This window comes from Pelecanus crispus, chromosome 6, assembly GCF_030463565.1.
Source record: "Pelecanus crispus isolate bPelCri1 chromosome 6, bPelCri1.pri, whole genome shotgun sequence".
NCBI classification, from domain to species: Eukaryota; Metazoa; Chordata; class Aves; order Pelecaniformes; family Pelecanidae; genus Pelecanus; species Pelecanus crispus.
The window spans coordinates 2,641,204-2,698,951 of NC_134648.1; the positions used below are offsets into that span (position 1 = coordinate 2,641,204).

The following is a 57,748-nucleotide window of genomic DNA, read 5'->3' on the forward strand; positions in this document are numbered from 1 at the left end:
TGTGTGACACCATGGCTGTGTGACACCAGGTGTGACACTGCATGTGCGTGACACTTTGTGTGTGTGTGTGACACCATGTGTGTGTGTGACACTGCACGTGTGTGATACCTCGTGTGCGACACCCTGCGTGTGACCAAGCAGGTGTGACCGTGTGCATGACACCGGCTGTGACACTGCGTGTGTGACACCGTGTGTGTGACACTGTGCATGTGTGACACCGTGGGTATGACACTGTGTGTGTAGCACTGTGCATGCATGACATAGTGTGCGTGTGTGTGGCACCATGTGTGAAACCGTGTGTGACACCGGGTGTGACACCATGCATGTGTGACACTGTGCATGTGTGACACTGTGTGTGTGTGCGCGGCACCGTGTGTGACACTGTGTGTGTGACACTCTGCATGTGTGACGCAGTGCATGTATGTGACACCGTGTACGTGTGACACTCTGCGTGTGTGCCACAGTACATGTGTGCGGCCCCGTGTGCGCCACACCGTGCGTGCGACCAAGCAGGTGCGGCCGTGCGCGTGACACCGCGTGCGGCACCGTGCCGCACCGCGCGCACGTGTGACCGCGGCTGCGTGACGCCGTCCGACGGCACCCGCGGCTGATGCCGTCGCGCGTGCCGCACCGCGCGGCGTGGGCCGGGTCCCCGGGCTGGGGGTCCCTGTGGGTTTGTGTCACCCGTCGGGGCTGGCACCGGGGCCACCGTCCACACCGCTGGCCCGGGCGGGCAGGGACCAGCGGCTGCCGGGACCACCGGGCTGGGTGGGAGACGGGTGACAGGCAGGCGTGGGGCCGAGGAGGTGCTGTACCTGGGGCCCTGGAGATAAAAAAGCGGCTGTAAATAAATGGAGCTTAAAATAACCGGCTCGAGAGCCGGCTGCGCCGCTGCCCTGGCCACGGCGGGCGATGGAGGCAGCCGCCCCGCTCCGGCAGCACCGCGGGCAGGAGCCTCCCTGTCCCCCGGAGCCAGGAGGGGACAGGCGGAGGGGACAGGGGATGGGTGGCGGGGTGGGACGCCGAGGTTTGCTCGGTCCCCGGTGCTCCCGTGCGCGGTGCGTGGCCGGGGCGGACGGCGGCGGCTTCAGCCACCCGTGACACGGAGGATGCTCGGCCACGGAAGAGCGAGCTCTGCGCCTCGCCATGCAAATGGCCCGGGGCTCGCTCTGCTGCCATCGGTACGGCCCCAACCGCCGCCGTGGCCTGGGCCGCGACGTCCCCGGGAGGAGGCTGGCGGGGCCGGTGAATGTCACCGCGGCGGCCTCGCAGCCCGGAGCCAGCGCTGGAATTGCTGCGGGCCCAGCGCAGCCCTTTGGGGTGGCCGAGAGGCAGCAGGCGCCCTGTCCCGGCCCCAGCTCCGCTCCCGGCGGCTTCCCAGCCTTTAAACCTAGCCTTGCTGCAGAGGAGAGAAAGAAATCCCTGCGGAAAGCTGGCCCGGCACATCCCTGATGGTCTGACCCCGGCCTCGGTGCAGCCGGGAAACGCCTGTGGCTTGGCCAGCCTGGGGAGATAAAGGTGTCCCGAGCGGAGCCAGGCACGGAACGGGTGCTGTGCAAGGCACGGGCAGGTCCGGCCCTGGCTGCAGGGATGCTGCCTGCACTCGCTGCCTGCACCCCCTGCACTCGCTGCCCTCGCTGCCTGCACTCACTGCCTGCACTCGCTGCCTGCACCCCCTGCCCTCGCTGCCTGCACTCGCTGCCTGCACTCCCTACACTCGCTGCCTGCACTCCCTGCCTGCACTCCCTGCACTCGCTGCCTGCACTCCCTGCCTGCACTCACTGCCCTCGCTGCCTGCACTCCCTGTCCTAGCAGCCTGCGCTCCCTGCCTGCACTCGCTCCCTGCACTCGCTGCCCGCGCTCTCTGCACTCCCTGCCTGCACTCGCTGCCTGCACTCCCTACACTCGCTGCCCGCACTCGCTGCCTGCACTCCCTGCCCTCGCTGCCCTTGCTGCCTGCACTCCCTGCCTGCACTCGCTGCCTGTGCTCTCTGCACTCCCTGCACTCCCTGCCTGCACTCCCTGCACTTGCTGCCTGCACCCCCTGCCTGCACTCGCTGCCTGCACCCCCTGCACTCGCTTCCTGCACTCGCTGCCTGCGCTCCCTGCCCTCGCTGCCTGCACTCGCTGCACTCCCTGCCTGCACTCGCTGCCTGCACTCCCTGCCTGCACTCCCTGCACTCGCTGCCTGCACTCCCTGCCTGCACTCACTGCCCTCGCTGCCTGCACTCACTGTCCTAGCTGCCTGCGCTCCCTGCCTGCACTCGCTGCCCGCACTCCCTGCCCTCGCTGCCTGCACTCCCTGTCCTCGCTGCCTGCACTCCCTGCCTGCACTCACTCCCTGCACTCGCTGCACTCCCTGCCTGCACTCCCTGCACTCACTGCCTGCACTCCCTGCACTCCCTGCACCCCCTGCCTGCACTCCCTGCACTCACTGCCTGCACTCCCTGCCTGCACTTGCTGCACTCGCTGCCTGCACTCCCTGCACTCGCTGCCTGCACTCCCTGCCTGCACTTGCTGCACTTGCTGCCTGCACTCCCTGCACTCGCTGCCTGCTCCTCGCAGGCAGGTCGCGGAGGTGGGTCTGCCGGCGAGGGGGAAACGGCGCTGAAACGCGGCTGCCGCGGAGAGGCTGCTCTCCATCGGGGCGAGCGGCGAAGCCCTCACCCCCAGCAGCCCAGGAATCCGCTGGGAGAGTTTCCCAAAGGAAAACAAGAAGGGACGGGCAACAGCCCCCCACGGCCCTGGCCACCGCCAGCCCGCAGGTGACGATGGGGACACGGGGACGGCGCCCACCCGCGTGCCCCCCGCTTCCGCCCCAGCGGCGTGGGCTGCGGAGGAAGGCCCAGTGCCGGAGCCGGGGGACGCCGGAGGTCCCCGGGGGTCTCCCAGTCCCGGCCTCGTCCCCTCCGCTTCCCTCGCGGACAAACAACGGGCAGAGCCGAGACGCAGGGTTTTGGTTTTCTTTAAATTTTTTTTATTCCAAAAATCCACCCCCAAGAAACAAAATATTTCCCTTCAGAGGCTGGTATCTTCCCTCCCCCCACAACATCTCTCCCATCCCTGTGGTAATATGTTATGAGCAAAGATACTCTCTAAAACCAGTATCGGAGAATGCTTAAAAGAAAAAAAGGAAAACCAAACCAAAAACAAACAAACAAAAAAACCAAAAACAAAACAAAACAAAAAAAATTGCCAACTAGCTCCCCTCCCTCTGCCCCCAGACAAGAAACCCCCAACCCAAACCATACCGACTGAGAGAGCGTAAGACTTGGTTTGCTTTTACCCTTAATGCTTACATTTAATTTTAAAGCACAAACATCAGAGATGGACTCTAAATCGCCAACAAAAAAATATATATTTACAATATTTCTCCGGGGGGGGGGGGGGGGGGGGCGGGGAGGAAGGGGGGAGGAGTAGGGGGGGTGGGCAGGGAAGGGGGGAATCGAAACAAAACAAAAACACAACCAAATCCTTAAACAATAGTGACTTTTCTTGCAGGAGTTGTCTTTAGGGAGCAGTCTGGGTTGCTTTTAAATCACTAAGTGATTTTATATATATAATTCTCTTTTTTTTTTTTCTCCTTTTTTTTTTTTTTTTTTTTTTTTTTTTCCTCTTCCTTGTGGATTTTCACCCCCTGCCCGCAGCTGGGGGCCGGGCTGGGTCGCACGCCGGAGTCTCTGCGGCCGGGGGGGGCTCCGGGAGGGGGGCTCACTGCCGAGCGTGGCGGAGGGAGCCCCGCGCCCACCCTGCTCAAGCTCTACCCCAGTTTTTTTCTTTTCTTTTTTTTTTTTTTTTGTGTTTTTCCTCCTTTCTCATTGCAAAACTCAAAAAAAAAAAAAAAAAAAAATTAATTCAATCCAAAGGAAAAAGAAAAGCTTCGATTCTTCCGACGTCTTTCACGGGAGCCACGGACAAGAGAGACTAAGGCAGAAGAAGGCCTCCACCGCCCGGCCGGGGACCCGGCTGTCCGCTCTTCCTCTCGCCCGGGGTTGTTTTCTGCTCGAAGCCCTCCGGATTCACCGCGGCAAAAAATTGCCCCTTGTCCCGAGGCCCTGCAGCATTCGCCCCCTCGCATCCCCCTCCGGCAGCCGGGGGAGCGGAGGACGCGCCGGCAGCCCCTCGCACCCGGGGCCGAAGGCTCGGCGGCCGTTCTCTTCCTCCCTTATTGCTTCTGAAGCAGCGGGGCGGCGCGGGCTGCCCTCCGCGGAAGCCCCCCTGCCCCTCGGCCGTCCTCGCCGGGGCTGGGGACCGGTGGCACGGGGTGGGCCGGTTTGTGCTATCTGTAACGCGCTGCCAAGGGGCCGGGGAGAGCGGTGGCCTGACGCCGGGGAGAGATGGGGAGCGGCCGGTCACAGGCAGGACAGGGAGGGAAATAAAATAGTGACCCAAAAAGAAGATTCCAACCTTTTTTTTTTTTTTTCTTTTTTTTTTGTTTGGTTTTTTTTGTTGGTTTTTTGTTGTTTTTTTTGTTTGTTTGTTTTTTTGTTGTTTTTTTTTGTGGGTGGTTTTTTTTGTTTTTTTTTTTTGTTTTTTTTTTTTTTAAAGTGCAAAAAGCTCTCTGCTGCCCTAGAGAGAGGTTCTTTGGACCAACCATTCATTGCAAAGGAAAAAAAGGCAGCTAAAAGGGGGTGGGGGAAGGAGAGGACAATGCAGCGGGGCGTTCGTGCCAGTTCGGTCCCAGGCCGCAGCGCCCTGGGCAGACAGAGCAGCCTCCGGCCGCAGCGGCCCTAGAGTGCTTCACAATGCCGGGCCACGCGCGGGGAGCTGGGGAGGAAGAGGAGGCAGCTCCTGTCCCCCCCGCGCGCTCACTCACCCCTGGCCGATGCTTTCCGAGTCCTCCCTGAGCTCTGATGTACCTGTGGTTTCTCCCCTGGCTCCCAGCCGGCGCCCGGCCCCGGCCATCGCCTCTGCGCGGGGCTGCGTCGGGACGGAGGGTGCCACGGGACGGCCGACGCTGCCCCGGAGCGGAAGCGCGTCGATCCCCAGCCTCGCCTCCCCGGGCAGGGGGAGAGCGGCTTGCAAAGCCCCCCATGGCTCCCCGGCCGGCCCCACGGCCGGAAAAACCCGCGACAAGCCTGGCTGTGGGGCTCCTGCCCTCGACACGGAAAAGAGCCGCCCGGATGCGCGAGAGCGGTGGGAAGAGGGGGTTCGATCACAGCCCCTGCAGCCGGACGAGGGAAACGGTAAGGGGGCCGAGAGCGCGGGGCGAGCGATGAGCTGGTGGTGGCACAGAGGGGGACGTTTTGTTCCAGCTCTGCTCCCGCTTCCTTGGAGAGACCTTGACCCTCAAGCTTTGTGCTAACGGGAAGTGACAAGTGTTTCAAGGCAAGGAGACGACGGGGAGGAGGGGAAAAGCTGGGGGGGGGAAGAGGGTGCCCCATTTCTCTGCACAGAGATCTCTATTACAACCTCCGTCGTGGGAGCAGCCAGCCTCCGGGCTGAGGCTCCCTGCCATTTGCCCGTTCCTCCTCTGGTACTGGCCAGCCTGGCGGGACATCTTCATCGGCAGACGTCCCGGGGGAGGAGGAGGAAGGACGGTGGAGCGAGGCCAGCAGCGGCCCTGCCTGCCGAGTCAGGTGGGAGGCAGTGGCAGGACACGGAGGGCAAGGTGGGGATGTGGAGGAGCAGCTCTCCGAGAGGGGTGGGATGGGCTCTTTTCCTTCTCCTCAGTCTGCCCCGGGGAGGGTCTCTAGCTGATTTTTTGGATCAGCTTCTCATCGGACAGGCAGTAGAGGCTGTTGATGGACAGGTCCGAGATGAAGTGCTCACAGGCTTTGCGGGTGATCTGTTTGCAACCTCGCAGGTCGATTAGAGTGACGTTGGAGATGCGGCGCAGGTACAGCAAGGCCTGGTCCGTCAGCTTATTGCAGCCTGCGGGGAGATGAGAGGAAGAGTGAGCTGCAACGCCTCTGCAGAGCCAGAGCTGAGCTCCCACGTCAGGCTGTGAGGGCAGCTGGGGAGGAGGAAGCCACTTTATGACAGCAAGTCCGGCCACGCCACCCTCTTTACGATGGTAAGTCCAGCCATGCCACCCTCTTTACGATGGCAAGTCCGGCCACGCCACCCTTAGCCCAACAGGGCCCGGGGAAGCCAGCCTGGGCCACCCAGAGCAGCGTACCCACCTGCCATATTGAGCTCGGTGAGGGAGTTGCGTGTGGAAGAGCCCACGGCCGTGAGGAGGTTGGCTGACTGGTCCGTAAGGTGGTTGCAGTGGCTGAGGTCGAGGCGGGAGAGCAGGGGCATATGGCGGATGATCAGCCGCAGCGTGGCGTCGGTGATGTCCAGGCCGGCGAGCCGGAAATCGATCATGTTGCGGAGTTTGCTGCGATTGTCCTGACCTGCAAAGGGAGAGGAGAAGCTGAGCGCGGACGATGTGCCCCGCCGGGCTGGGGCACTCGGGATCCGGCATCGCCTCCCCGCTCCGCACCCAGCACGTCACCCTCCTCCAGCTCCCCACCGCCCCAGCCTCGCGCCGTGGCAGCCTGGGCGGCAGCTTACTGGGTTTGTCTGTCGGAGGCGTGAGCAAGTCCCGGATCTGAGGGTCCTTGATTCCTACTGCCCACCGAAGATCGAGGGTCCTGAGAAGGGGGCAGCTGGAGGTACTGAGAGCACAGACCGCAGACCAGGAACAGCCCGCTAAGATGAGGTCTTTCAGGCCTGCCGGGAGAAGGGAGAGGGGTAACGAGTCAGACGGGCTTGGTCAGCTCCCAGGCATCCCAGATCTCAACCTTCTTTCTCCAGGCAGATGAGGAAGCAGCTCCCCTCCCTGCTTGGGGTGGAACGGGGAGCCGGGCTCTCCGAGGGAGAGGTTAACACGCCGCAGCGGGAAACCCCATCACCATCAGCTGCTTGCCGGGAGACGGGATCCAGGCACCTCGGAGTTTTCCTGCTGGCAGGTACCAGGGTGCAGAGCCCATCTCTCGCTGCGGTCCAACCATCGGGAAGATTCGGAGCAGGCTGGTGGCAGAGGTAGGGACCCCTCCCCGGCCCACGCTCACCTGGCAGCCTGTTGACGAGCCACGTAAGCTGTTTTTTGGAGATATTGGTCCAGCTGAGGTCAAGGCTGACCGGCTGTCTTTTGATGATGCCGCTCAGCGCCTGGGGGGTGATGGACTTGCACCTGCTCAAATCTATTTTTGTCCACAATCTCTTGTCACAGCACCTGGGGACGAGGACAAGGCTGAAAGTTGAGCCCCTAAGAGCCCCACAAGAGACAGCCAGGGCGTTGCCGGGCTTTGGGGGGGGGGAACCCAGCCCTGACGTGGCCCCAGCCGCAGCACAAGGCTGCTCTGCTGGTTTCCCCCCGCCTCCAACACGTGGGGAGGTTGCAGAGGGTGTCCGGCCACCCAGGGATGCCCAGAACAGCCCCGGCGGGGTTTTGCTGCCACGTAACAAGATTCTGAGGAGCAGCTGTTGGCCTGCTCACCCCCCTCCCGGGTGCTCCTCCTGCCAGGGCGAAGATCTTAAGCGTCCCTGTTCCCAGCAGGCAAAACACTCAGCCTGGTCCCACCCCACGGCCTCGGCAGCGCTCGCTGCTTCGCCGGGAGCTGCGACAGAGCCCGGAGGTGGCACAAACTCCTCCTCTTCCAGGGGAGCCTGGGGAGACCCAGGACCCGACGGGGGCTCAGCTGTACCCCTGAAGATGCCGCACCAGTGGCAGGTGAGGAGACGCTCTCCTCCAGCCACCACCCCACGTCATTCCCACCGGCTGCCGATCAAAGCGGGCCGGTCCTTTCCCATCGTGCCACTCCCGCCGCTCAGCGGTTAGAAACCTCCCAGTTTCCAGTCCCCTTCTGTTCCCAAGCCCTCCATCCACAGCTGTCCCGGTGCCAGCATTGTCTTCAGGCCTGCTGCCCCCCGAGGCGTTTGCAGCCAGCAAACCCATCCCCGCCTCAGCCTGCCTTCCCCTGCTTGCTGGGAGGCCGAGGCAGGACGGGAGGCAGGGAAGGGCAAGGACCGTGCTGGGTGAGGAAAGGGCCTCGGCACCTCGCAAGGACACAAACGCTCAGGTGACAGCGCGGTCTGCCACCATCTCCCAACGGAAGGGACAGGAGGAAGGCGGGAGAAGGGGACAATAACGATCAGCGCACGTATGGCAGGGGCGGCAGCCAGCGGGGCTGGCCGCAGGGTCCGAGGGCAACGCTGCCGGGCAAGCGCCGGCGAGCAAAGGGAGGGCACGGAGGCGAGATCCCTTCCCCGCCTTCCCTCGGGCGGCCCACGGCACGAGGCTTGCCGCGGCCGTGCCCAGCCCGGGGTCAGGACGTGAGCAGGCCTGGCTGTGCCCCCCGCCCCGGCCCCACACTCACCACTTGTACCAGGTCTTGCACACCCGCATGCACTCGCAGAGCTCCCTGCGAGTGAGGTAGCGGAAGACGGACATCCACACCTCGCGCTGCATCCAGCTCTCCTCGCCCTCCTGCGCCCGGCCCCCTCGGCCGTTGAGCCGGGCCGCCCCCCCCCTCCTCCACGTTCTCGTCCTCCTCCTCCTCTTCCTCCTCATCCTCCTCGGCGGCTGCCTCCTCCTCCCCCCCGCCCCGCAGCGGCATTCTGGCGGGCGCGTGGCGCATGACCACGCGGGGCGAGTGCTGCAGGTTGGTGGAGGAGGCCGTGATGGCTTGCAGCTTGGGGACGATAGAAGTGCCGTGGACGTCTTTGGTGGGGCGTTGGAGCGTCACAGTGAGGTAGGAGCCGTGCAGCTTGGCCTTCTCCACCTCTGACAGCTCCTTCTTGCCGCTGGGGTTGTTCTCCTTCTCCCGCACCATGGTTCGCTCGGTGGCCTGGAGCCGCAGCAGCTGCCGTCGCTTGAAGCGTTCGTCTCTGCTGGCGCTGTGGTGGTCGCTGGGGCCGGCTCCCGGGGACGAGCGCGTCACCACGCCTCGCGGCGACGCCGGGTCGTGGATCAGCTGCAGCATGGGGGTGGGCGAGTTGGGCGGGGGGGTCAGGGGCTCCTCACAACTCCGCAGGGGCCGCAGCACTTTGGCTTGCGCCGTGTCGTCGTCGCTCTCCTCCACCTTCCGCTTCTGTGGGGAAGCGGGGCGGCAGGTTAGCGGGGATGGAGCCATGGTGGGCCTGGGGAACGCATCCCCCCTTCTCCTCTTCCCCAGGGCAACGTGCATGGTGCTGGCAGGGCCTGCACCAGCAGTGCCCAGTACCACCAGGACCAGAGTCCGCCCACACCAGCAATGAACATTTTCCTTCCCCCCTCACAAAAGGGGTGTCCCCTGAGGTTGGGGGTGGCTTCCACTCCGTGCCTAACAGTCCCCCACCTCTTGTGGCGGAAACTCGCAGGATCGCAGCTCAGCACAAGACACCATGGGGACAAGGGGTGCTCCTCACACCTGCTTGAAGTGCTGGGGGACCCAGGAACCAGGCAGATGTGCACCCCAAGCATGCACATCACCCAGGAGAAGGTGCCCCAGGGCGGCTGTTCCCCGCCTGGCTTGCCTTAGCTGCCGCACTTCCATCCACAGCAGTGGGCACGGTCCTACAGGTGATGCGGCAGCCGTAGGCCGGTGTCCTGGGCAGCACTGGCAGCCACCACCGGGCCAGCTGCCGCCGCACGCAGTCTGCTCGCTGCCTGGCAGAGGAACCCGGCTGCCCCTGCCGCTTCTGCAGGAGCCTGGCCTTGGCCTGCTGACGGGCTCTCTGGGAGCCGGGGACAGAGAGCAGGGGGCTGTCAGCTCACCCCACTCCAGGATCCCAGGACCGGACTGCGGCAGTGCTGCCAGGTCCCCGAACGCTGCCGTGCTGCACCCCCAGTGACCCCTGCTCTCACTAGTCACTGCCCAACCGGTCCCCTGGCTTGCACCGGTGCCTGCCCACCCTCCAACCCACCCATGCAGCCCAGCCGAACGCTGCCTGTCCCCTCAGCAGGATGCAGTGGGATGGAGGACACGCGTCCTGCCCTACCACAGCACAGCTTGCCTCCTACCTGGCCCTTCTCTGCATCGTCACCCTGGTAGCATTTGGGGCACTCCCAGCAGTTAGGGAGCTCATCATTGAGCAACCCTTCCCCATCCATCTGCAAAGAGAAGAGGGAAGTCAGCGGCAGTCCTTCCCCACGGCCAAGCCCCCTCTGCCCCAGAGCCCGCGCTGCTCACCTGCAGGCAGCCAGGGTGCACAATCTCGTTGCAGATGCAGCACTCCATGAGCTTCTTCTCAAAGTCCTGCGAGTCCTCGTTCTGATCCACCTCCCCGCAAAGTGCACACGTGACCGAGTGAGGCAGCCTGGGCTACAAAGGAAAGCAGGGGTGAAACCAGGGTAAGGTGGCACAGCCTTCCTCCTGCTCTCCCCCATTGCCTGAATCACGGGGAAGGGGCCAACTATCCCCCAGGATTCAAACTTAGAATCACAGAATCATAGAATCGTTTAGGTTGGAAAAGACCTTTAAGATCTTCCAGTCCAACCACTAACCTACACTACCAAGTCTACTCTAAGCCAATCAAGGGTAGACTAGACTGAACCATGTCCCAGAGTTCCACGTCTGCCCATTTTTTGAACCCCTCCAGGGATGGGGACTCCACCACCTCTCTGGGCAGCCTCTTCCAATGCTTCACCACTCTTTCCGTGAAGAAATTTTTCCTAATATCCAATCTAAGCCTCCCCTGGTGCAGCTTGAGCCCATTTCCTCTTGTCCTATCACTAGTTACTTGGGAAAAGAGACCAACACCCCCCCTCACTACCCCCTCCTGTCAGGCAGCTGCAGAGAGCGATAAGGTCTCCCCTCAGCCTCCTCTTCTCCAGGCTGAACACCCCCGGCTCCCTCAGCCGCTCCCCATCAGCCCTGTGCTCCACACCCTTCCCCAGCTCCGCTGCCCTTCTCTGAACACACTCCAGCACCCCAATGTCCTTCTTGTATTGAGGGGCCCAAAACTGGACACAGTATTCCAGGTGCGGCCTCACCAGTGCCGAGTACAGGGGCACAATCACCTCCCTGCTCCTGCTGGCCACACTATTCCTGATACACGCCAGGATGCTGTTGGCCTTCTTGGCCACCTGGGCACACTGCTGGCTCATGTTCAGCTGCCTGTCGACCAACACCCCCAGGTCCTTTTCGGCCAGGCAGCTTTCCAGCCACTCTTCCCCAAGCCTTGGTCATTGCCCTCCTCTCTCTGACCCTGATCAGCCACAGAGAGTTGCTGCCAGGCCGCAGCGGACTTCTGAGAAAAGGATCAAGCCGCACACTCACCGCTAAGCATTGCCGGAGAACGCAGGACTGCTTCATGCGGCCAGGCCCGCCAAACTTCTTCATGTCCCTGCAATAGTGGCACATGCCACACTCGCCCTGCATGCAAGCCTTGCATTTTCGGCACCGTACCCGCCTCCGCCTGGCGCCTGACACGATGGGAGAGACCGTAGGCCTGACGGGTGTCGGGCGGGGGGTTGGCTTCATGGTGTGTGGCTTGGTGATGGGGATGGTGGGCAGGCGCACCCTCAGCCGGGCCTGGAGCTTTAGCTGGCAACAGAAATAGAGAAGGAAGTGGCATGAGATGAGCAGACCACTGCATTTGACTCGGATCAGAAAGCCTCTGATCCCCGGCTCCCTCCCTGCGACCTCAGACAACGTGCCAGAGCGCAGTCCTGCTCCCTCACCTCCCTGCAGAGAAAGGAGCCCGTATCGGCACTGCCCGGGCGGCTCTCCTCGAGCGCACTCGGCCTTCGCCACCCCACCCCAAGAGCTCTCCTTCCTCCCACCCCCCATCGGCAGTCAGAAATGGGTCTAAAAAGGGCTGCCGAGTCCCAAAAGCATCGCGGTGCTCCAACAACAGCCGCTCTTTCCTTCTGAGGCAAGGAATGGCGAAGTGCAGAAAGACTGTCCTCTCTCTGGGCCACCCAGGTCTCTCTGCCAGCCGCACAAGGGGACAGGGCTGAACTCCGACATGAGCGCTCCGGTCACTCTTTCCCACAAGCTCGAGGTGTGCTGGGAACACCCAAGCACCCCTGTTTACAGCGCAGGTGGGACAGCACAGCTCTCCAGCAGACACCTGGCACCACGCGTGCCATCAGCCCTCGCAGCAAACGCGCTGGCTGTAGCGTCCTGTGGGATCGGCCGTGACAGTGTCTGCACCACAGCTGATGGGCCTGGGGAAGGGCAGGCACCCAAAAAACCCAGCACAAGGACAGGGTCAAGGATGCACCAAGCATCTGAGCGCTGCATCCAAAGCGTGCAGATGTCTCCAGGTCTCTTCTCCCAGAAAAGCTGCCCGAGATGCTTGTGCTGCTGAAGGACCAGGAAATTACGCTGGATCCTCTTGCGCAGGCAGGCAGAGACAGGCACCTCCAAAGGGCAATCTGAGAGGCTTGTTTGTCTGCAGACACCCAGACGGGGTGTTACCCATCCTTCCCAGTGCGATGGGGTCCTGCTCTTCCCATATGCCTGCCCATGAGCCTGTCTCCTGGCAGGAAGGAAGCAGTGACCTACAGGAGCCATCCTGGTGGGCCGCGGGAAGGCAGCCTGCGGAGGGGAAGTCCGGCCGGCCGGCGGCAGGCAGCTCCTCATCTCCTGAGCCCAGCGAGCTCAGCCCGGGCCACGGCCCAGCTTTGGGCCCTGGGTTATGAGCACAGCTGGAGAGGGAAGGGCAGGGGCGCACCAAAAGGTCCCTTTCCTGAGAAGCTGGCTGCTGTCTGCAGGTAGAGACCCCCAGGAGGGAGCTGCCTTCCTTGGGGTCGCAAGAGCCAACGCTACGGCGTGGGCAGGGACCCAAGAGGCACACTCACCTAGCAGCGAGGGGCCGGCCTGCCCACCGAACAGGCAGGGTCGATGCTGATCATCGACCCGCACAACCTCACCCTTCATCTCTCTCCGGGAACGCAACAGCAATACGTTCCCCTGACAGACACCATTATTCATACCACCCAGGACTCCTTTTTCAAGCCAGAGAGCTGCCGGGAGAGCACCCTTTAGAGGATCACCCCTTACCACCAACAGCAGGGCTCCTCTGAGCACGACCGAGGGGCTGGAGAACACGGAGCAGCTGGGGCTGACCCAGTTACCACCCGTCGGCTGAGCCGTGGTAACCGGCACGGTGGGAGACCTCCACCACTGCCAGCACACGGGTTTGCCCGCAGTGTTGTGGAGGCGGTTACACCCCATGGCCTGCCTCCGCGCTGCTCCCGTTCTGCCCGCCGGCTCGGGCTCTGGAGGCAGGTATGGAAGCGGTGCCACCGCATCCCAGTCACGTGCGGCGACTCAGCCGAGGGCAGGCAATCAGCTCAACCACACGCAATACCCACCCGGGTCCCACCTCGCAGCTCCTACCTTATCTCTCTTGGGCCACTGGACGATGGGGATGCCTGTAAGTGCCAGTTTGGGGTCGCTGTTCGCGTATTCTTCTAGCAGCAGCTAATGGAGAGAGAAGGGGGGGGGGGGGGGAAGGAAAAAAAAACAAAAAACAAAAAACCAAACAAACCAGAGACAAAAAGCACAGGTGTGAGCAGAGTGAAACAAGGCTCCCGCCAGCGAGGCAGGCTCCGACCAGATGCCAAAGCCAGCGTGCTTCAAACACGGCTGGGAAGGAGCCCTCCTCTACCCACGCCCGCGAGCAACGCTCCCTCCCCACATTAGACAGACAAGCTCTGTCGAGTTGATCTGCACGAGCGCTTTCATCAACTGCATTTCAGCCCTGAGGCCCCGCTCTGTGCGGTGGTAGGGGGAGAGTGCCAAGCTTTTGCAATCCAGGGGGATTTACGGGGGAGAAAGCACAAGGGTCCCCCCGTCTGCCCCCACAGCGGTCCCCGGGCACGGGGCAGCCGGAGGGTGCAGCGGGCGCAGGATGCGGTGCCCCGGCGTCCCCTCCCGTAGCCTGGCGCAAGCTGCCGGCTAGCCAAGAGCTGCTCCCCTGCGCTGCCTCGGGCTTTGGATTTGACTTTGACACGAGATCCCTCGGCACTAACCGGACGGGCACGCTGCCCTGCGGCGCGGCAGGCACCCTCGCTCTCGCTGGATGGGGGCTCCCTGCACTCCCCTCGCCGGGCCGTTTCGGCTCCGTCTCGCTCCCCTCCATCGCAGCCCCCTCCCCACGGCCGTTCCCCACCGAATTTGCCCATCGCAAAGGTGCTTTATTTACTTGGCGTTGCCATGGCTACGCCGGCAGGAGCCTCCTGCCGGCATCCCCGCGTGCGGTGCTTCCCGCTGCCAGGGCAGGGGCCTGCCGGCGTTCCCCGCGGGGCTGCCCGCTCTCCGGACGAACGCCCCGGGACCCGGCGTGGCTTCCCAGCGGCTCCCCCCCGCCCTCCTCGGCCGGCTGCGGGAGGCAGGAAGCCGCGGCCTCCCCTCCGCTCCCCGGCAGCGCAGCGTGCTGCCTACAGACTTTCCGCCTCCCCGCCAGCCTTCCCATGAGCACGCGCTGAAAGGAAAGGTCAGGGGCTGGGGGCTCACACACACACACACATATATATATATATACACACACATGTGGGCAGGGAACCACAGCCTCCCCCTGCCCAGGGCACCACGGGGGGTGGTGGTGGCTCAGCCGTGCTCCGAGCCAAGGGGCTGGGGTGTGTGTGTGGGGGGGACACCCGGGTCCTGGGGGCTGCCTCCGGCTCGGAGCCAGGGTGGGCGACAGCCCCCTTGCCCTCTCTGACCCCTGGCGTTCTGGCTGGGGCAGGGAGGGACACACACACACACATGGGACGAGGCGGAGGGGACCCTGCGAGCGTACCGCATGCTTCCCCCGGCCGGCAGGAACTCGGCACCGGCGAGCGCGCCCCAGGGAAGGGGAGGGGAGAGGTGAGCCCGAGCACCAGCCAGGGACCCCGCCGGGGAAGCAGGGGTCCCCCGCCACGGTCCCCTCCCACCCTGGCTGGCTCCGGAGCGTCCCCGCGTCCCCTCCCCATCCCGCAAGCATTGCCAGCTGCCTGACCTTGCGCCTCTGGAGCTGCCGAGACTCTGGGGCGAAGTTTGCCGAGCCCTCTTTGTTTCGGTGCCCGCACTGTGAGGGCTGGGGCCCCCCCCTCTCCCCAGACACCTCCAGGAGCTGGCTCAGTCTGAGCGGACCCGAGCCGGACCCCAGGTCTTCGGGGACATGGCTGGGGGAGCAGCCGCGCTCCCCGCCCCGAGCGCCCCCGGCTCCTCCCCGGCTCCGGCAGCCGCACTGGCAGCCTCGTGCTCCTCCCGAGCCCTTGGGCAGCAGCGGCAGCTTCCTGAGCCTGAAACAATGCTGCTGCGTCACCCACATGCGGTTCCCAGCAATGCTTTGCAACGGGAAGATGGCAGAAGAGAAAAAGCGAGCGAACGAGCAGAGGGCAGAGCCGTTCTGCTGCAGAGCCGGGAGGGGCCGGGATGGGCGGCTGGCGCCGCACGGATTGGCGCAGGGGCCCGGGCGGCGCGGCCCACCTTCCTCCCTCCCTCCGCCACCGCAATCGGAGACGCTGGGGCCAGGCTCCCCAGGGCCGGGGCAAGCTGGGGAGAGCGCGGCGGAGAGCTCTTACCCCGGCCTGCCTGCCGGCTCCTGGCCCTGCTCACGCCCAGCCTCCTCACCGCCTTTCTTTTGTCCTCGCCGAGGCGGTTCTGGGGGTTTCTGCTGGAAGCCGAACCCACCTGGATCTAGGAGACACCGCTGGCGTGAGCGGGGAGAAAGGGCTTTTAAATCAAGGCAAGAGGGATGAGCCCCTCGAAATGTGGGGGCTTGCAGGGACTGCACCCGGACCCTCCCGACCTGGACGCGCAAACCTTTCCTGACAAACATCCCGTCAGGCAAGTTTGGGAGCAGCTGTAGTCCCAAAGCCATGGGTGACCTAGCCACTAGAGGGGGACAAACCCACACCGGGTGAAGCAAGGGCTCCCCAGCCAGCTCCAAGCCCCCCGAGACCCTCCCCACCCTGGCTCCAGACCACCGCAATTAAAATGGAGGAAACTCTTGAAATAAAGCAAGCTCCCCAAAGCAGCACTGGAGAACAGCGACTGCTCCCCTTCCTGATGCAGCCAAAGCATCCACAGGCAACCTCAGCTTTTGTCTCTCCTGCTCCTGGAGAGGCCAGGAAGCCACCAGGCCGCACTGACCAGACACCGGGGTCCAGACTGTCACCTCCCAAATCGCCAACGACACCCTGGGGCCCCCGGCACAGGCTCTCCATGGATCTCACCATCTGTGTTGCACTGGGAACGCCCAAGCCCCGCCGTGTGCTTCGGCCCGGCACGGAGGACGTGCAGGGTGGCTCCTCCATCGCGCTGCCAAGGCCAAGCACATCGGATGGCGTGCCGAGGTGACACCTGGTCAGGCAGGATGGCAGAGGGGTCTTTGACCCCACGTGCTCCCGGCTGCAACGCTCCCATTTGGACAGCGACCATGGAAGCGTCAGACATCTCGTGAACGCCACACCGCCGGCACACGCACTCAGAACTTCACGCTGCGGTTTAGTCTCACCTGACCCACAGGCAGGAGTACAGCCAGCGCTGCCGTCCCACCAAGGGGGGACCTTTTCGGCACAGCTCACCCTGGCCTTCCTCCTCCATCCCGGGTGGAAGCAGCCCCCGTTCCTCACCAAGTCCTCTCTGCGTCCCGTGGCTCTGCAGCAAATGGGGGACTGTGCACGCTCTCCCCATGGCCACGGAGGGGGAGCGGGGTGCCCCAAGACCACTCACTCATCCCAAGGGCACTCATCGGTGCTTTTACACGCCCCGGGCTTCAGCAAGCTGATGTGCTCACTGCTGCTCTTAGACATGAGCACCTGGAGAAACAAACTGTCTTGGGAAAGCAGATTCCAGCTGGCAGATTTACTGGGGCAAGGAAAGGAGAGCATGAGGCACAGGGAACGTTTCAGGCAGATGTGGCCCCAAGGAGGAGCAGACCAGGCAGATGAGGAGAGTAACGTGTTTGTAGAGGAGCGAAGAGACGTCTCCGATCGTGGGGAGACCCGGCATAACACGGAGCCAGGTACGTGGGCAATGCCAGACCAGGGGCTTTGAGATGAGGTCCTGGAGACAGGATCCACACTTCTGGGAGAGGCTCTTCTCATTTCTCCAATGCTTGGTGCTCCAACACCTCCAGGCAGAGCCTGAATATAACCCGTTTGTGCCAGTTACTGAGGCCGCAGGGCTTGGTGACACTGCAGCAAGCAAACAGTTCAGATGTGGGCTCAGCTCCCCACAAGTCAGCCAACAGCAGGTCTGACAGCTCTAAAGCCAGAGCCAGACCATCCTGTTCCTCTGAAGCCTAAATGAGAGAAACCAGCACACCCCAAGACGGGTCAGAAGTGATGGACAGAAGCAGTCAAAAGACAACGGGACCTCTCAGAAGTTCCCTCTTTGCCAATGATCTTTCCAACAGCTCCAGTCCAGACCACGCACAGAGGCATCACCAAATGTGTGGAGATTTTTCAGCAAGACACGAGTGCTAGAAGGCGATATGGTCACGATCTCACTTTGCAAAGGCAGATCTTCTCCCAGGGCAGTGCTAGAAGCTGTTTTGATCTCTGTGGACCCTCCCGCTTAAGCCACTGGAGAGCGGCTCTCAGTCAGCAGTTGAGAAGGCAGCAACGTGGTGTCATCAGGAGCTTTCCAAAGGAGACAGGCAAAGCTAGAAGGGTTAAGGAGAAGCAGAGGTGGCAACATCTCTTCCTCTTCAAGATGCCTGACGCAGTCTTGTCTAGGATGGGTTTACAGAGTCTCAGCGGACAGACAATCCCTCCTGCCGTGGAGCTGGAAGTACATCTTTGTCACATCCAAAGCGTCACGTCCCACCATGTGACGGCTCCAGACTCAACATGTGACAGGATACAGAAGCATATTTCTTCATGTGACCCAACATATGGACATTCTGAAGTCAGGATCACCGCACAAGAGGCTGTGGGGAGAAGGCAGCATTTTCCTGGTCTGTGCCTGGGGACACTGGTTAGCAGAGGGTGGCAGGAAGCATGGTAGGATGCTTGATCTGACAGGCGGATCGAGGTGCCAGGTCACTACCTGCATGTCTGGGCTCTACGATGAGAAAACGCCACGTTCTGATCCTGGGTCAGACCAACTAAACATGCAGGCCACAGCCACAAAAGCCTCCCACGACACAGCGCCTGCCTAACTGGAAGACAGCTACACAGCGACGGCAGCAAAGTTGGCGAGCGCTGAAAACACGTTGGTTCTGTGCTTCTCCCCCCGAAAGAGCGGGTCTTTCCCACCGGTCCTGTTGGCTAGATCCCAGGTCCGTTAATGACTTCACCTGGTGACGTGAGGGTAAGAGTGCCTGCTGCGGATCGATGGCCCCAGAGTCAGGCTAAGATGTTGAGGATGTATGCTTTCTGTTTAGCTTATGTCACTGAAAACGGATTAGGCTCTAGTTCTCCACTAGCGCATCAAGAGAAACAGCAGATGAACAGAAGGGATCCAGGTCTAGGGTGCAGCACAAAGGATCCCACATGGATCACGCTCCCAAGAGCTGCGAGGGAAGGCAGGAGCAGCTGATCAGAACAAGACCGGCGAAGGAAAGGGCTGCGCTCACACATAGCCATGGTAGGACTGTGTTCTGGGACAGTCAGCTACAGTTGTGCAAGAACGCAAATAAAGGAGGGAGTTATACTAAAGCTTACAAAGGAAACATGGCTGAAATAGGATCTGCATCCCACATCATGAGTTACAGATGCATGGATGGCCACTTCACCTTCACACCCCTAGCTTGGTAACAACTTGTCCTGCCTTTAAAAAAAAAAAAAAAAAAAAAAGGTGTTCTCTATACAAGCTGTTGATATTGGAAATCTGATCTTCACTCATCGGGCTTTTCAGTGACCAGACCAGTTAAAAGGTTTAACTAGACACATCTTACCCCTCTTCAGGATTTATAAGCCAACCTACGTTTGCCAGTTCCATCACCTCTAAGGAAAATGTAAGTTTTGAAAGTAGAGATTTGCTGTAGTTTGACAAACTTGTCCTATTTTCTCCAGCCACTGCAGTCTGATAACTAAGGATCTTCATGCCTTGACAATGCCCTGTAGCACAGGCTTTACTTGGGAGGCTGCTAGTCCTGAGGGACAGAGCCCTGCAGCTCAGGATTCTTCTGAACCTCAGAGGACAGCCAGCTTTAAGGAGCAAGTCCTTCAGGGAAGCCGTTTGCTCTGACCGGACTGAGGGGAGTTTCGCCCGCAGCTCATCTGCAAGGTACAACTGGGCAGAGGGGCTGGTGGGTCACATCAAAACCACAGGCACACGTCTATCAGCTCCAGAATGTAACACGCCTTTTTGAACACGTCTCAAAACCCACTGACAACCTTGAATGCTCTGCCTTCAAAACACCCAACGCACGACACCAGCGTCCCTTTCTCGGTCCAAGGGTGAAACGTTGTGCTCACAGCTCAGAGCGCGAGTTTCTCCAGAGCATCATATGCTCCGTGGTAGGGCCGAGGCTACGCCGCCGCCGTGGCTCAGAAACACAGGTGTTGCGTACTCGAAGGCCACGGCACACACCGCGCACTTGAAAAAGCCACAGGAAACCAGAAGTGCAGCCCCCTAACAGCACCTACTCCCAATCCTTCAGCCAAGCTCCATCAGAGCAAACAACAGCCCACCCTGGGACCCCACAGCTGCGCCCTCTGCTCCAAACGCAGCAGAGCCCCAGATTTACCAAATGACCCACAAAAAGGAAAAAAAAAAAAAAAAAAATCAGGAGACAGCACTTGGAAAAGAAACACGACTGCAAAGACCAGGATACATGCACGGCTGTCTGGATGTCAGCTTTGGTACAGGCAAGCAGCTGAACAGATCATCATCAGCAAGGAAGGGAGCAGAAGTTAACTGTGGTTTTTGGAACTAAAATGGACTTCTGGGGAATAGAGTGAGGCTGACATTCTCACATCAGTGCTGAAAAGGCTAAAACACCAAAGCTGGTGGAGTCAGCACAACAGGTTGGCCGATACAGCTCAGGTTGTAAAGCAGGCCAGGGGGAAATAAAAAAAAAAAAAAAAAAGATTCATGTAAGTAAGCCAAGGCAACATCCTGTGCAAACAACCCAAAGAAACAAGGCCAAATCCACCTGGGGCAAGGAAAGGGCTCCAGCTGTCACAGTGTCCAGCAGCCCACGGAGTCCACAGCCAGAACTGGAGACAAACTGCATCGCAAAACGAGCACTCTTGCACTGACACCCGCAAGGGACCCAGACAGGGCCCGGAGGGTCCCCAGAGGAGTCTCAGCCACACCGGCTGGGAGCAGTTACTGCTCTTGCTAGCCCTGACCCAAAATCCAAGCCAGGGCTGTCCCTCAGCATCAGCCGGTGTAACATCAGCCTCACGTAGAAGACGACGACAACACCAAGCCTGCAGACACATCACTCCCTCGCCCCAGGATGGGGCAAGCTCATGGCCAAGCACAGTTTCCCCGTGTGGAAATGCATTTCCACCTCCGATGCCGCAAGAAAGCGGATGCACCGTGACAGCCCCGAGGAACGGCAGTGCTTGCGGCTCCCTCGTGCCTACATACCTTGACGTCAGCGATGAGGGCGTCCTCATCCTCAATGCCGGTGGGAACGCACTTCTTGTGCAGAGGGAGCGACTCCAGTTTGTCCACGAGGCAGCGCAGCCCCTCCAGCTCAAACTGCGTCAGGTGCACCTTCCTGCTCTTGCGCGGGCTGCCACCGTTCGGGTCCCAGGCCTGGCCGTTTTGGGAGCCCCGGCTGGAGTCGGAAGAGTCTATAGACGGGGTCTTCTTCAGACCCGGCAGGCTGCTCCGGCAGCTCCTGCCCAGTTCATCATAGTCCACATTGGCACCATTGGCTACGGGGCTGGTGAGAATGGACCGCCTTGTGACCGGTCGCCTGGGTTCCTTCCCTGCTGCATCCTCCTCCTCTTCTTCCTCCTCCTCCTCTTCCATGTTTACCGAGTCTGAGGAGCTCAGCTCCATATCTGCCACGATGGAGAAAGAATGAGAGAAGAGCGCAGTGGCCAGACAATCACTCAAAGGAGGCATTCAGTTTCTAGAGGAATCCCCCCAGTCACCAGAGATGCTGGAGCAACAGATACGTACAGGGACAAGGTGAGAGGATGGGGCGCGTAGCGGCGAAAACCAGAACAGCTAAAACCCTTTCCCATTGTTTTGTGGGAAGGTGAGGCACAGGACATGGGAAAATCACCCAGAGAAGGAGAGAGCAAAGCCCTAGGCTGTATTTCACAGAATCCTAGAATGGTTTGGGTTGGAAGGGACCTTTAGAGATCGCCTGGTCCAACCCCCCTGCCACGGGCAGTATTTACAGCCTCTTAGAGGAGAGAGGACAGATTTGCTTCAAGGGCCTTGGGTGGAGGCTCTCCAGCTCTCTCCCATTCTGAAGAACGGTCTCTGTGAGAAATCCTCTCTTGAACCACTGCTCAGGTCCCACATGCCTTGACTGTAAGGAGGCCAAACATTCCTTTTGCGAGAGACTCCCTGCGCTCCCTTGCACAGAACTTTGACAGCACTTTAAACTCTGCGTGCAGAAAGGCCCCGAGCAGCAAGAAAGCATTACTGCCCCACGGCCCGCAGCAAGGTGGTGGTTACTGCAACTTCCCTCTGCCTCTTCTGTTAAAGGCTTTGCGTGTATCAGCAAGGCCCGGAACTTGTGTTCTGGTTTTGCAGCTGCGAGGAACCGGGCCTGTTGCAGGGGTAAAGGAGGAAGCAAAAGTCTGGCTAGTTTTGACTTGTTGCTCAAAAGGAAAAGAAATAAATCGCACCTCCTTCGGCCAGTCTGCAATACCCTCCGACCGCTCAGTACAGCAAACAGGGAAAAGGGAGGAAATACTCAAAGAAACCACCCTGCGAAATTGAGGAAGTGATGGTCCCAAATTCTTCCCGCACAGCCCTCCCCTGCCCGCCGCACTGCTGAGCCAGACAGTACCCCAGAGGAGGGTGCAAGAAACCGCCGCCGTACGGGTGAGGAAGGAGTCAGGGCTGGACAGCCAACGCGGCTGGCTTACCCATACTGAGCGATTCCTTCTGGAAGTCCTTGGTCAGATGCGAGCGGCTGGTGATGCAGTAGACATAGCGCTCCAGCACGTACCAACACATCTCGTAATAGAAGGGATAACGAAACTTATTTGGGACCTGGAAAAGAGGCAAGGGGAAGGGGATGGGTTCAGGCTTCCTTCACCGCAGGGCTGCACGGAGATAGCTCTTACTACTGCTGCCTCGGTCCAGACTGACCCCTTCCCGAGAGACAGGAAACGCACGTACGTGTATAACGGCATCATTCATGCTTCTGGCAGCCTGATGTAATTCTCCTTGCAGAAGGGTATTATCACCAGGCAGAGCAGAGACCAGGCACTACTCACTTGCAAGCCAGTAACATTTCATTTTTTCTTTGTTAGGGTTGCAGTTCTTCCCCCACAGACCTCCTTCTCATTAGTACGAGAAAAAAAGTGGCAGATACCACAAAAGGTTTCAGTCGAAGGTAGTGGTTCAAGCCCTCTCCCCAAGCCCCAGCACAGCATCTGCCAGTGTTAGGATGCGCAGAGGGAAAGGGTTGGTCTATTAAGAGAGGTGCTACCAGCTCAGCTATTTAGCAGAGCGCTATCGGGGCTCTGTCACATCAGCGCCAGAGATTCACACGCAGGCAGAATCATAGAATTGTTTAGGTTGGAAAAGACCTTTAAGATCATCCAGTCCAACCAGTAACCTAACACTACCAAGTCCACATTAAACCAATTAAGGGGAGAGGAATAATTTCGTGTTTCCTGGCTTGGTGGCTGGATTATTTATAATGAAAGTAAAAACTAGGAATCGTTAAGGTTGGAGAGGACCTCTAAGATCATCAGTCCAACCATCAACCCAACACCACCATGCCCACTAAACCATGGCCCAAAGTGCCACGTCTGCCCGTTTTTTGAACACCTCCAGGGATGGGGACTCCATCACTTCTCTGGGCAGCCTGTTCCAATGCTTGACCACTCTTTCCATCAAGAAATTTTTCCTAATATCCAATCTAAACCTCTCCTGATGCAGCTTGAGCCCATTTCCTCTCATCCTATCGCTTAGCTGCTTGGGAGAAGAGACCAACACCCACCTCACTACAACATCCTTTCAGAAGATGTCCCTGACCCTGCTGCCTGCCTCGCACCTTCCTGAGGCTATGCTGCCCAGGGTGGAGCAGGCACATGCTCCGTCATCCTATGTCTCAGCTGCTCTGGATGATGGTCTGACATCCGAGTGCTAACCTACAGGTCCTGCCGGCTGCAGCACCCTGAACCGCTTGGAGAGGTTGGCAGTCTGTCTGTCACAGCCCAGGCGTGTCCTGAGGCTTCTCTGAAGGTGCTGAGCACTGGAGGACTCGCGTCTCCACAAGGAACAAGTGAGAACGCCCACTTGCCAACAGCACTGTCTGCTCGAGACCTCAGGATGCCTTTAGTTTTTTTTTAGTCATCTTAGACCACACCAAGATCTAAGATCACCACCAAGCAGCAGCAGAAGGCAGCCAGGTAAGGGAAGAGACAACGCACTGGACGCACTCCCACAGCCATGTTTGCTGCCTTCCTCTTCCCTACGAAGGCAGCCAGGGGAGGTCCCCATCACACCCACAGCAAGGTTTCCAGACCCCTCAGAAGCCTGGCGTCAGACTGGAGGCAGCACGAAGGAACACAGCCTTAGCGCACGTTGCAGGCTCTCCCTCTGCCCAAGTTCCTGCCTGTACATTTAGCAGGCTAGGACGTCTCGCTTACAGACAGCTGGAGTTTGAGCAATCTGTCACAGGGTGAGACTCAACTTGCCTGCCTGCACACCATCGCTCTCGGCTGCGCCCTCCCCACCATCCCAGGAGGCCGTGTCCTCCCAGCTCTCCCACAGGTCCTTACCCGCGTGCGGTCTTCAATGCTGTAGATCCGGAGCTGCATAGGGATGTTGAAGCTGTGTAAGAAGTTGCCTCCAAAAACCAGCGTGTCCATGGGAGTGTACACAGCATGGATCCAACCTTGGAGAGGAAGCAGAGTTTGAAGAATCCTCCTGAGCAACTAGATGATACCAAGGTCTGGCAACTGACAGTCCTTACTAATTCCATCTCCTTTGCAATCATTAATGAACTGCGCTCTTCAGAGCGGGGCTGGCAAATCTACACAACCTTCACGCTGCTCAGCTGAGTCCACCCTGACAGTTGCACCCTTGACCTGCACCCAGGTTAGCTGCAAACACACAGACTAGCTATTGTCACATCAGCCAGCCCTAGCAGCAGCGGGGGGCTAGGATGGGACCACACAGACTCCAGCTCTTCGAGGAGGGCAGATATTGCTGTGTTATAGCAACAACATCCACCCCTCCTGAAGTGTCACTACCAAATTACTCAATACCCAGCTCACTTAACCCATCTAAGAGCTAGAGACAGACTTGTACTCAGGCACTTAAACACACCTGTGGATCTGGCCTCACATCCTCCCACGGCGGCACATGCGCCACAGCTTTTTGTCATCCTGGTGTCTCTGTAAAGTTACTTCCTAGATGCATTAGGCCTAAGAACACCAGCAGCCAGGGAAACAGTCTTCCAAAGTCTGTTCAACAATTAGAGAATCCTCAAAGCAACTCTAGTCTCAGCTCTGTTATCTCCAAGGCAATCCAGCCAAGCCCAACATTTTGGGAATTCCAGCATGGGTTTCCTTTGGGCAAGGCCACTCAGTTCAAAAGAAGTGTCAGTCCCGGTACCAGGATATAAATGAGTAACTTGTGCAGTCCCTGGTGCTTTTTGTTCCTGGTCTTGCTGCAAGCTACAGGGGTACGCGCGTACAACACAGCTTATTCCTGCACTGCTGTTGGAGATGAAACGGCAGGCTACAGCATCCTTTGCCATCTGAGACAGTCTTACGGACACAATTTTTATGCAACAGTTTTATTAGAAGCCTTGAAAGGGGTCCAACAATCATTCTCCTTACAAGGGAGTATTCCCGAGTGCAAGCACAACATTTTGCCGACACCCCAGGTCTGCATCACATCCTAAAAGGCTGTGAGCCAGTCCTTGCGAACAACCAACTTGAGCTGCTGTTTCACCTGCCTCACCTCTTCCGCCTTTGCTGTTTTCTAGCACAGCACTGTACTAACTGTGCATGCAAGACGCTGCTGATACCCTCTAATTATCCTGCTTGCTAAACCAAGTCAGACTAAAGATTTCTCTTAACTCTTGAGAGCGTTCCCACTCCCAACCTCAAAGGCTCCTTGCCCAAGCCCTCTGCAAAGCAGTCACCTGCAAGGCTCTCCATGTTACTGCTTCCCAGCTCCCTGCTGGGTTTCAGCAATTTCCAACATCTGCTTCTACCTATGTGCTTTCCAGTTCTTCTACCTCTAGTACATGCAGACTTCAATTGTCTTTCCTCGTGTCCAGAGCTGTCACCTCGTTCCTTAAACTCACACACTGGCTCCCTTCCTTGCTTCACAATTTGAACACAACTCTGCAGAGATTTCACAAGAGACCCAGGAAGCTGAGGAGCTGTGCTGCCTTGGGCCAGCCTCTGTCCTCAATGTGCACTGCTCTGCATGTCAACACGATGGGGTCTGGGAAAGCCTGCTTTAATAATTGATCAAGCATGATGTGAGCCAGCCACAGCTCTCCTGTCGCTCGGGCTGAATCCACAGTGCCACGACAGGCACATTTTGGGAGCTGACAAGCAAGAGGATGGAGCCATATCACATCTCCCAGTTACTCATGAGGGAAGAAGCTAAATCCTGCCTGTTCTCATTTTGCTCGTGTCCCAGGAGTTTCAGCCTCTTGCCACAACCCTGGCAAAGGCCAGGATGCGCCTGCCCACCCTGCAGTACCTGAGGGGATGACAAACGTGTAGCCCTGCTTGAGCTCGATGCGCTGGCATTCTGACACTCTGTCCCCAAGAAAAATGTCTCCCTGCTTCCCTGAGAGAAGCCAGTTTTCATAGAGCTCCAGGTTCTGGGGTGTAGGAGGGATTAGCCAGAAAATCTGCAAGTAAAGACAACACATGTATGTAAGTCATCACATAATTAACAGCAACTGACAACCCCCTGCTTCTTCCAAACCTGCGCTGCTCCCTTCTCCAGCCATCTAAATCTTCCACTCCCCACCCACAGAGGAGGCAAATCTGCAGAAATTCCCCGTAAAGTGACCTAAAGAGCAGTCCCATCTGAGAGGGCAAGCCACTGAACAAGGTTCTTCCCAACCTGATGCACTGAGCACCACAGGAAGACTGAGCTTGGGATGCTTTGTAAGGTATTATTTACAACATCGGTGTCAAGAGATGTAGAGACCACTGAAGACACCAGAGTATTACAGACAAAGGAGGTATTTGCCTGTTGGAGCGGGTCCAGAAGAGGGCCACCAAAATGATCCGAGGGCTGGAGCACCTCTCCTATGAGGCCAGGCTGAGAGAGTTGGGGTTGTTCAGCCTGGAGAAGAGAAGGCTGCGAGGAGACCTTTCAGTACTTAAAGGGGGCCTACAGGAAGGATGGGGACAATCTTTTTAGCAAGGCCTGTTGTGACAGGACAAGGAATAATGGATTTAAACTAAAGAAGAATAGATTTAGACTAGACATAAGAAAGAAATTGTTTACAATGAGGGTGGTGAGGCACCGGCACAGGTTGCCCAGAGAGGCAGTGGAGGCCCCATCCCTGGAAACATTCAAGGCCAGGTTGGATGGGGCTGTGAGCACCCTGGTCTGGTTAAAGCTGTCCCTGCTTGCTGCAGGGGGGTTGGGCTGGGTGATCTCTAAAGGTCCCTTCCAACCCAAAGCATCCTACGATTCTGTGATTCTATGATTTACCTGCGTATTTCTATCATGTTAGTAAAAGCTACAGCTGAACTAGAGATTTGCACCTGTCTGGCTCTGTGCAATACAGGTAGCAAGCAGATATCCATCCCCAACTAGGTTCTTCAGAGGCTATTAACTCATCCTTTGGGGGAAAGCACTGGAGCCACAAATCATCAGAATCACTGGGGAAGTCTGGCAGCTACATCTCCTTTGCAAGGAAAGGTGGGTGAAAAGCCCAGATTCTTCAGGTGGGGCAGAGTTCACTGCCTTCCCTGAAAATAGTCTAAGTCAGTGGAGAAAGATGAGATGGAATAATTGCCCCGGACTTGTCCTAAAGAAGTGAAGAGTTTTTTCCTAGACATTTGCCTTTACTGGCTGTGGAGGGAGCCCACCCAGCCGCCTTCAGCCAGACAGTTCCTTCGCAGCAGTTACAAGCGAAAGGGCTCCCTACCCCAAGGTTGTCCAAGGCTCTTTCTCAGGAGACACCCAGCCACCACAGGCAGCCTTTTTTACCTCCTGACTCCTTGATGAGTTCAGCCCTGGATGGCTGATGGTTTTTATCAGAAGCAGTGAAATCTCTTGAATTGCTCGCAAGGATTAAGTTAGGAGCTAGGTGCACTTCACTGGGCAAGAGGTGGGACCTGCCTTTGGTAAATTCTGCGCTACAGGATACCTTCCTCCACATTAGCTTTTCCTAATAACACTGTGCTGAGCTACCACCAGATTTTCCTGCTCCGACTGCATCGATTCAAATGTACTATGATGAATCTGTCTGCATCGCTTCCCTCCCTGGACAGCAGCGCAAAGTTTCCTTGACTACAGCAGAGCTGACAACTGCAGCAAAGAAAAACTTGAATACAAGCTCTTCCACGCTGTTATAGTGGTAATGCTAAAGCATAGACCGAGTCCCACGACAATGGGCACATCCACCCAACGGCAGAGGGGAGGTTTTCCCAGCAAGGACTTCTTACTAAATGCTACGCTCCGAACGTGACTGTGCTCTCTAGGGCAGCTGAAGTGCTTGCTAGGGTGTCCGACTTAACTGTTCAAGTACTAGCTGGCCCCTTCAGTGATACAGCACCCAAACTATTCCAAATCTGTTTTCTGAAAGTTAAGAGAACAACAAGTACAATGTCCCCACCTGTCAGGGGAGCTTAAAGTGCAACTCCCCCTGCCTAAGGGCCAGTGGGAGGACTGGCACCTTCCCAGATCCCCTTCCAGACAGATTTCTTCCAAGCCAGGCCCCAGTGCAACACACAGCTGGGGTGACAGATGCCTGGCACAGGGAAATCCCTGCACCATTACGACTGGAAGCCACTTGTCAGGGAACAAACATTGCACTCAGATGAAGTTTGTAACCAGACAAACTCCAACTCGATGAAGCCTGGGGTTCAGTTTTCGTATCTTGAGCTGAGCTCAGCTACAGGAAGTGACTCCAGACAAGCAGCTCAAATCTGACACTGTTTCAGAGCTACTTCTCACCAGAAACCATTCAAGAGTTTTGTAGCGAAGACCCGTCACTAACCTTCAGTTCAAAGGCTTCTTGCTTTTGAAATCACTCGATGTTTTAAGGTGACCCTTCAGACAACTGTTGGCTACTTAAAAGCCCTGGGCAGCTTAGCTTTAGGAGAGGCTCCCACTCATCTTTAATTACCTTTCTTCTGTTTGCTGCTGCTCCCAGCGTGCTATTTGCACCACACCAAGAGGTGATCAGCCATGTAGCCAAATGATCTCTCAGAAGCCCAAGGCACTGGGTGAATTGGGTTATTTATGTCATTTAGCCTTTTATCAGGTTGTCTTAGCACCACCTCTACAGCACAGGTGTTCAGCCTGTGCCTGGTGGACCTCTGAGGGCCTGAACTACTTCCAAGAACCACAGATAAACAAGTTTAGGGTGGAAAGACTTCAATTCGCTGTCGTTGACCTGCATCTTCAAGGATCGACAAGAAAACAGACTAAAAGCCACTCTCCTAAAGCATCTGTAACTTCTCCCAGCAGGGACTGTCCTCCTACCTTTCCCCCTCGGTGGATGTGGTACCACACAGAAGTACCACCAAAGTCCACGTGGAAATCTGTGTAGCAGCCCTTGACACTCATCAGACAGTACCTGGCGGAAAACAAGATGACCATGAGGTGAAAATGAGCGGTGATCCACATTTTAGAGCAGAAACAACATATTCCAAGGGAATGGGCTGCCCAAACCCAGGCCAATGGCTCAGAGCAGTGCCAGAAGCCAATTACTGCAGCGCTAAGCACTTTAGCTGCAGGGAGGTGGTGGTTTGCAGGAAAGCTCACTTTGCATTTATATCACATCCCCACAAAAACATCTAGTCCAGGCAAGAGGAGAGCTTTCATCCTCACGCACCTGGCAGCTCCAGAAAGCCCCACATCACAGGCCTGGCTTACAGGGCAGGATGGGCAGCGCCTAGCAGCTCAACTGACTCCAGATGTCTCAAGGTGGTGAGCACCAAGAGTTTCCCCAAAGCGCAGCGAGCTCCTAGAAGCCACGCGACTACTCTTCCACACAGCATTCGGCAGGGGCTGAAATAACTAACTGCAGCGTCCTTGCAAGTGTCACCCGCTGAAATAAAGAGGGAGACTGCTCCTCCCGTTTCCCCTCGGTACAAACTGCGTCTCCCTTGGGCGGTTTTCTTGCAAGAGATGCTTTGCTGCCTGCCACCGCGTGAACAGCTCAGGAAGTCACTTACTTCTGCACCTTTGGATACTGCATCTCCAGGATAGCATTCGTAGACTCTGTCTGACTCTCCTTCAGGTGTCTGGGCCACATGTTATCAACCCAGTCAATCAAATCCACCTACAGCAGAAAGGTGGGAGACATGAGTAGAGGTGAAAGGGGTACAGTAACCCCTTTTGCTACCCCCAGGCTGTCCTGGAAGCTCAAATACCTATTGCCTGCCTGGTGAGCCCACAGCTCACACACAGCTGGGCTCCCGTGGGATGCAGGGTTGCAGCAGGCCCACCAAAGCCGCTGCAGTGCTGCGCACAGACTGCCAGCCAGCCCAGCGCAGAGCACACCCGCCACAAATGACGGGACCAAGGAAGGGAAGGAAGCCCTGGAGTTAGCTGAAGGGTCGTGATACCCCCTTTTTTGGCCCCCACACACCCAGCAACCTTCCCAATGCCACTGGTGCAATCCCACACGTAAAGCACTTCGGACCGACTGTTCTGATGGCAGCTGCTGTAGAGCGAGCCTCTGAATTCACGCAAGCAGCAAACACCGCAGCAAGATCCCAAGCATGGAACTGGGATGCTGGTTTTCTACTTAAGGGCTAAAGCAGGAACCGCTATGCGCTGGGCTTACATAAAAAACATGCTGGGCAGCATCTGCTAGGGTGGGATTCAACTCGCTAAGCTTCAGGACAGCCAGAGCAGAGACGTCCAGGCTCCCTCTACAGTTAACAGAGAGAAGAGAATAGCCCTAGAGCTGCCCCTTCCTCTCCACCAACCGCAGAGGGAGTCCAGGATGCCCATCCTACCCATCCCACCTTCCACACTTCAGCAAGAGCAACTTGTTTTCCCCCTGCCAGCACACCTCCAGTCTTGGCCTCCTCTGCCCTCAGAAATTTCAGCACTTGGCACCAGAAACCCTCCCTACTGTGCTGCACAACCCTCTGCAGTCCCAGCTGAGCACAGGGTTGCTGTCCTAACGGGAACCACGGTTTCCAAACACCAAGGAAACCACAAAGCTCAAACAGCATCCAGGCTTTAGCTGCTCTCTCAAAACGCAGCACTGCCGAGCTCTGCTGTCCGATTTAGGCCCTGCTGGAGTTCTACACCTGGCCACATGTTATGGCAAGCCACCGCTGCCCTGCACCTCTCTTTGGCCACAACGGAGCTGATTGCTGCTTCAGGAGAGGGCTCTGCACCAAGCATCAGAGCAGCACAGCACATAGCACAAAGGGAAGGTAGGCCCAAAACTGAAGAGCAGCCAAGGTCTCGGCAGGCAGTGGAATCGGCTAACTGGGAGACGCTGGAAGCCAGGGTCCCCATCCTGTCCTCAACACTCACTGTGGCCAAGCACAAATCTGACCCCTCTATTCAAACTCAGGTGCTTGTTCAAACTCGGTGCCTGTTCTCCAGCCAGCAGGAGCGGATTATTTCACTCTATTCCTCAGCCGGTTGCTTCCATTTCTCTAATCGCTGACAGCTAGTGAACAAGTCAGCTCTCTGCAGAATGACACGCCGGGGCTTGACTGTGGTCACTGTAGCTGAGGGATGCACAGGCTGGACAGCCCCAGCCTGTCTGTGAGATCAGCTATAGCAGACGAGATCCGACTCAAACACAGGATCAGCTCCAGCAGCTTCCAGAGCACAGCAGTGACATCCCTGGCTGAGCCCATGCACGTTACGAGCAGCCCCTCTCCTCCCGCATTCAAGTGCCAGGCTGCACCTTGCCTACAGAGGACCACAAGCACAATGGAAAGGACGTTCCTGCGGAAGGAAGAGCCACGCTCACCGTAGCAGGTCTCTGCACCAGGTTCTCCAGTTTGGTGTGGCTGAACTCCAGGCTGATGACGTTGTAAAGTTTCTCCCGCTCGGCCTCCGGTGTTTCGTAGTAGCGTGCCCACTGTGCCATGGACATCTCTATATCCCTCTGCGTGTTCACATCCATGACATCCACCATCCGTCGGCTCCCTGCCAGAACAGAGACACGTCACTGGAACCGTCCCTGTGCACAGCGGACCACCCAGAAGAGACACTTCACGAGACGTGGGACCCTTCCTCAAAGAACCCACCCACACACGTGCGACGTCTTGGCCTCTCCCATAACTTCATCTTCTTCCATATCAACATTGAAACAGAAGCTGCTTCAGGTCAAACTAGACTCCTCAAGCAGGTAAGAGTTGTGATCCACTGGCAAAGGACGGCTCGGCTTCAACCAGCTGCACACTGGGGGAGCCACAAAACCAGACCTCTAGCTTTGATAAACCCGATGACTCTCCCCATTCCTCCCTATCTGCCCAGGGCGCAGCAGGGGCACGTTGTGGTCCCCGGTCACTTACCGACACACAGCCGCACATCATTCACGCTGAAGTCCGGATCTGGCATCCTGCAGGACAAAGACCTTGCTAAAAAAATCATGAAGTGCTTCCGGTTGCAGACCCTTCCCACCTGTAACCCCAGTATTGGCACCCTGAAGATACTACTGTGCTGCTTTTCACCTCTCGGATGTGGGTGAAGACCACACGACTAGATCTCTGGGGGCACAGGTCTGCGCTGAGCGCTGGGGTGAAACACGGGGCCCAACTTCTGGCTAGGGAAGCAGATTTAGGAATAGGATTTACCATCTCCAGAGCCTGAGCTGTTGTACAGCGGCTTCTGGCGAATGAGCAAGCGGGCCTTGAGCTAAGCAATCCTAGCTCTCATTTTAAAGACTGCTCGTATGAGTTATCCCAATATAAAGGGCATAGCCAGACCAGTACAAGCAGTATATTTCACTGACACAGCATAACTACTCTAACTGTTTGTACTGGCGCACTTATCTGTACAAACACTGCTGTCACAGGCAGAACGGGTGGGCAGCCATTCAAGCAACTCTTGACCCAGAGAAGTAACCAAAAGCTCAGGAGAAATCCAGTTTCGCCCACACTGTAATCCTCAGCATCAAATCTGCGCTGTCCCAAGTCATCCAGCAGTTAAAACTGAGCCCGGCACAATTTCCTATCTAATTCACCACAGTACAGTACGTCGTGCGCTGGATGAGGTGTTGCCCATCCGTTCAAAGCCAGTTGAGGAAGTAAAAAGCAGCGTTGCTGATACTGGCTCTGACAAAGTTTGCTAGGGCTAATTTATTCCTCTAACTTTTGTATTAATCAAAACCAAAACACACCAATCCGGCAGAAGCACTGGATCAGATCAGGTTTTTTTTTTTTTTTAAATTCTGTAAGAGACAGCTGTAATGTTTTGATGTAGCATTACTTGCCTTAAAACTACATCTACCACCACATAGCATATTTATATGAACATCACAAAACAGGACAAAGTCTTGCATCGGTACAGCTTTACACTCAAAGCTGTAAACCTTAATTGACTTACTGTAGCAAGAGAGAGAGACAGAAGTAACCGTGTTAGGCAAATCAGGTTGGAATTCTGGAAAATGCCAGAAATACTACAAATTGCTTGACTCTCTGGCAATAGATGCCTATATTGCTAGGCAAGAAACCCAGCCAGATGTTGCATCAGAGCAGCAGCAGGACCTTCCAGACATTTGGTTGAATTGTGATCACTCAGAGCCAATTCAGTCCTCTTATTTTAAGTCCAAACAGACTAATAAGAACAGGATAACTGAAGTGGAAGATACTTCTCTCTGCTCACTGCACATAAAGAACAGTATGGACAGGACACAGTCATACCAACTTGGCAGAGCATGGATCCAGCTACCACGATCAGATCCCACACAACGTGGGGAGAGGCAAGAAACTGGGCCAGAGTCACCCACCACTCTGTGCCCCTGGCACTTACTTTATCCCCAAGCCATCAGAGCTCCTGAAGATGAGAGGGTCTCTCAGGCCGCCCCGCTGGATGTATTCAACTGTGAAGTCTGGTGTGGGGAGACAAGAGGGAAGGTGTTAGGGGCGATTCCTTCAGAGGACTACAGACACTGAGGTTCGAAAGGATCTCTGGAGATCTCTAGTCCAACCCTGCTCCCAGAAAACCGACTTCAGACTCTGATCAGGTTGTTCAGGACCCTGTGCAGGTGAGACCCGAGAACCTCCTCCTATCTCTGTGACAAGGCTAGCCAGCGGAAAAAAAACCAGCCCCATTCCCCGCTATTTCTACACGCCTTCGGAGATCCTGGAACTCCTTTCTGGCAGTTCTGTGAGCAGCATGGTGTGTGCTGCTGACAAGCCTCAGACAGGCCCCCCAGGGAGGGGAGGAGTTTGCTCCAAGAGCCTGCACCAGACAGGGGAACAGCATGGTTTTCACTCCTCACTTCCCTAAGAAGCTCACAGCCAAGCAAGAGACGCCTTGAAGAAATGCTCCTCCCTCACGGTAAATCCTCATGAGGCTTGCACTGGCTGTGCAATGAAAAGACATCCCACTGAGCCGTACGCGTGGTGAAAGAAAGGGAAGAGATCCCACATAGTCTTTGAATTAAGCATCTAGTAGACATGTGGCTGCAATTACAGGTGCTGACCCAGGCAAACCCTCTTGTTCCTGGCTGCCATGTGTCCCAGCAAGCCTGCAGCGCTGCAGACTGGCTCATCGCTCTCCAGACCGAGCGGCTTCCATGCCATTTCCCACACACGCTCCCTGTTACTAGCTCCCCCGACCCAAGGGCTTAGCAGGCTCGAGCCAATCCTCCACCAACATGCCTCACACTGCATTTAAACTGCTTGGGGACCGCCGCAGGACTTGCAGGGGAGCGGGCAGAAACATCCCCCGCCTGCTCTGCGCCGCGTGGGTTACGCAAGTAAAGCGGTTTACAGCAGAGGGAAGTACAGAACTCGCGTGGAACAGCAGGCAGTTTTCCCAACTTTAGAGAAGGACGGATGGAAAGTAAAAGGCAGTAAAACGCAAGACAGTGGGAAAGGATTTCATTAACACAATTGCCTTATAATCGCCCTCCAAGTTGGCAGTCGGGGAGGTTTTGGGTGTAGTCAGATGCTCGAGAGCACATCAAACAGAGATCACTGTGAGCTTTCTGCAAGAGGCTCAGAGAAAGGTCACCTCACACACTGTGCCTCACTGGAGAAGCGGCCAACCACAGCAGCTGTCTGGTTACTGACAGCAGTAGCGCACACTGCAGCAGAGCGGTCCCAACACAAACCTTTGCCTTCCATGAAGACCACGAAGGTGGAGTTAAACTTGTTGGTGGACAGCTTTTCCTCGAGGTCGAATGTCCTCTTCCCTTCAATTTCGTCATCGGAGATGCCATCGTCCTCGTAACGCCGCCTCATCGTGCCACGCTGAGGAGAGAACAAAGGTAAGAACAGGCAGGTAAGAGTTATGGACAAGGAGGAACAACCAGCTCGCTTCCCAGAGCCTCACCTCAACCAAGCAGGGCTTCTGGGGGAGCCCGAGCCCTTGCCCTGCAGCAGGCGGTCCCTGGGAAGCCTACGCGCTTCTACTCCCAGAGAAGAGACCCTGTATTAGTGAGTTATATTACACCCTAGGTTTCTTGCTCAAAAAGCACTGTTGGTATCAGTTTTCAAAGAGAGACATGCCACAGAAGATCTATTTAGGCAACATCTGTCCTGGATCCAAAACACACCACTGAAACATCAGATTTGCTCCTCCTACAACCAACAACAACTTGTGCAAGTTGGGCTGTATGGGAGACAGATAATTCACTCCTAATGAGTGCTAACACAGAAACACAGGAGGAGGGGAGATAGGTCAGTATAACTGGGGCAAAGGAAAAATAATTTCCCATTTTTACAGGCGCATCAGTATTTCACTGCGCTGGAGGTAAAGGCACTTGTGAATTTAAATCCCTGCCAGAACACCAGCTGATAGACGAAAGGTTTTATGCGGAAGACAATTCTCAAGTTTTCATCTTTGGTTATGCTTGTACACAAAAGTTGATTTATTCCCTTGTTTGCATGTGTGGGAGTAGCGGAGGCGGGGAAGTAACCCTTTTCTTAGAGCGTCTCGTAAGTACATCTGTACTGGGATTCCTGACAGACATCCTCTTCTGGCATGGCTGGATCTGGAAGAAATTACTGTCCCCAGCTGTTAGCCACCCCTCCAGAGACCAGCCGCCAGCCGTTCATGGGAATGCTCCCTAAATCCCCTCAGATAAAAGTCAACCTGGCCTGAATTAGCCAAGCTGACTTCCCCCAATTAGGGATGCTCCCATTATAAAGCCTTCACGGCAATCGTTGTGCCAGCAGACACAGGGACAGGATGGGGCAGGAGGTGACACAGCAGCTACTGTCACATCTGGGCCTGGAAGCTGGCACCTGCCCGCAGCAGGGTCACATCCCCAGCAACAAGGGCAGGACAAGCAGTAATGGTTTTAAACTAAAGAAGAATAGATTTAGACTAGACATACGGAAGAAATTGTTTACAATGAGGGTTTTGAAGCACTGGAACAGGTTTCCCAGAGAGGCGGTGGAGGCCCCATCCCTGGGAACATCCCAGGCCAGGTTGGACGGGGCTGTGAGCACCCTGCTCTGGTTAAAGCTGTCCCTGCTCACTGCAGGGGTTGGGCTGGGGGGGCTCTAAAGGTCCCTTCCAACCCAAAGCATTCTACAATTCTATAACAACACCGGTCCCAGCCACGGAGCGTGAGGCTGCGATGCTGAAGTTCGCCGGACTGGCACGCACGTCTGCGCGTCGCAGTCCCTGCACGGCCTCCTGCCACGGCACACCTCCCGCTGCCTGGAGCGGAGCACATTTGATAGCTTAATTCTTCCTTCTTTTAGGCTCTCCTGGAAAAGACAAAAGTGCCCTTTCCCAAGCGAGGTGGACTCCTCTCCCTGTGGCAGCAAGCTGCAGCTCTCCTCCCCGGAGTTCAGCACCGATTTGGACTTCACCCAAAGCCGCTCTCCGCTCGCTTCTGCCTTCCTCACCCAGCCAGCCAGGGGTAAGGCAGGGCTTGCTCCGACCACATGAAGTCCCAGGAGGTACAAGCCCACCTCTGGGTGACGGTGAAAGCCCCCACACACTCAGAATATTTTCCAGCGTGTTACAGCCTGGTATGAGCCATCCGTCAGTCTGATCGCTGCATTGCTTTACCTGTCCCTCTCTTCTTTTTGGCCTTATCTATTTAAAGAGCACCGGTGAAAGAGAAAGGACTCCTTCATACAGATGCACTGCTTTCAAGATGCTTTTTAAACTGATTAGTTCAACCAGAGCAGGAGCATGTGGGGACACTCGTTCTGAAAAAGGACCTTTTCCCCCTCTGTAACACGTAAGTTTAGCATCACACTTTCAAGAAGGCTGATCATTTTACAAGCAGTTTCCCAGCCAACAAGGCAGAGGAGCTTACCTCTCCCTGCTGTTAACACCTCATTAACTTTGCTTGGTTTTCCAAAACCCCCCACAGAAACCTGAACACAATAGGGGCACAAACACCTCATCTGCAAGGCAGAACAACAGGCTGCTCCTGAATGGGGCATCTCAGAAAGAGCCCCGAGACCAATGTTCTCCAAGGGCCTGTTCAAATGGCCCCGACGATTAATTAAACAATCTGGAAAAGGGTTTCGGGTTTGCGGTTCTTTGTCTTAAGCCACCCACTAAACAGGGATAGCAAGCAGGAGTACTTTCTTTCACTGTTTTTAATAATACAAAGATAAAACTAATTTTACTTACGGGCTTTTACGGACACATTTGTATAAACGCACAAGGATGGATTAAAAAAACCAAACGCACGCAGACAAAAAGACGTGTCACTCGCAGAAGCCAAGCGACATATTCCTGGGGAACACTCTGAATTTCACGCTGCTAGGGCAGGACAGAGCACCCCAATGCACTGGCTGGGAAGAGCTGCGGGGTGCTGGGACCACGCATCCTACTGCTCCCAGCCCGAATTCAAGGGCTCCAACTCCCAAACCCTTGGTCACTCTGCCTTTAAACCGAGACTGGCTCTTTCCAGTAGGCACACCAGAGCTTGAAGTTGGAGATGTAGAGGTATTACTGAGAGAAGAGCACCTGGCTGTGTTATATCGGAGGCTGAGCCCACTTTATAAAGCACTTTCCCTTAAAAATCACTGAACTGGTTGACACCACGTGGTGCTCAGTTTTTTAAACTGAGGGCACGGTACAGGGGAGAGGGGGCCTGCCGAGGGGATATAGGGACACAGCCTCACGCTCAGCGTTTCAGGAAAAGCCTCAGCGTTTCGGGAAAAGCCCGTTTCAAGCGCAGCCCCCCCCAAGGCAGGCACGCGTCCTGGCAGGTCAGCCCCAACTCCGGCTCAGCAGGCTTCTGGGAGCATCGCCCCGGCACCCTGCGCTTCCACTGAAATCCAACAGCTAACCAGGGCTGGGCCAGGCTTCCAGCTCCCGGGAGGAGCGGAGCCTCTCCCCACATCTGCAATCCTCTCCGCGCTGCAAAGCCTCCCGTCTCACCTCCGTGCTGGTGGTCTGAAAGAGCCGAAAAGAGCTGCTTGGGAGGGACGGAGCCCAATGGCCCTGGTACGGCCGCACTGCAAGACACCCATGGCGAGAAAGGATGGAGCAGGTACGCTGCTGTTAGCCGAGGACCTTCTTTGGGTGCCTTGGGCTCTCAGCATGGGCAGGCGGAGCCATGCTGGCCCCACCTTTGGGGGGCAGGAAGCTGCACAACCAGTTCCCATAGGTCTCAGCTCCTGTTAACCCACGGGAGACCTTGCTGAACTCCCACAGGCAGCACAGCACGCACAGACAGCGGCGAGATGCTTGCACGCACAAACAGCAGCGAGACGCTCGCCTCTGGGTGCCAGAGCACCGAGAGCACCCGCTCTTCTCCCCATCGCCAGCCGGCCCAGCTCAGCGCCTGCTTCAGGAAGCTCCGCTGGCTGCTGCGTTTGCCCGAGCCGGGGAGGGAGAGCCCTGACAAAACCTGCTCGGAGGTCTGCCAGGCAGGATGCAAACACAGGGCTTTCCTGGCCGGCCAGCGCGCAAATGCAACGGAAGAAAGCGGCCCAGCTGATTCCAGCTCCAAGTACATCCACGGACCCTGCCTCGCCTCCGCTGGAGGCAAGGGGGAAGCCCAAACAGCCCCGTTTGCTGGACAACCACAGTTCCCGTCCCAGAACCGCTTTTCAGTCACTTCTGCCCTGAAGAGTGCTGCGCGAGGGTGCGGAAGGCTTAGGGCAAACACGCCAAGGAAACACAATTCGTAGCTTCCCCTTTATATTTCTGTGCTTTCAGAGAAAGAAGCAGAGGTCACGGTGCTTCCTTGTGCTTGTTTGGGCCCTTGGCTGTGCAGGCCCTGTCCACTGAAACACGTCTCAAATCCCACCCTGTGATGCTGTTCAGGCATCAGCTGCCTGTCACAATTCCTGTTGGGACACCTTCGACTGCTCTTACTGTTATAAGGACAGCAGCTAGAGGAGACTTAAGATTATTTTGCAGGTATCTTATGCCTTACTAAATCACAGCAGGGAAGTTCAAGGCACACCTAGTCCAGGCAAACACGCTACAAACCTTCCGGCATGACTAGCTTTTCACTTACCCCCTTTCCTAGGCAAGCCTAGGAAACAAAGCCTGGGACTACTGGCCCCAGCAGGCAGTTCCCTGTCGTTAATTTGATTAGAGGATGTGCATAATGAAGCAGAGGATGCTGGGCCCTGTAGTCTGCAGGTCTCACCTGCTTTGGAATCAGGTGGGTGGCGGCACACTGCAGGACCAGGCTGCGGTCTGCATTTTGACCTGCTCCCTTACTCCAGGCACTCGGTTCTAGTTGGCAGGTTTGAGGAAAAGCAGCTCTCTTGCCTTCGCTGGGTACAAAACCTCACAAGATGAAAAAGGTTTGGCATGCTAAACGCTGGCAAGAGGCAGCTATATCCAAACTAGTCTCTTAATAACTTCTATTCGGCTCCCAGGCTGGAAGCTCGAGTGGTATTTCGGGGCTCCCACTTGAGCTACACAACAGCAGTTACTGCACCGGGCTGAAACTCAGGCGTGTCCCATTTCACCACGAACCTCACTCCTTGGGAGACACGGGCTGGAACGCAGCTCCAGACAGCGGCACGATGACCGGCTGCAGCCCCGTTTCAAGCAGGCATCTCTCACAGTTACAGAGCAGCACAGGCCAGCTGACAGCACTTGCTCAAGGACACCAGCACCCTGAAAAACTAGGTAGCAGCAAGGTACAGCACAAAGGCACGGCGCAGGTAGATAACTGACATCGTGGGAAAAGCCCTCCTCTGCTGTCGCCTCACAGAGACCCTGGCGTCTGGCTGACGTGCTCCGATTTCCTTTATCCCGGTGGAATGTCAGATGGCATTAGCTGGCTTGCTCCTAGGCACTCTTCTACAGCTGCTGCCAGGACGGGAAAGACGGGGTGACAGGCAGAAGTTTTACGTGGTTTAACTACAGCAGGCTTGAATAAGCATCCTCGGGAGCCTCCCGCAGACCACGACCGCTGCAGCCGCACAACCGAGCGCTAACCCAGCGCAAGCTCAGTCCGACAGCTCCCTTTAAGATTTCCTTCTGGAGTGGACACAGTTACTGCCCTGCTAGACTGCATGCCACATCAGGCATTGTCTGTCCTTCTGGAAAGCGGCACCAAGCCAGCACGGGCTCTGGATTGTGTCGGCCAGCTAATCGAACAGAAATGTGACCACATGGCCAGGCCTGACCCAGATCCCACTGGTGCCATCGGTGGATGCTGCGCTCGTGCTGGGGGTACAGCCCCAACGAGAAGGCAGTCCCACCAGGACCGAACGGCCCAGGCTGAGCTAGGGGTAAGCTGCCAGAGATGCTACGCAGAGGAGCTCCCGCTCCCTTCCCCATCCGCCCGCTCCTTCCCCGTGCCCCACCACCGCTGCTGCCTGCTAGTGTTCGGTCACTCCAGTTTGGCATTTGGGCCACAAGACCGCTTTGAGTTGGTTAATCCCGAGCACAAATTACAGCTTTGGGGATGGATCCCGCTCCCACCCTACGTGAACGTGCAGCAAATGATCTGGTCGGTCGCTAACAAACTTTGGAGGCTTTACGACCAAAGAAACACAACGCATTTCAGAGGATGCCACTCCACCAGCCCAACCTGCCGTGGACTCGCGTTACACAAAGCGGCAGCAATGCAATCTTCACCTTATTCCAGCTCGATCCACCCCTAGATCTGCACTGTGGGGTCAGGGAACTGTTTTGACTTTTCCCTGATCTCGTTCACAGCACAGCCTCCGAGGCAAATGGAAAGCAGCCACACCACAAAGGTGCAAACACAAGGAAATGTACAGAAGCACCTTAAACTCCAGTCCATTTGCAATGGGGAAATGGGGATGGAGAACGCGAAAGGAAAGGGCCGTCTCCTCCAGCCGAGCAAATTCCAAAGTCTAACGCTCTTGTCATCGGCGCAGCATCGGCCACAAAACCCGCTCCACACCCCCAGCCAGATCAGCTTCGTTTGTTCCTGTGGGCAGGGAAGAGTCTGGCCTCCTAATTTGCACAGTATGTAGGAGAATAGGATGCCAGTCATGGCTGAGGACCCAAAAGCGCTGCCACAATACAAATAGCTCCCATCAGTTATACAACGCCTCTCGCGTACTCGGCCGGGGCCACAGCGCTTTCATGTCATTGTTGTCTTGGGAGGGTGGGGAAAAACAACATTTCAGCGCGCGCAGAGCAGACAGGAGGGAGGAAAGGCTTCTGCGCTTCCAAGCGTGCGTTTTCGGAGAGGCAGCATCTGCTGGGACTCTGGGCAAATCTCTGCAGCAGAGTTTTCCTCTCCTGGAGCCTGCAACTTCCTCACAGCACAGTTATACAAGCCACAGTTCCCCAGCTCCCCAAATCGGGTCTCCATCCGAGGATAGATGCGGTCAGCGTACAAGCCTAGGGACACTCCAAGACCCCTTTCTTCTCCGATGTGCTTTGATCCTCACCCGCCACGCAGGGAATTGCTACCTGGTTAAATAACTGGCTACGCGCGATACCTGCAAAGGGCAAGAGACACGCGAAGCCATGACACCCTAATGCCAATCCCGCCTTTCCACTAGCACGCGCTTCACAAGAGCTGCGCAAATCCTTCCTACAGCAAAGTTTGATCTCTTCCCAGGAGGAGCTGGCTACTTTTGTCCCACAGCCCGTGCCAGGGCTGGGTCTTGGCTGAGCACCCCTGCCCAGGAGATTCCTACAGCCCTCCTAACTCTTCTTCCTGCTTCTTGGTGCAAACCCACGCAGGCAGGCCTTGCCAGAGCACACCAGCAAGTCACAGAGCTGGGCTTTTAGACTAAGACCGCTTCTTCCCGGGGGTGGCTCACCTACCGGGAGTTTTTCCAGTGTCAACCGTCAGTTCAGCCAGGGACCCGTGACTTCCAAAAAGATCAGCAGATGCCCCCAAAACTGCCGTCCATGAGAATGTCCCAGATGAAGCTCAGCCCCAGCAAAGCAAGGGATAAGAGTCAGGCACATCACATATATCTCACTGTTGGACAACCTCAGCGTTAAGCAGCGCTATTTAAATACTGCTTTTTTCAGCTTTGTGATCTGCATTAGGATTCAAGCATTTTTCATCTTCTTGAGAGTTTTACTAAGGAAAAACTGACAAGCAGTCCAAAGCCTTTCTCTCTGTGTCAGGCAGGGTCAAGATAAAGGCAGTTTATTCAACTTCCAACACCAGACAGCCAACAATTCTCATCTAAGATAGCTGTCCTTCACCATTTCTTTCTGGCCCTCATGGGTACCATTCACTTAATGCAGGAAATAGGAAGCATGAATATTAATCCCACAGACAGCTCCAGTGCTATCCCTTCTCTTCTGATCCTTTCACCTGCAGTCTTCTCCTCCCAGGGATGCCAGGGGAAGTGCCTCATGCAGCTCCATGGTGGTACTCTTCAAAACCCTTCCTTGGACACTTCTCTCCATCAGCAAGCGCTGCCTCGATGGAGCACAGCTACCTCTAACGGGAAAGGAACTGACAGTCAGCTGAAGAGAACCAGAAGACTGCTCTCCTGTGGGGTGGGTTTTTTTTTTTTTTTTTTTGAGAGAAGAACTAGTACAAGGTCACATTTGAAAAAAAGAACAAGCCGTCCTTTTTGCTGAAAGAGCCTCACATATTTACAGAGTGAAACCAACAAACACCACAGTATTTTAGTCACTTCCTGTCCTGTCCACTGCCATTCCCTCCCTGATCTCCCAACATCTCCATCTCCCAGTCCCCAGGAAGCCTCCTCCTGCTGTCCCACAGCTCCTTCCACTTCAGGAGACCAGAGCACCCCTCACTTATCCTCTCCCTGCGCCTCCTCCTCTTTGTCTGCTGCGTTTCCAGAGCAGCCCGCCTGCTTTGAAGCCTCCCACAACCCTCCCTTATTCCTTTAGAGGAAAGATGTTGACATGAAGAATGCAGTCATGTTTCACTCCCATTTCTGAACTCCCTCCTTCCAAACTCCCCTCGCTGCAGGTGTTATAACTTCTACCTGGCTCCCAGCATATGTATAGAGCAGCGTGACTTACCAGTGGATCTCTCTCACTGGCGAGAGTGGTGCTGAGCTTCCTCACCGGGTGCCTCCTAGCCACCCATCCCTTTGTAGGCTTACTTTGCTGAAATGCATCCAAATTGGTAATAAACCAACAAGCTCAGCTCTCCTCAGTTCATGAATTTAACTTCTCACATACTTTTACAGCAATCAACCACGGCTCTCGTCTAGATAAGTCCAGACCTTCAACATCCAGACTTGTTGACGGGTGTTTTAATCTTGAGCGAGTACCTGTGGGAAAGGATCCCATTCCTCTGGGAAGGCACAAGGCAAAGGCAACCCCCGGCAGGAGGACGGACAAGCATGGAAGCAGCAAGGCGAGACCCAGGGCAGAGCAGGTGCCAATGCCCGAATTGACTACGCAGGGAAGACGCTCCCTCGCGAGTATTTTCAGATACAGCGCGAAGAACTAAGGTGCAAAGATTACGACATCCAATCAGCAGTCTGCCAGGTTACTGCTTATCTTAAGCACATGAGCTTTTCCTTTCTATATCCCTCTCCTCCAAGCCTGCACCTCCCGCTTCAGCTCCGGGCCTAGGCTCCGAGCCCTGGTCCGTACGAGCACGTTACTTGTGTTTCTCCCTGCCAAGAGAGAGGCAGCAGGCTTCCGTCCTCTGTGCCTCCCCACCTTCAATCCCTTCAGCTTCTCCTCAGCTCCTCCTCCTCCTCCCAAGCATGGGAAGCAATAACTAAACCACAACACCTCCTGCCACCCCGGCGCTACAAAGGGCCCTACCGAGGTGGGCCCACGTCATTCTGTTAACGTTCCGGCTCTGCAGAGCCTTTTGCTTTGCCAAACGACTGCCAGCGCCCCAGAGATGATCAATAAAGTGGTTCTGGGCTCCCTACTCCCCCAGCTAGAAGGAGGCCCTGCAGTAGGCCCTGAAGAGAAGGCCATAATCCCCCAAGCAAGAGATCCAAGGCAACCTGTCAGTGGCCGTATCTGTCTCGGGGCAAGCCTGGAGGCCAGCCCGACGCTAGGACAAGCTAGCAGGTGGCTGACCTTTGCAGCTCTGCATGCCCTGTCCACCAACGATGGCTGGCTGGGCAAACTAAACTAACTCTTCTGCCGCCTGGTTTCACAAAAGAAACCCAAGAACTAACGCAGCAGGCTTAACCCAGGTTAAATGGCCCTCATCATCTCCTGTCTCTCTCTCTCAAGACCTGGAACTGGCGTATCCCAGGTCGCACATTCCTGGACAAAGACAGACTCAAAGCACCAGGCTGAGGAGTAAACAGGAATTTACGCAGAACTGGAGCCCTTCCAGGCTTCGCAGCTCCAGGAGGGATTCCTATCACGAGCAGGGCTGGCAGTGTTTCAGAGCTATCAGGGAGAGCGCTTTGGTTTGCACTTTTGGGTTACGAAATTAGATGTACACAAGGAGTAATTGGGGAATTGGAGCAAGGCTGAAAGAGGCAGGTGGGGAGACAGCACCAACAGGCCAAGGAGAACTTCAGCAGCTGCCACTAAACCACGCGCTGACCAGCCACAGCGGCAAAACCACGAGACAGAGGAACACGCTAGATCAGATCACAGATGGGCAAGTCTGGCCACAGTCCCATTAAGGAAACACTGCTCCTAGGAAAGGATATGGCTTCTCACTCCAGTCACCTGCAGCATATTACACATGCAGCCACTGTCCCAGCTAGCTTTTATGGCACTACTAACCCTCAGACTGCCCACACCCGCCACCGGCCGTAGCACCCTGCTACCTGGACAAACCCTGCCTGGATTCCATGAGAGCTTGAGGAAGCTCATGAAGGACCATCAAATCCTCCAAACCCCTTTAATTACCTCCCACCCCTTCCAAACCAGAAGAAATCCAAGGGAAAAAGAAAAAAAAAAAGCTGCATAGAGCCCCTTTCCCTGCGAGGGTGTCCCCAGCACACGTGCTATGCAGTCAGGTACAAGAGCATTACCAGCTCCACTATTCCTTTTGCTTTGTATAGGAAGGCAACAGAGCATCCCCAAACCAGAACAAAGTAGCCCAAACTTCTCCAAAAAGGCAGGCTTGAAAATTACGTGCACTTAACCCATTTTCCCACTGGAGAAGAGTGGACTGTTTACCTCCAGGCTGCCGAGCCCGCAGAGATGCAGCATAGCCGGCGCAAGGGACAGACGGAGCCACGTGCATTCGGGGACCGAGGTGCAGCTGATCTAGCATGAGTAGGTCAGCGCCACGCAACTTCGCTCCTTGCTGGGACAGGCAGAGCACCTCTGTCCACAGCACGGTGGGAGTTCGGAGGACTAGCTCGGATTTTTCAGTGGGGGAAGAGCTCACCTTCCAAATTTCCCAGTGCCCCAACCCAGCTCTGCAGAACACTGTTGCCAGTTCTGTCCCATCACACAAACTGAACGAGGCTGGACCGCAGGAGTACTTGGATAGCAAAAGCGCAGGAAGCTTTGGGGACTGCGCTGCAATTCCTGCTAAGTTGACGCTGTCCTTTAAAGAGAACAGCAGCGGGCTGCCTGAATTGCAGGCTATAGGGACTAGGATGTTTATGAAGAAAGAAAACAGCCCAGGGCCATTGGGAAGAACACGGACAGCATGTGAAACCATCTACTGGGAAGGAGATTTCCTCCTTACTCTGCACTGTTACACCACCACTGCACACACTCCCTCCCCCTTTGCTCCACAAGAAGCCCAGTACTGGCCCCTTCCTTGCTCCAAATGGGGCAAAGGGGCTCAGGACTTCAGTGACACACGGTGATATTTATGCACGGTGAATCAGAAGCACTGAGGAGCACACGCTGCCAGCCCTCTCCTTTCCGCTTCCAGCTGCCTCAGCTCAATCCCAAGATTACAGCCCCTGAGAGCAAGGGGTACAAGGGAGAGCAAGGGGGAAGCAGGGCACTCTTGGACTGAACAGCACAAGCCAGCCTCTTTTTTCCTTTTTTTTTTTTTTTTTTTAATACAGGCTTTTCTGCTCTTACGCCTTCTGATCCTTCCTCCAGCATTCGCTCTGCTGTCTCTCCATGTTCTGCAGCGCTGCCTCTCTTCTCTCTCACCCTGCAAACTTTCACTGCCACTTCATGAAAAGTTAGGCAAGGTAAGAGGCAACATCAAAAAGGACCGTGCCCTCTGCACGTCTCGCTGGTAGCGAGCATGCACCTCGCTGGCTGGGATCTGCTTCTCTAGATAACGCTTCTATCAAGCAACATCCTGAGCCTCCCCCCAGTGCCTTTCATCAAGCGACCCCTTCTCCCAAACGCTGTCAGGACTGGCTAAGATACGACAGCACGATTCTGCAGTCAGCTCCTAACCCCGAGGACCAGCACCAAGAAAAACCACAGATGACGATCACACCCCAGAGCCTCTTCCTTGACTTAAAAGGGTGCAAGCTGTGTAGGGAGGGGGTGGCTTTATTAAAACTCTTGTTTGTGTACAGTGCGATAGCTAAAACATGCAAGATCCAGGGAAAGACAAAAAGCAGCCAGTGTTTAGTGTACTGTAGGGACGAAAGTTTACCGCTCCACTCACCATCGATATGAACTTTTCTAGCTGACAGCAGTAAAAAGTGCCAGTCCCCCCTACAACAGCTCGCTCACCCACATGAGCACATTGCATGCAGCGCTCTGAACCACACCTCAGCTCTTCTGGCAGCAAAGATGCCACCCAGATTTGCACCCTTCCTGGCACCCAACCTGGTCGAAAGTGCTACAGAGAGCGTACCTCCCCATCAGACTACTGCACAAGCATAAACCCACCTATCTCTTCTTACCACCCTGCAACTCTGGCCAGATCCCAGCCCAAAACCTCCCCCGGTCCAAGTTCCTGGGACTTCCGCAGGGATTCAGAGTCCCTGGACAGCCAGCTTATGCTGTTTACTATCAGTACTGTTTCTACAGCAACAGCGATGCACAAGCATGGACGCACAGGAAGAGAACAAAGAGAAACCCTGTCAAACGGATCCATCTCCTCTCCCCTATCATGGATTCACAGGCTACACGTTGTCACCAGATTTAGGTGAACCATCTCAAGCGCCAGCAAGCAACACCTACGGACGGCTATGCATCTTCCTCACCTGGTTCCTAGGAGCTGGGAAAAAAAAGAGGTAAACAGGGAGGAATCAACAAACAGAAAACTTCGACTTCATCACACCCCTTCTGGTCTCTCCAGACTAAGTTCCAGGCTGTATGAGCAGAGCTCTTCTAGCACCAGCGACCTACAGCAGCTCACACTCATTCTCGTTACACCACCCTGGAGCCTGTGATTTCCTTCACCATTAGATGAGCAAAGACACGTGAAAATTAGCCAATGCGGGGTCCACCCGTTAGCATGCAGGCTACCTCCAGCTGGCTGGGGGACGCACGGCACAGAGCATTTCCTAACTGCCCAAAATGCAACACAGAGGGGGCACAGCATTTGCTCCTAGAGCTACTTGGCAGCACTGACAGGACCCGAGAGGTAACGAGTTAGAGAGGGAGCAGTAGGAACGCGCTCTCACTACTCCTTGGCCCTCAAGAATCAGAAGTCATCAGCGTCCTTGCCAAGGGAGATCTGCAGGTACCTGAAGGTGGGCAGCACAGGGAGTTCAGACCACTGTGGAAAGGGAAGAACAACACCAAAGTTCCCTACAGCCCTCAAGAAGCTGACACCCTACCCTAAGCTCTCCAGAAAAGGAATCGAGCCTGGACCTGCGCAAGCACTTGTACAGCAGAGTTCGGGCTGCAGCTCAACTAGCTTGAGACCATCCAAGACGGACGATAGCAGTGATGCCGGCTTCTGATTTTATTGACAGGCTTTTTGACGATGCATTTGTACAAGTGCAGTCACAGACAGCTTCTTAGCCTCAGCTGAAACGGTCGCATCCCATTTTCCAAACGGGGCCATACGCCTATCCACTGCTCCCTCCCAGCGGGAGGGCTCCGCACAGGTTTGTTCTGTCTGACCCACACCCCAAGAACATCAAACTTAACCGAGAGCCCAGATTCTCCAAGCTGACTGGAGACAACACTTCCTGTTCCGAAATACACGCTCCCCATGTTTCTTGCCTCCCAGTGACTTTGACAGCTTAGTATCTTAGACATCTAATTACAGGCCCTGTCATCCCACTGTGGGGTTTGCTCTTCCACTTGGCTTTTGCACTGTCCACTGCCACAGCTGTACAACGTGCAGTGATTCAGCGTGGTATGCCACGTTCCTCCTCACCTTCTACCTCTTCCACTCGCCTTTAACCTCTTCAACCCAAATAAAAGCAGGTCAGGCACTGTGTAAGAAAGTCTGTGAACTAAGTCAACTCCAGCAACAAACTGAGCTTTCCAGAGCTCAGGCTACCCAGAGCTCACCCATCGCTTCCTCCTATGGAATGAGCAAGACTCTTCCGTCATCAGCAGCACTGGACATCTCACCCTGAAGACAAGTAACTGCTTTCCCCCGTACGTTTTCAGAGGACGGTGTTAGTGCACTACCCTGTTCCTCCACCTTCTGCCGTGTACCACCGCTTCCCCCGCACATGCCATTTCTCCCCAAAACCCAGCCAGTGACCTGCAGACCCCTGTCTGGGTGGCTCCTGACATAATGAGCCAACAATAAAAACGTACTGGGGGCATGGGGACTGCTCTCCTAACTTGTCAGTGTCACCTCCTCCTGGGATAACTCTGTGAAAGCCTACTCCTGCTTATTAACGGGAGACACAGATGCAACTTGCAAATATTGTTTGCTAACTCACAAGTAACTTCAAGCGCTCCTGCACTGCCTGCTCGCCCACTGCAGGTTCCAGGACACACTCAGGGCACAGCCAGGCTTGGGACAGCAAGAAACCAGCAGAGATATTTACCTCCTGCGGTCCTCTCTGCTGACACGGAACATCATCCAGTTGGTTTCAGGGATGTTTTCTCCCAGGGACCAGCACACTCTTGAATCTTTCAGGATCTAAACGCTCACAGGGATTTCTAAAGCTTTCCAAGGAATGCCTTCAGTTGCTGCTAGCTTCCACAAGAGCTGCCCAGATCAAATCTGAACAGTCCCTAAATTATTTAGAGCTCAATTATTATACCTGGGTCATTTGGAATGACTCATTTGTAGTGTCTTCAGTTTGAGGCAGAGGCATGTGAGGGAAATTAATTACCCTACTTGCACAGGTCCTGTCTAGACTAGGAAATTGAGGTGTGTCCAGCAGACCAGCGACATTTGGCCAGACAGGGTTTCACATGGGGCACATAGCCGACAAACTCCGAGCCCTTTCAGGCAGTAGGAGGGAGCATCGCTTGACGGGGGAAGCAATTGCCAGCGTCAAATTGCAAATGGGGGGCGATGTACAAACACCCACGTTCTCACCCCAGCACACGTGGCTCGTCCCACGCTTCGGTACCCGCGGGAACTACGCTGGTGGGCTCAGCCCAGCACACGCGTACGAATCCCAGGTCGATGGGAAAGCCAGTATCCAGCAGGACTGGCCTCCGTCAAGCACACCAAGACCTGAGGATGACAAACACCAGCAACTGCAAGGGATCGTTACCTGCTAGCGAGCAGCATTACAGGGAGTACAAACAAGAAATCAGGCTGAACCTGATGGGAAGGCGTTACTCCTGGCATGGGACAGCGAGAGCCATTCAAGGTAGAGCAAGGGCAGCCGCTTGACCAACGCAGGGAGGGCAGGCAGCTGTGTCCTCCTCTTTACCATCTTACCAGACGTAAGCGGCGTCTTGCCAGCCCACAGCCTGCTCCCCGCTGGCCTCCCTCTCGCAGCTTTGAGGCCATCTATCCCCTTGATGGTACGAGGATAAGGGCTGGAACTTTGTCACGAGCGTCATGTGAACGCTAACATGCGTGGGCCTTCCTGGCCCCATGGGTTGTGTCCTGCATTTGACGTCACCCCATCCTGCAGAAAGGCTTTGGTACCACTGATACCAACAACTTGGAAACCACAAGATTAGAGCCGCTGTGACTCTGGGCACCCATCAGAGCCAGCCTTGCCACCCCTCGGGCACGGGCAGCGCACACTCGAGCGTGCTGGTGCCACTCCACACCACAGTACGCGCGGCTGCGAGAGAAACCTTTTCCGCCACGCTCCCCAAGCTTCATCCCTCAGCTGGCGACTCCACATACTGTAAAGCTCACGTGAACTCTCGCCCAGGGGATAGCGTGGACACCAACATGTAAGGACAGGTTTGCTAACTGCTGTTTATAGGAGAGGCCTCAGGTTTTGGCTGGTAGGGACAGGCTGAAGCCTCCTCTCAAATTTCACGTGAGGATCTGACCAGAGGGCAGGGCAGTGCTAAGGCAGGACAGGGACTGCCCCAAGCGATGGGAGAGACAGCATTTCACACTCCGGCTCCCCTACGCCGAGCACCCAGCGCGCTTATCAGCGGGTGGGTCTCCTCCTCCACAAGCCCATTTCCCTTCACGGGTGTCACAACAAATCTCCAACAACCAAAACAAGGGTGCCACTGCACCCAGCCAGGGACCGTCAGTCGGGGCCCAGGCACCGCAACACCTTCAGCGGGAGCTGTGCCGGAGCCCCGGAGAGCGCCCGCCGCCTCGAGGGAGGGTGCAGCTCCACCGCAGGCTCTCTCCAGCAGCAGAGCCAGTTTAAGAGGTTCCTACCCCACCCTGTCTCCCCATCTCAGACTGGACTGCCACCTCTCCAGTCTCGTCAGGCTTGCTGCTGGGGCATCTAGCTCACTAGCCCAGCACAGACAACAATTTGGATGAGATGCCCCCCCTGCCCGCTGCCAACTTTCATCTAGGGCATGACCCACAATCCCCTGAAGCAGCATTCAGCTCAGGGGTATCAGCTTCTGAGACACTAACAGGGGGAGGGAGAGAACCTCTCAAAACCAGCTCTGCCACACCGGCAATCCTAACTTGGAACCACACCCTGAGATATAGACTGCTGACGTGACAGCAGCAGAGAGACCAGGATTCATCATTAGGGTAATGGCACCCTCCCGCTATGCTCCCCCAAGCCATTCTGAAGTGATCCAACGCTGCTGCCCTTCACTCCTCACCCTGAGCGTTGCCACTGAGAGCGTACGGCATCGCTTCAGCGATGTGCTAATCCCAACTCGTAATTCACGGAGTCTCGCTACTCTTAGTTCACAGTAAAGGCCTGGCAAAATTAGCCCCGGAGCAGACAGAAGGCGAGATTTCCTCACACTTCCAGCACCCAGGAATACTCAATGACTCCCCTGCAGAAGGACAGGCAGGCACCAGCCCTGCAGCCCGCTGAAGAACCCTTCGGCAGCTCCACAGATTCACACAGATCCGGACGGGTAAAGCGGCTTTGCGCGTGGTGAAGACTGGAGCAAGAGAGAAACCCCTCCTCAGCAGAGCACCACGAACGCACTCAGTGCCGCAGCGGCAAGGCAGGCACGCCTCGGGCATCTTTAGAAAGCGTTGGATCAAACAGCAGCAGTTCCCAGAGGTGTACTGGCCAGTTTGCTGAACAGCTCCCAAGCACCACCAGGAGATTCCTTCCCTGCTGCCCCGGCTCACGCTCGATGACCTAAGACAGATCTAACCTTACCAAAAAATTCAGTTATGTACACGCAAGAGTTTCTCCTCAGTCTCAGATCACCTCACGGAGATCCTGGCGAGTGCCACGGCGGCGCAAGGCAGACAACGTACTCTGTGAGGAAACTGCCTGGACAGCCCGAACCAGGCAGAGTACCTGAGCACCACAGCACCAGACCGACTGAACTTCCTTTTCTCCAGAGCTTTTAGTCCACAGCCAGAGCTGCTCACGTTGCCGCCCCTGCCTTTAAGAAGTCCACGCTCCAGCTCCAGGTGCCAGCGTGCCCTTGGCCTCCTCGCAGGGAGCTGAACAGCTCGGCACAACGTGGGCTGGGTGCGACCACCCAGTGACAGTCAGCGGAAGACTTCCAAGTCTCGGAGAGGGACCGTCGCATTGTTAGTGCCAGGGCTGGACTGTCACTCAGGCCGCAGGGCACAACAGAGCATTTCAGCTCCTCGATTAAGGGCCCGCAAAACACGCATCTACAGCTTATAAAGCCAGCACCTCAAACCAATCCCTGAAGTACTGCCTCATTATAGCGCTGAGGAGCAGAAACATATATGCAAACTTAGTAGGAAACTACTCGGCAGTGCCTGACGAGTCCTATCATCCACTACTCGCGGCGCAGGGAGGCCCAGCCGAATCTCCGGGTGAGGAACACGGATATCCCTTAACCCGCTGCCGGGCGCACTCTCCCCGCTCACGCAGCATCGTCCGCAGGCTGCCTTCCCCTACCTGTCTCAGCCTCCCAGAGCTTGCCGGGACACAGCTTCTTCCACAGTTTAATTGTTTCAGATGGCTGCAAGACATCTTCCTAACGATACCCCTGCGTCCAGACCAACTCACCCAGGCCTTTATAATTTGGGAGTCGTGGATGTAGAGCCTGAACCAGGAAGCAAGCACAGTTAGAGCAGCGTGACCCATCTAATTTAAGTGTTATTATACCACACAGGGACGCGTGAACCAACAGAAAACCCTTGTAGGAGCGCGACTATATCTGAAGCAGAGGTGAATTCCTCCTCCAAACCCAGATCTTTCACCAATACTGACAAATCCGTTCAGAAAACACACACAGATCAGATTTTTGTTGAACCAGAGGAAGGTAACAGTATCGCTCACTAAATAAAATAACACGAAATGCTTAAAACTTCCTCTACATTCTGATGGAAGCCAGTCCGGTTTTAAGGCCAGGGTGACTCACCAAGAGATGCTGTTGGTGCAATTACCCGGGCACACCAGACTGCAAGCTTCTCCTGCCATCTCAGGCCACTGGTATCATCAAACCATGCTACTTGCCCGTGCAATTAATTCAGCTCCTTCACTGCTCTGGCCAAGGTTGTTTGGCTGGTAGGACTACTATCACATTTGGATTTTTTTTTTTAAATATATTTATTCTTTTGCTATCATACCCACATTGATCCCTGATCACACACAAGAAACACAGCTTACAGCAGAAGAAACATACTGTACTACCAACTACCTGTTTCCCTATGTACTTTTAATGTAGGCATATTAAAACCAACTCCCAAGACCAAGGCATATGTAGGAGTAGGATATTCAAATAAGTCATATTCAGCACTTTTGTCTTCCTGGATAATTCACCCGCGATACCTTGTTCTGCAAGGGCCAGAAACACTAGCGAAGAGAACAGCTCCCCGCATTTGCAAAGTGTGCATCTCAAAAAAAAAAATCATCTTTTAAAGGTCCTTCAATACGGGAGCGTCACCGACACAGCAAGAGAGCGTAACGAGCTGGAAAATCCCGGGGAAAGCGAAGCAGGAGGCATGAACTAAGCCTCACCTACCACACAGGGGTCATCCTCCTCCTCTCAGCTGCAGGCCAGCAGAGACAACATGCACGAGGCCACAGAAGCCCGAGGGAGCCTCATCCTCTGCTTGTGGCCCATGTGGCTTCCCAAGCCCCTTAAGCATGCAGCTCATCAGCGTGCAGCCATTTATCCAGCTTAGCACATTCTGCTGGAGTCTGGGCCACCTACACTAGGACAGCAACTCTTCCTGACGATTTTTATTTGTGAGATTATAAGCATTTTTAAACTGGTAAGTTCCTGGCTGCTAGTCCCCTTCATCTTTTTGTCCAGCCATTTTTGGCTACTTCAGCTGGTCAAAGCGTAGCTAAGATCATAGTTTAACCAAAACTTGAAGCCGGCATTGCCTCCAAGAAAAGGCTACCCTGCCACCCTGACTGCTGGCCGTAGAAACGCTCCCTTCCCAGTCAAATCAGCACCTTGAGCTGCGTGCCGCACAGTTGTGGGAACAAGTGCGTCAGGACGAGGGAGGAGGTGGGACTGCTGCTTTTGGCAGCATCGCCAGATTAAAGCATCCACCAAAGCACTTGGGGAAAAACAAGCCATCTTGAAGGGCTGCACAGATGTATTCCAGTTTTGCGTGGTTTTTTGTTCTTTTTTTTTTTTTTTAAAGCACCTTCTCAAAAAAGAGAAAAGATTAGAAACCACTTCAAATCAGAGTCACTTTGGGTTCCTGAAGCGGGCTAAGGTGGCTGACTATAAAAGTCTAGATGCCTGTCACCAAATCATCTAGTATGGGAATCCGCTCTGCAAAAAGTAAACATGCAATAGACACCAAGCAGCACCAGAAAAGGAGCACACCTTCAGTAAACCGGGTGTTTGGACAAACCACTGCCTGTGCAGTATCCTCCTCTCCACAGAAATAACCGTTCCTACCCTCACAAGAGGGTTTCTGTCCCCGGGCCACCTACGAGGTGCGTGCAGGCTACAACTCCCCAGCACCCTTTCCATAGCCAGGCACCCAGCAGCAACAGAAGGGCAACAAGAACTGCTCGCTCTGGAGGGCAAAGCTTAATGCCGAGTACCGCGCTGCCTCACACCAAATGATTTCAGAGTATTAAAGGATAAGGATTTACCTTTACAGACAGCACCTCGAAGGTGAGGGTACACGTACTGCTGTGACTCAGAGAACAACTCCATCACAGCTTCAGCTGTCACAGAGCTGACACTTGCCCTTCCCAGGGGGTTTACAACTGCCTCAAAACAACACCAAACCGACCTGCAGGAGACACAGCGGCTTCCCTCCTTCCCTGGGATCTCCAGGAATAACATCTCAGACTCTCAGAGCAGCTACTCCCGAACCGCTCACAGTTACAGCCCAAGTCCCAAACCAGCGGCTTCACGCAGTCCCCTGAACAGCAGCGCAAACGTCGGACAAGCCAGAGCTCCTGACAGAGCCTGAACTAGGAGCTGACTTTTGGAACAGCTCCCTCCGAAAGAAAACACCAGGAGAAGACGTGCGCACAGGCACAAGTAAATTCGAGCTTGAAGCTGAAGCTGGTTTTCTCGGGTTTCGCAGCACACTCAAATCAAGTCCTGGCCAACGTAATGGTAACACACAGTACTCCAGCTTCTCTGCTTGTTACAATCACATGGAGAAAACTGTGCCAGAAACTACACCGACACTCACTTCAGATTTCTATCCAGCAGCTTCGCAAAGCATCTTACCCAGTCTCAGCCTCCAACCCGCCCCTCTTCCAGAGTTCAGTAGCCAAGTGCCCTTCATTAGGGCAAACTCTTGACGCAAACAGGACCCACGAAGCCATCTAACCCACGGCCAGCTGAGATAATACGTCTGGGCAGGCTGCAGCTATCCGCCACAAGACTTTTTTGGGTTGTCTAAACCTGTTGCCAGTAAAAGCCTTTTCTTTCTTCAGTTGCAGCAGAACCGAGAACAGAATACGATTGTTTAGGGCCAATACTGACCAGTCTTTGGCTGTAACGGATCCTTTCTTCCTCAGGCTCCATCTCCGACTCTTCTGAAGAGAGCGAGAAGGACACTCCAGGACTGCTGTCTTCCTCCTCTTCCTCCTTTGAAGTCAGAGGGAAATAGTGAAGCAGGGCACACAGACACGAGACGCCTACATCCCTCGTTTCTCTGCTCATTTTGAGGCCGATTCCATACCACTGTGCAGGACTAAATGAACACAGTGGACGAGCCCACCTCAAACTTTTAACGCTCCCATTCTAACTTTAGGCATGACCTAGGGTAAATGACTTCACCAGCTGTTCTGTAACACGACATGAGCTGCAGGTCTCAGACCACGAAAAGGCCTCCGCTCCGCGCTACTACCAGCGCAAGCGGCAGCTCACTTGGCCCACACCGGGATATGAAAGAGGCGAGCTGCTGTCAAACGCTCGACGGCAGTCGGGGAGCAGCCCGGCTTCCCCAGAGTACAAGATTACGCGTTAGAGAACCAACTGCTCCAAACAACACGATTGCCGTCTTCTGGATATCCTGCACCGTGGCACTCGGGAGAAGCTACACAGGTGCAGAACATCTCCCACAAACAGGGAAGGCGTACAGGATCTCTCCTACATACAGCGCTTGAGCACGGCGGCAGGTAGGGGACTAGCTCCTGTCTCGAGAAGACCTACATGCTCAGATCTCAACATCTGCCACCTTGTGACACCACACAATAATATGGGAAAACCTCCCAAGGCGTCAGATGGTACCTAAACTTTTTTTTTTTTTTTTAAAGGAACCGAATGAAAGCGAAGCCTAGGTATACTGCAGCTCTTAATTGCCGTGACTCTGCCTATGCCAGACCTTCGGGGAAGGAATCTGCCACCCCGTGTAGTGTTACAGAACCGCTAGCATAGCGTGGAGAGAACTTGTTTCATCCTGCTCTTCCCCGACCCTCCGAGCACGGTTTGACAGCAGAGCCCTTCCAGTCCCGCTCGCGTCTCCATCCCATCCCTGCCGCCCGTGCCGCTCAGGACCGGGCTGCCCGCCTCGGCTGAGCCAGCCTAGGCAGTTTCCCCTACACTTGCTAAACTCTTGTTTATAAACACCCGGACAACCGGAGCGCAACGCACACCGGCCAAGCCAGCCCGCTCGCAACACCCGCTGCCGCAGCGCGGGGCGAACCCCCGGCCCGGTGCGGCTCCGCTCGGCCCCCGGCCCCATCCCGCCCCCGCCGTGGAGGCCCGTCCCGGGCCGGCCCCGCCGCCGCCTCTCCCCCCGCCTGCCCCGGGGCAGGAGGGAGGCAGCCCCGGCACGGCCGAGCGGTCCGGCAGAACAAAGCGGCGGCGGGGGGAAGCCCGGGGCCGGCGCTCAGCACGTCAGTCCCCGGGGAGCTGTCAGCCGGCACCCCCCGGCCCCGGGAGCCGCCCGCCCCGCCGCCCCCTGCCCACCAACTTCCCGGCCCGGCCTCCCGGGGGGGGCCGCACGGAAGGGGAGACCCGCCCGCTCCCTCCCGGCCGGGGCAGCGGCCCCACCGCCCGCGGCGCGACCCGGCGGGGGCGGCGGCCGGCGCCCGCCGCCCGGCCCCTCTCCGGGGACTCGCGGAAACTTAGGGGTCGGCCGGGGGCGGCGGGCCGGCGCCGGGGCCCCCCCCCGCCCCCAGCGAGTGGCTCACCAGGTCTCTCCTGCGCCTTTGTCCTCTTCTAGCGCCGAGACGGGGAGAAACAGAAGAGACGGAGGAGGAACCCCCGGGTCAGGCAGCGATCGCGCCCCGGGCCCGGGCCCGGCCCGCCGGCCGCGCCGCCCCGCGCCCCCCCGGCCCCGCCGCGCCCCCCCCCGCGCCCCGCCGTCCCCGGGGCGGCCGCCGCGGCGAGCGGGCGCTGACAGCCCCGCCGGCCGCCCCGGGCCGCTGCCCGCTCCCGCGGGCCCCGCTCCCCGGCCCGGCGCCGCGTCCCCCCGCCGCCGCCGCCGCCGCCGCCGCGCCCCGCCGCACCCCCCCGCCGCCGGGTGCCGGGCCGCCGCCGGCCTCGCCGCCACCCGCCGCGCCGTGCCCCGCCGCCGCGCCGCCGCCGCCCCCCGGCCGGGACGCGGTTCCCCTCCTCACACAGGAGCCGCCGCCGCCATTTTGAACCCGTCAGAGTCTCACATACACACTGACTCGGCCGCCGCACTGCGCCTGCGCCGCCCGCAACCTCCCCTGACCCCCCCCGCCGCCTCCCCCGCCGCCCGCTGCGCGCATGCGCCGAACCCCCCCCCCCTTCCAGCCCGCCCCGCTTCGCCGCCGGGGCGCCGCGCGGGCGCGCGCACGCACCTCAGCGGCCCCGCCCCGCCGGGGCGGGAGCGAGCGCGCATGCGCGGCCTGGCGGCTGACCACGCCTCCCTAACTGGCCACGCCCCCGCGTGGCCACGCCCCTTCTCTCTCTCCCCGCGCATGCGCCCGGGAGCCGTGCGGGGCCGGGGTGGGGGGGGGAGCCGCCGGGTTGTACGCGCGTGGGTGCGGCGCGTGCCCACCCGCCTCCGGGCAGGCCTCGCACCACGCTCGCGCACCGGCGGAGGGCGGCGGGCGCGGGGGACGCGCCCGCGGACACGCGCGTGCGTAGGTGTAAGGGGCGGCGGCGTGCACGCGCCGGCAGCACCCGCGTGCATAAACGTGCGTGGGGCACACGCGTGCGTGCAGGCGCGTAAACGCAGGCGGGGGTGCGTGTGCGCAAGCCGTGCGCACGTAGGCAGGCACACCTGTGTGCATGCAGCGCACGCCTGTGTGCGTGCAGAACACGCCTGAGTACGTGCAGAACACACCTGTGTGCGTGCAGAACACGCCTGT

The 57,748-nt window shown here is 56.6% G+C and overlaps 1 protein-coding gene across 1 annotated transcript; it reads right to left on the reverse strand.

Annotated features, from left to right (window-relative positions):
- Positions 1-5,092: 5,092 nt before the first annotated feature.
- KDM2A (lysine demethylase 2A) lies at positions 5,093-57,058 on the reverse strand. The gene is given in 23 exon segments (XM_075711920.1): positions 5,093-5,874; positions 6,126-6,341; positions 6,502-6,660; positions 7,002-7,165; positions 8,310-8,461; positions 8,463-9,023; positions 9,935-10,024; positions 10,104-10,235; positions 11,193-11,459; positions 13,263-13,346; positions 20,406-20,827; positions 21,872-21,998; positions 23,741-23,856; positions 25,686-25,839; positions 28,659-28,752; positions 29,354-29,460; positions 31,123-31,301; positions 31,670-31,716; positions 33,129-33,207; positions 34,438-34,576; positions 54,945-55,049; positions 56,600-56,627; positions 57,029-57,058. Coding segments are annotated over 23 exon segments (3,624 nt in total). The 5' UTR covers positions 57,049-57,058; the 3' UTR covers positions 5,093-5,692.
- Positions 57,059-57,748: the final 690 nt, after the last annotated feature.